This window comes from Thamnophis elegans, chromosome 5 (genome assembly GCF_009769535.1).
Source record: "Thamnophis elegans isolate rThaEle1 chromosome 5, rThaEle1.pri, whole genome shotgun sequence".
Taxonomy (NCBI): Eukaryota; Metazoa; Chordata; class Lepidosauria; order Squamata; family Colubridae; genus Thamnophis; species Thamnophis elegans.
The window spans coordinates 47,670,259-47,742,347 of NC_045545.1; the positions used below are offsets into that span (position 1 = coordinate 47,670,259).

A 72,089-nucleotide genomic window follows, 5' to 3' on the forward strand; every position below is an offset into this window, starting at 1 on the left:
ACTCACAAGACTTGGTCGTAAAGAAGATGATCCTGACCATTAGGGCAATGCACATTATGCCAGCTTAAGGCACATTATGCCTGTTCAAAGACTAGAAAAATGCACATTATTATGGCTGTATGGTCTGAATTGTTCAGCCATCTAGTGCAATATCTCAACTTTGTTCTGTTTATGGGGTCCATAATGGGTTGCACCAGGAAAACATGGCCTAATGATCCCTAGAAGTCCCCAATTTTGTTTGTGTATATAAAAAGAAAAGCTTTCTACAAAGCTAAACATCTCAGTTGTTACTGAGGGTGAGGCCCAGATTTTGGTTGCTGCTGTCAAATGCCAGGTTGATCAATAATAAAGCTCCTCTTATTTGAGATCTTATTAGTGATGAGTAGGCTGACTTGGCATATATTACCAAGATCTGGCTGGGCTCCAAAGTAGGAAGCATGCCTATCACTAGCCAATAATCCAGAGGAGAGGGAATAGCAGTTGTTCTCCAGGAGTCTCTGTTGGCCTTCAAGCATGCTGCTCCACAGGTTGCCAACGGTGAGACTCTGTTTTTGAAGATATTATTGGAAGTATTGATACTGTACCAGCCTCTGCTACATACGTAGCAAACTCCTTGCCTGAGTTCTTGGGCGCTGTTTCAGGGTAGGCTGTGGAATTTGCCAGGCTTATGGTCTTGGAGAACTCCAATTTGTCCCTGGGGCCAGCCTTGGAAATGGATTGGGAATTCATTGCCACCATCATTACTATGGGCATATCTCAGGTCATCCATGATCCAAAGTGGCCACACATCAGACATGGTTTTCTCACCATTCCTCGCAAGAAGTGGAGGAGGAGCCCTTCCTCCAGTAGCTATGTAGTTGGTATGGACTACTGCAATGTGCTGCACATAGGACTACCCTTGAAAAGTACCCAGAAGCTGCATCTGGGATAGAATACAGCAGTTTGGACAGTTGTGGGTGCCCCTGGGGTTGCCTATGTAACACCTCTGTTGTGTGAGCTGCATTGGGTGCCGGTTTGTTTCTGGGTTCAATTCAAGATATTTAAACTTTAAAATCCTTCCTGGCATGAGCCCAGATTATGTGCTTTGTTTTTTTACCAGAGTCACTTAGAAAGTGAGATGGACAGTGTATAAATCAGATTAATAAATAGATAATGCTCTTCTTTCCCCTTAAGCATGCCAAGAATGGTATAAACTTCAATTTTTAAAATATGGATTAAGGAATTGCAATAATCTTTCTTTGGTCTGCAACAGTGATTGTTCTCTGAATTATTATGCTGAAAGGAAACGTTTTCACTAATCTGGAGCATTATCTAGCCCAAGTTTGCCCCATATACTGAAGGTACTGAAAGAAGTAACACAGTGCCACCACTTGGTCTGAAGACAGAGATAGGTGACAAGACAAATCAATAAATATACTCTAAAAACAGATCAAATTATATTTGTAAATAATGCATGACAGGTACTCCTTAGTTTATGACCACAATTGGGATTGAAGCATCTATCGCTAGGTAATGCATTTGTTAAGTGAATCATGTCCAATTTTGCATCCATTTTTTACTATGGGTTTTAAATAAATCACCTGGGATTGGCCAACCATTTGTCTGAAATGGTATAGAGTGTCCTATCTGAGCAGGGAGATGGACTAGAAGACAACCAAGGTCCCTTCCAACCCTGTTATTTGGTTATTCTGTTTAAGCAAATTTTGTTTCTCCCATTGACTTTGCTTGTTAGGATACTGCAGTGATCATAAGTCATAAGTCACTTTTTCAGTCCATAATTTCAAATGGTTGTGGAATTAATAATAATAATACAAGGAGTTCCTGTAAAAAAGGATACAAATAGGGCATCCAGATAAGACATAGGTACATGATCCAAAAAACATCAAAGATAATTTTAAAATACCTATGACATTTTCAGATTTCGACTGATCTAAGTGGGTGCATATTCTTTCAAATTGAACTTTGAATGAATGAATTAACCCACAGAATATTTCTGGGATATGTAGGAGAATTCCCAGATATTAATAGCATTTCCACAATCATTTGAAGGGTTAATTCAACCCATGCAAGTTTTCTGCATTTGCGGACAGAACAGAATCAAATGAGAAATTGATTTCTTACTCTATTTTTGACGTATGTTTTACTCTGGTTTATGTGGATATGGTAAGTTTTTGCTTTTTATATAGCAAACTAAATTAGGCTCAGGTTGAATAGTTTATGAACTAACTTGTTGAGGAAACCAGTTATTATCTTAGATGTAACTATCAGATCATTATATTAAGCCATAATAACTTGTATTTCTTTAGTACAGAATGCTCTGTCAATGCATTTTATTATGCGGATATTGTTTTTTCTGCCACTTTCTACTTCTGATCATGATAGATAGGTGTGTAGATTAAATGGCAAACGCTCTTAAACTAGTGTAGGAGTCAGTTCCATGTGCTTTGGGACAGACTGACCAAGCATTAGCCTGACGTGGAAAAGAAAGATCAAGATCATATGCTTGTAAAAACAACACAGCAGATATACTTACCCACCCTGGATTTATGAATGGGTAGGCAGATGCCACTTCCCCATTGTGACTCTTTCTCACAGTGTATATTTGGGTCAATTTACAAGAAAAGGGTAGCAAACAGGAAGACAACAGGAAGGAGGGAAATTCCACTAAATAGCCTATGGCCCTTCTCCATTTTTAAGAATGGGAAGTCACTGAACTTCTTATTGGGGATTTCAGTTTCTGCTTCATGAGGAAAAAGATCCTTTTGTCTAACCTTTGTTTAATGTTGCAGTAACGGACAAACACAACTTGTTCCTGTTTTGTGCTACTCTTTGTATCAGAGACATGCATTTTTGTACACTTCCTGGCAAGAAGTAAGGAATTTGGAATAAGACATTAATTTAAGAAACTACCATTGATCTGGACTTGGAAGATAAAAAAGCCTTGGTCACCGGTGTTGTTCCTCAGGAGGAACTCTTTCTCCAGCTCATACTATACTTCATCAGTATGCTTTGTTGACATTCGAGAGTTCATATGAAGTTAGCTAAGCCTCACAATTATAGCTCAGCCTTCAGTTGCTATTTGAAAAAGGCCTGAGGGGAGTTTACAACTCCCATCTTATCATGGCCGGTTGCCAAGTCTACTGTTAGTCTCCATCTGTGATGGAGAAGATTTTTGGACTTTGGAGTTCAGTCAGCGATCAGAATGACTCAAGCCTTGCAATGGATGCATCATACATTCCTGCCCTTTCACCTACTGTTCACATTTGCTCGGTTCTAACACTCACATGAATCATCATGCCTAAGAATTGTTTTCCCATAACCTCCAAGTATATTTTTAAATAATAGATATAATCTAACTGTGAATTTGTTCTGCACTCTAACTGTACCTTCAAACGGAGGCTTGTTCCTGTGGAGTTGATAGGAATCTAAGCTCTAGAGCCTTTTCTGTTGTTTTTATTCTTTGCAGTCAAACATTTCTTTTCTGCAGACCAGTGCAGATATCTTTTCTATGAAGCTAACAAATGAGGGATTATTTTGGCAATAGCAGCTAAACACTAAATAGACAAATAAACAATTACTGCACACCTTTAGGGGCATCTACTTGCTAAGGGCTCATATCATACTAAAAAAAAGCAATATCCTCATGAAATATTAAATGAACATTTAAAGGCATGTTTTCCTTAAGCAAGGCAAGAGAAAAACAAGCTACTAGACTCAGCAAAGCTTTTTAAAGGGCAATATTTATTCAGCTTTCATCTGGATTCAGAGCCCATTTCTTTGAATCTCTTCCCTGTCCAGTGCTATAACTCAGGGCAATTTCAATAACAGATCTCACAGTGCTCTAAATAATCTTATAAAGTGGGCCTAAGATTAGTTTTAAGCTTTATTTTGGCACATCATCAGTCTATTGCTAACCTTTTCCTAATCACTTTTCAGACAAGAAGACTTCTGTGTAAGTCAGCATGTGACAAGAATCAAACTCTAATGTAAAGACCCAGAATGGCAATAAAAATAGAGACATGATGACCTTTGGCTAGGAAGCAATTTCTCAAGTTTATTAGCCTGATGAAAGCAGGAAGTCTATTACAAGGATGAGAAAGCCTTTGGTAACTGGACTAATGACAGCACGACCATGTGGCCTTGTTTTGTCCTGTTTTGTAACAAATTGCAGATGCATCAGAGAAACGTTCTGTTCCAACATACCCAACCTGGTGCCCTCTACAGGGGCTTTCATGTTTGCTAAAAAGCATAACCAGGACTGTTGCTCTGGGATTGTAAAAGTTGCAGTCTAACTCATCTGGAAAACATCAAGTTGGGGGAATCTATTCTTTTTGATCTGTGAGGCATGTTTCCCTAAGACTTCTCTAGCTTTTAAAGATGTTAAGCTAACATATATTTGACTAATTTTGTAGGATAAACCTGGATCATTGGGGAAGAAAAGTCAAATGGGTTTGAGAAAAGCAGATAATAGTATGGATCAGAAAGAAAGAAGATGGAGTTACCATGTGACTTTAGAGTCATTACTACTCTTACTGGGCATTGGAGTGTGGAAGGTATTAATCAGTTCTTGTCTTTCTTCTTTATTGCAACAGGTGAAACCTTTTGTGTACCATTAAACAAAGTGTATCCTTTTGAACAAAGTGTATCCTTTGGTTTCCAGTTAATTTTTTGGATGAATCACAAATGAGTTTCTGTATCGTAAAGTAAAAAGGTAAAGGAATCCCTGTGGATTTTATTCCGCTAGTCATTGCTGATTATAGGGGTGGTGCTCATCTCTGTTTCAAGGCCATTGAGCCATCGCTGCCCAAAGACATTTCCACAGTCATGTGGCCACCATGACTTCACAGAGTTCTGTTTCCTTCCCATCAAAGTGGTACCCATTTATCTACTTGGATTTGCATTTGCTTTCAAACTGCTAGGTTAGCAGGAACTGGGGCAAGGACAGGTGGTCTTGAACCTGGGCTGTTGGATTTCCAGTCGACAAGACCAGCATCTTAACTATTGAGCGTTGTCCCTTCCATATGGTATAAGTTGAATATTTATGTTAACAACCAAAGATCTAACATTCAGAAATCTAGATGAGCAAGAAAATGATTGAAATGATGTAGACTTCTGTTTTCATTGTACCCTGTACTGATGACAGCAAAGAAAATGCTGGCCAATTCATTTAGCAACTTTCCCTAAACTGGCATGCTCCATGTTAGGGTTCCCATCTTCCAGCCAAGGTGATCAGATTGAAAGTGTGTGTGTGTGTGTGTGTGTGTGTGTGTGTGTGTGTGTAGGTAGGGAGAGAGACAGAGACAGAGAGAGAGAGAGAGAGAGAGAGAGAGAGAGAGAGAGAGAGAGAGAGATACAGATAGATAGACAGACAGACAGACAGACATAATAATTTTTAATGTCCTGCATTTCAGCCAGCTTCTTCTGCCACTAATCTTCATGAAGTTTGGACAAACATTAAATCCCCCTGTGACATTATAATGTAAAACCACCTATCCACAAATATCCTACCACATATTTTTCTCTGGGACTTCAAATTTGTCTTTCCCAAGTTGACTAGATTTGCTACTTTCAGCCAAAAAAACCCAAAAACCCGACACTTGCTTCTTCTGCCTGTTCTGAATTTTATAACTGAGAGCGCACCCTGGTGTACAAAATCTAGATTGTACAAAACAAATATACTGGTATTCATATTTCTGGTGCCGCTGAGGACCCCGGGTTTTTTTCACAATTGTACAAGTGTCCCTCTAAAGCAAAGAGTCTGTTTAAAATAAGTGAACACAACTTTTTTTTGCAAGGCATAGTAATAAATTCATTTTATTTTGTTTAAATTCTTCTTGGTTCTGAAAGTCATATTTTTGCAACTATAAATAAAGAATCACAGATTGTGCATTAAAATTGGATGCAAATGCTTTTTAGGGGGGTGTAAAATGACTTATATTGTCAAAGGGAGCATGAAGGTCTATTGCATTATTAAGGTCAGAAAGTCACAAAACAGAGTGTATGCAAATTATAAAAGCATGCTCATTTAATACATATTCACACATAGGGCACACAGCTAGCATACACATCAGTTTTCCTTCCCAGAAGCTTAAAAATTTAGGTGATTTGGTGATCATTTTTAGCAAAGAAATGTGATTTGTAAAATGTGCAGTAATGGTCACTCGTATTTTTCTTCTTTTATATTGAGCCTGGCCTCGCTGGGGTCAGACTATGGTGACACCACTATTGTTAAAAACACCAAAATCTTCCAAATAGGCAGCATCAGGTCCTGTCCTTCTCCTTTAAGCCAGGAACGCTCTTCAGTTTAAGTAAATACAGAGTTTCCTTTAATTCATAATTGATTCCAGCAATTTTAACAGATGAGTCCAGACCATTTTCTTGATTGTAGCAGTCTGCCATTATCTTCTTCCATTATGTTTTTTAAATTAATTATTTCTTAGTCTAGCTAGCAGTTCCGGAGTCCTCTATCCAAGCAGTAATGAAGTTCACTGCTATTTAGCTTACAAACCCAGAGGTCATCCAGATGCTACCCATCATCTTTCATGTAGTGTAATTCTATTTTTTTTGTGGGGGAGACCTTCAAATAGAAAACCAATTAAAGTACGGCAGAGACATAAAATGATGTTAATTTAAAAAGCAACAGTTGAGATTTGGAAAATGGATGACTTCTCATGCCAAAGCCACGTCTCCTGGAAAAAAGTAATGTTACAAGACACCGGTGAAGTTTTGCAAGAGTTCCATTTGTTTCAAAAAGTCAGATTTATTTATTCATTTATTGATAGCATTGAGAGACAAAAAAAATCACTTCAGAGCATTTATATGATAGCAACATCCTTTTCTATTTAAAGTACTTCTGGAAAAAGGCAGGTAGCCCTATATGATACCCGACATACAGCCTGCATGATATGATGTGGACCATTATTCTAAAAGTTCATAAAGGAATTTCAGCATTTATTATTAAATTATTTGGACATGCATAGTATCCATTTTGCAGGGTTTACTCTTGTTTATGCTGTAACATTTTACGGAAAGTGTTGGAATACCCATCCCAGAATTCCCAATCACTATGTCTTACCTTGGAATTTTAAGAGTAGTGTTCCAAACCTATCTGATGGAGATGGTAAAAATTTTGGAATTCTGAAAACACCTCATGCATAGATAAGGGAAAGTAAAAAGATACAAACCCTGTCAGAACAGAACGTTCCCTTCTATTTCCTTTAACTTCTTCCAGGTTGCTCCCTGCCAGTGCCAACTATCTTATCTTTTTCTCTGGATAATAAATAAAGCATGGAGCAACACCTTGCCATCCTGTTATCTTCTGAAAAAGCTTATAGGTCACAAAATAACTCTTGTATTTTTTTTAAAAAAATGTTGGAAGTTTGTGCTTTCATTTGGAGTTTCCAGTATTCCTTTTCTTTTTTAAAAAAAATCAAGATTTTCTAAAAACACAACCGCTTTTTGGAAAGGGGAAAGGAAGACATCCTCAAGTAGCCATGGACACCATTTTAGAATGTGAAAAGGAGAAGTGAATCGAAGGGATCAGGAAATAGCATTTGGGCAAAGAGCTAACCTCTGGGGAATGGTGGAAGGTAGATGGAATTAGCAAAGGGAAACAGTTTCAACAATTGTTACTTTTATCTGTATTTATCTCTAAAATTCAGCTTGCGGTAATTTAATACCGTGTTCCCCAAAAATAAGGGTCTTATTTTCTTTTTACCCCCCAAATAAGCACTTGGCCTTATTTTCGGGGGGGTGTCTTATTATTTTTAAGGGGCAGGACAGTGATGGGTTCCAGATCCCGTCACAACTGGTACGCTGCGATGGGCCGGACGTCCACCACGTGCACGCGCACTGCGAGTGCTTGTGTACCCCACTGCCCACAACGCTCCAGCTGCTTGGTGGAGTGTCGCCCAGGGGCCGTATGCTCCGTGCGCGTGCACAAATGGCCCAGTTGGGTCAAATACAGGTAAGGAGGAAGGGCAGGAGGGAGGGCAGATGGGTGGGCCCTCTGGAGCACCGTACCTGTATTTGACCTTCCACCTTTCCCCAGGGGTCAGCTCTTTGCCCAAATGCTATTTCCTGATCCCTTCAGGAAATTCAGATACTTACTCCAATCTTATTTCTGGTTTGAAACATTCAACATGTTCAGTTTCACCAACATAACCTCCTAAAATATCTTTGGGTCATTTCCTGGCATACATGGCCAATCTGAACGCATTCAGAGGTTGAGCCTGTCATAAGTTATATTTTATAGTTTGAATAGGAATAAAAATTCCATTCACCTTTTTTTTAATAGATGGAAGGAAGCACTTTTGGATTCTTCAGTGTCAGAATCTCTGATCAGAAAATAATTTCCCTGACATAGTTGTAGATCAAAAAAGGTCTATGCACAAACAGGAAGCATTATTTGTACCAACACATAATATGTATATGAACCAGACAGCCTATCAATAAAAAGTTTGCAAATTTAAATGACAAATCAACCATTTATTAGGACTTGAACAGTTTGCTAGATATACAGTAGCTTCACTGGCAGGCTCACCAGTAAACCAAGGAAAACTCTACTACAATAGAATAGAATTTGGCCAAGTGTGATTGGACTCACAAGGAATTTGTCTTGTATATGCTCTTAGTGTACATAAGGAGAATAAAATACATTCATCAATAATAAAAAGATGCAACACTTAGTGACAGTCAAGGTTACTAATAAGCTATCAAATAGTATTAGGAAACAAATAAAAACAATATACCATAAAGATATAAGCAACATGGTTATAGTCATAAGTGGGAAGAGACAGGTTCTAGGAAGGACGAGAAGAATAATAGAAATTCAGTCTTAGTAGGTAATATGACGGTGTTGTTTAGCAGAGTGATGGCATTCAGGGGAAAAACTCTCCTTGTGTCATGTTGTTCTGGTGTGCAGAGCCCTATAGTGTCATTTTGAGGGTAGAAGTTGAAACAATATATGTCCAGGATGCGAGGGGTCTGTAGATATTTTCACAGCCCTCTTTTTAAAAGACTCGTGCAGTATACAGGTCCTCAATGGAAGGAGGTTGGCAGCAATTGTTTTTTCTGCAGTTTAATTATCCTTTGAAATCTATGTTTGTCTTTTTTGGTTGCAGAGCCAAACCAGACAGCTATGGAAGTGCAGATGATAGACTCAATAATTCCTCTGTGGAACTAGACAAAAATGCTATGATTTGAAACCAGTGAAAAGTTATAACTGAAAGATATGATTGAATGTATAACACAGATTCGGTGCTTATTACACTGGCAATTCAGAGTATGAAACAGCCTCAGAAGGAGCTTGGATTATTCCAGATCATCACATGAATCTTCTTCTTCTTCTCCTCCCCTGGCAGACTGTTCAATGGCTTTCATCCAGCGCTGCTTCAGTTCTTCAGTTTCAGCCATCAGGGTATGGGTCTGTTTGGACTGTACCAACTGGAAGATGTGGCGGGGATTATTCTGATATGGCTCCTTGATATGGTAACCCAACAGAGGGATAGAGGCACAGGCCTTGACATCCTGGGTCAGGTGAAAGAAAGGATCCAAACACAGTTATTCTCAAATGTCCCATAGCTAATTTCATATCTCTGTTGAGATATGACCACTTTGTTATCATCACACTGACATGATTCTGTACTACTGAAAGCCCAAACTAGTTTTGTCCATAGTTGTCTGGGACGTTTGCCCCCCCCCCCAGCCTTTTTTTTTCCAATTTGGTTTATTTTGTTTTACCCAAAACAGCCTCAAGAGGCTGCTATTGCTTAACTACAGAAAAGTTAAACAATATTATTGCATACAGTCTAGCTGGGCAGCCATATAAATGTAATAAATAAAATAATTGCTTACTTCATTCCTCTCTATTCAATATTTTTATTCATGATCAGGAACTCCCAAAGCTAGAACTTGAAATTTTCAGATTACTCTGAAGTATGTTTGACTTAGCAGAATGATATATTAAATTCCTTGGCAGAGTGGAATTATAGAAAGTTGTCGTTTGTGCTGGGAGTTGTGCATCCTGCCTCTCATATATTATAATTTCTACCTTGGTTTCTCATCAATTACTTCTGGTCTCATATCAAACGGCAGCACATGGCTTGGCTTGGACTCTCTACTTCTTACTGATTTTCTCCTCAGTGGAATACATTCAACCTTCCCTGCCCTGGTGACTCCCAAACATGTAAAAGTATCAGATTAGGGTGGGATAATTTCCCTCCAGAAGTGGAAAATCACTGGGAATGATGAAGTTGGGACAAAAATGCTTCTGTAATTAAATAATATTCAAGATTGTGGAGACCTAAGCGCAAGTCTACCATTAGCCATTGAAGCCCATAGAATGCTTTTAAACCAGTCACCATCTTTCAGTTTCAACCTACTCCACGGGATTCCTGTTATAAGGAAAACAGTGAAATAAATGCATCACCCTGAGCTTATTAGTCCATCTAATATATTTTCTGAGATGATGCCAATGGGAAATGGTGGGAGAAGGGAGAAGCTGAAAAATATTCACAACTACATCTTGCAGCTAGTTTGGAATGGAGAACTTTTCATGTCACTAATTTCTATGTTCAGGGATGCGGTGGCTCAGTTGTTAAGACACTGAGCTTGTCAATCAGAAAGGTCGGCAGTTTGGCAGTTTGAATCCCTAACGCCATGTAACAGAGTGAGTTCCCGTTACTTGTCCCAGCTTCTGCCAACCTAGCAGTTCGAAAGTACGTAAAAAAATGCAAGTAGAAAAATAGGGATCACCTTTGGTGGGAAGGTAACAGCGTTCCGTGCTCCTTTGGCAGTCATATGACCATGGAGACATCTTCGGATAGCGCTGGCTTTTTGGCTTTGAAATGGAGATGAGCATCACTCCCTAGAGTCAGGAACAACTAGCAAATATGTGCGAGGGGAACTTTACCTTTACCTTAATTTCTATGTTCTTATATACCCAATCTTGATGTTATGAAAGGCGGTTATCAAAGGGCAGGGTTCTAGAAGCAACTCATTTGTAAGCCTTATTAATTTCCATCATAATAAACTCTACACAAAAACATACCTGAGGTGCAGCATAAATATACAACACCAGTGGATCATCTCGTGGGATCACAAACCAGCCACGCATGCTCCCCTTTCCATTCTTATCCATAAGCTGCAGAAAACTGCACATTAGGCTCTGCCCTGATATTTCTGCAGATTCTTTCTGCCAATGAAACAAATGGTTCACAGCATTATTAATAAACTCTTCTCCAAAAGAAAACATGGAGATTTCATTCAGCTGCCATAGCTAAAATCCTCTGTGGAGGATGAATGTATCAGAAATACTTTATAAAGCATCAACACTGATAACTACGGTAAGTATCTTTCCTTAGTAAGTAGCTTGATAATATCCTGAAAACAATTTCTACAGACAAAATTGCTCCTCAAAATCTAATCACATGATGTAGGCAAAAGTTTGCTGTTAAACGTCTTCTACCTGCTATTTCTTTGCCAGGATTCATAAAATTATGACATTAGATTAGAAGGAATCTCATAGACTTTCTAGAAATGAAGTATATTTGGCAGATCTGACTAAGGAACATAACAAATTCAAAACAGGTAATGTCATGCATCCCAAATTTCTACTTCAACCAAGCTTTCCATGCATTGATAATGAAACTTCATAATGGTTTTGCAATCCAGAATTCAACTGGCTAAATGGAGCCAGCAGATCCTTACATTTCTTAATCCTGATCTAAATAAAATTAAACAGATGTGTTTTTCAGTGAGTTGTCTTTCTACAAGGTTCTCTTTTTTAAAAGGTTCCAATTGATTTCTAGAACAGTTCAAAGGCAAACTAACCTAAGAGTAGAGTCAGTGTTTGTCTAAAATCAATCAAGGAGTCTATCTTGGAAGGGAGGACCTAAGCTAGGCTTCCCATGCCCAAATTAGGGACATTAACCAGAAGGTCTTAATATGTATGCTAATTAATCCCTTATGCACTGCATTTAGAAACAGTTGTTTAGTTCTTGAACCACACTGGATTTCAAATTAGTCTCTAGATTAGAGATTCTAGTCTTCATAGAATAGTTTGAGCATACTCAGAATAAAACTAGGTTTGAGCTGCACTTGTAGCATATTTGCCAAAATGTGCCAAAACTAAATTCTTTTTTAATTCAGAAAAACGGTGCACATGGTTATAACTAAGGCTAGTAATTTAGCTGACATATTTTCTATATTGCACAACATTTCAATCCATGATCAAAGTCATAATGGGCAACAGAGATCACATTGTCACAATTTATAGTGATCCATATATGCCACATAAAAGATTGAGATGACTTAGAATGTAAGATGACTAAATGACAAAGAACATGAATTAATGAATGAAATCCAAGAAAATATATATTACAGGTGGCCTGCATTTAATGAACACTTGTTTGGTAACCATTCAAACTTTTAATGGTGCTGAATGAGTGGTACTTGGAACTGGTCCTTGAAGTTCTGGCCATCATAGATTCCTCACGAACACATGATTATAATCTGGGCACTTAACACCTGCCTTGCAATTGCAGTGTCCCTTAGTCATGTAATCATCAATTGCAACCTTCATTGCTGGCTTTGGACAAGCAAAGCCAATGGAGAAGGCAGCAAGTCTCAATGGCAACTTCAGAGTCATAGGATGCTGCAACATTGTAATTGAAAGCAGGTGCAAGCGGGATTCAGGCAAGCATGAATCATACTCATGTGACTAGAGGGACACTCAACAGCAAGAACATCAAAGTGTGTGATTCACTTAATAACAACAACCAGGAGTGCTGGAACTAGTATGATCATATGACGTCATGCTTTATGACTGTGTCACTAAGCAACAGAAATTGTGGTCCCAATTCCTATTGTTAACTGAGGACTACTTGTACATGAAAGAGCTAAAACGTATGTCAAGACAGTATGAATTGATGTTTAGGTGGTCGTGGGTACATAAGGAAATTTGAATTTATAGAATGGCAATAGCTGCATATTATGCTCTAGTGATAATGGGAGAGATGAATCTGCTAAAAACCTATTCAAGAATAGATTAATCTTTCAATAGAAATAATGGAAAGTGGGTGTGAAAAAGAGGATATTGAAACTACTTGGTACAGAATAAAAAGAAATATGTTACTGAGTCCCAAGGAAATCTCTAGAATATGGTAATGAAAATTATTAAAAAGGATGCTTGATGGCAGTGGAAAGTGAAAAAGGCCATGAATGAAAAAAATGCATATAATAGAATTGGTGCTGCAAGAAATGAAAATAAAAGGGATTTGAATAATGTACATGTAGAGAAACAATAGTTGCAAAGAATATAATTATAAAGCACACAACAATAGTAGCAAAGAATATAGCTATAGAACATACAACCATTAAAAGAGGCAAAGAAAATGCAGAGCAATTTTTGATGGAAATTAAAAAAATGTTCTGAAAATGATAAAAAGAGCTAAACAAGAAGTTGGGAGCAATTAACAACGATGAAAGTGTAATAAGACAGGGCTGAAAATAGTATTTTAAACATGTATATGGGATTAATAAGAGGTATGTTGAAGAGTGAAATTGAAAAGAATCTTATAAATGTTACTGTCCAAGAAAATAACTGGTGAAAAAGTTATAAATGCTGCAATCACATTGAAAAATTGTAAGGCTGTAGATAAAGATGGTGCAAATAGAAAATATTATTTAAAATATAAAAATACCGAGAGGGTTTTTTTATGGCATGGCAGTTTAACTTGTTTAACATTTGCATCTATTTTTGATCATGGCCCATATAATGGAAGAATGCTATTATTGTTCCCATATAAAAAGGGGAGAGTAGCAAGTACAGTGAACAATATTTGGAAACGAGTGGGCTTTATAGTATATCTGACAAGAAATGCACTGAATATAGTATTACTCTTCAGCAGGTCTTTCGAGAAATTTATGAATGTGAGAAACAACGTTTATTCTATATTTGTAAATGTAAAGAGAACATATGACAAAGTGAATATGCTTCAATGTTTTGTGCAAATATCAAGTTGAAGTTTGGTTGACTGTAATTACAGTGGCATATAATAGAAATGAAGAATGAGAATAAATGGAATGCCTAAAAATGTTCAACATTGAACAGAGGCGAATGGAAGAATATGTGTTGTTTCTTTATTTTGCTTAATGTATTCATAGATCAACACACGATGAATTAGAGGTGTTTTGGTGAAGACATGTTGTATATGCCAACCTTCAGATTTTTGTAAGCACACAATACCATAATTGTTGGCTGAGGACTCAAATATTTGTAGTACATATTAGAAAAATGAATGATACAACAAGGAGTATGGATTTGAAAAGCAATCTATTGAAATCTAAAGTGATTGAGTTATGCCAAGGAAAATGGAGTGAACAATTGCAATTGATCTGTAACTTGTGAAAAATAGAGCAATATATTTTTCTACCTTGGAAGGATGTTCACTGCAATGAAGAAATCTGAAGACATGCAAATGTTGATAAAAAGGTGATAGGAGTAAGAATAGGAGTAGGAGTAGAAATGATAGGTTGAATACAGCAATGAGTGAGTATGACAAAAGCATGAAAAAACACCATATGTACTCATAGATAAGTCATGAATTTTAGGTTCCAAAATGTAGGCCAAAATTGAGTTTAGTTTATCTACAGATGAGCTCATCTGCAAATACACATAGCAATGTTTTTTTTTAATATACATACATACTCACAAATAAACCCAACTACAAATAAATCTGACTCTCATTATTTTTCACCAAAGTACATGAAAAATGTACTACCTAGAGATAAGGCAGTTTTGAAAATTTAAAATGGATCTCTTCTGGAAACAAAAACATGTATTGATACAAATATAAAAACAAAGAAGCCTTTCAGAATACATTGGAAAAAGAAGACAAAAAAACCCTGAAAGTTGGCTTGATCTTATCTGCAAATATATACAGTATATTGAGGTGGCTTGGCCATAAAAAAAGAAAGAATAATGAAACAACCCTGTGAAAGAAGAGTGAAGGGCTCAAGAAAAGATGAGAGTCTGAGAAAGTCATAGTTGGCTCTGATGACAAAGAAATGAGATGTTAGTAGCTTTAGCAATGTTTCATTTCTTTTTTTCCCCCTTGTATTTTGCTTTTAATTCCCTTGGATCTTCTACATTATTCTCCTTTCTATGCTGCATAATGTTGCTTGCCGGAAAGAAAAGAACATTGTTAGGAATATAATCTAACGGTTGGCTTGGCAATATATAAATCATACCTGTTTCTTTAAATCGTACTGTAAAATGTGATTGGTTGCTGTTTTCCTCAATCAGCCATTAGAGGGAGCCAGAATAACTGTTAGCTCTCTGTTAGATGCTGGGCTGATCTGATCTGAGTGGTTTTTTTGGAAGCTGGCTGTTAGAAAGTGCTGTGAGCTATTGTAAGTTTTGCAACTGCTAGCAAACTTTTGAATACTGAACTGATTATATGATACTGGACTGTTATTTGGATTATCCCTTAAATGAAAGACATTGATGACTGACTGTCTTATCTGTGTATGACTTGGACTGTTTGATAGTCTCTGATACTTCTATTTCCACAAAAGTAAAAGCCTATTTAAACTGCAGTTTCTCTGTATGCTGGTTTGTGTGTTCTCCAACACCACTCTCACACCGCTTCTCTGTATGCACTCGCTCTCCCAATGTGGAGCTTACCTAACAAACATGATGGCTATGTGTGCATGCTTCTGTATAGGTTAATATATATGTATGTATGTATGTATGTATGTATGTATGTATGTATGTATGTATGTATGTGTTGTGACTCAGCAGCAATCTTCTGTGAGTCTTTTCGGGATGCAAGATTAATTATGCAGCTGGGGCTCGTTAGGGACATATTCTGGGGATAAAAGGATGGATGGTGCCACGCCCTAGTTGCAGGAGTCAACGTTCCTTGGTTTGTTCATCATGGTTTGATCATCGGTCATGGTTTATGTAAGATACACTTGGATAAGTGCTTTGTTTTTCTGTAACCCTGATTCGTAGAGACTTTGGAAGAAGTGCTTTGCTTTCGTTTTGTTCAACTTGTGTTGCCGTAAGAAAGATTTGTTTTTCATTCCGTTATCTTCAGGCAGAGACTGTAATTATGTTATTTTTGGGCTCGCAGCCAGTTTGAGCCGAGAACTGATAAAGAGAGTTCCTTTTAAGTTGTTTGCCTGTCGTCTGTTTAACGAGCGGAGAAGGGGGGACAGAACAGTATGTATGTATTTATCAATGATGGGTTGCAGGCGGTACGCCCTGGTACAGACGTACTGGAGCCTGCCCGTAGCACTCGGTACTGTTCCGGTACGGTGCTCCAGGGGCTCATCCACCCACCCGAGCTCCTTACCTGTCTTTTAAGCCTTTGGAACTTCCATGAATGTGCATGGTGCATACAGCGCCTGCATGACACGCCGCTGAGCAGCTGGAGCGTTGCAGAGGCTTGCAGAAGCATTGCAGGCAAGTACAACACATGCACGCACCGCATGCGTCCATGTGGGTGATGCCATGGCTGTTCCAACCATACCAGTTGGAATGAAATCTGGAACCCACCACTGGCATGCATGCACCGTGTTTCCCCCAAAATAAGACAGAGTCTTATTTTCTTTTGACCCCCAAAATAAGCGCTTAGCCTTATTTTCAGGGAGGTCTTATTATTTTTGAGGTGCAGGAGGCAGCGAGCATGGTCACCTCATGACTGCTGCTCTGTTGCAATATTTTCGGGGAGGTCTTATTTTCAGGGAAACAGGGTATGTGCAATGTTGATGGGGAAGTGTTTGCTAGATAAGTACTTTCAAAATCACAAAAGTGAAACTGCTGCAATAAAAAAATTCCTACCCAGAACATCAAGTTATCAACAGACCAAGGAACAAGCCTGAAAAAAGAGAAGAAGCAAACCTTCCAACTCACCTCCAGAATGCCTTTGTGCTTCCCATGCTGCTCGACAGGCAGCAAATTCCCTGTTAGGAAACCATAGCATTCCGCACAGACACGTTTGAGTCCATTCTTGTCATATTGCAATTCAACCTTGTATTCAGAACACCGGGCACACACCACCTGCCTCCAGAAGAAAAACCACAGGTTTGGAGAAGGTTAAATGTGGTGAGGTGGTTTTTTTTTTTTTAATGTTCATTGTATCCAGTTCTTGGAGACTGCTTGGACAAGTCCCTGCAGTTTTCTTGGCAAGGTTTTTCAAGTCTGCAATTGCACTAGCCATAAGCACTCTTGTTCTCAGTAGTAGCCCTTCAGATCGGCAAAACCTGTCAATTACCTTGAGGTCAATTGGGGGAGGGGGTAGAGAAAAAATAAGCTCACTCACATAGCCACAAGCTCGGCAGTGATGCCTTCTTCGTGTGATAGCATTGAATGGCTCTCTGCAGCGCATGCACATGGTGACTAGCTTGTCTCTTATCCACTGGGGAGCCCACTTGCCCAGCTCCTGTGACTCGCCCTGCTGCAAGAAAAGAGACTCTGAAATCAAGCAACCCTTTCAGTCAGTCTTTGGACACACAGGAGGGTGTGACAGCCTCAATTTAAATGTACCACAACTAGAGTCAATGGGACATAAGGACAAAACTTTGCTAGATGTGTTTTCTGTACATCTCCCCTTCCCCTTTGTTTATCAGAGACTTGTCAGGTCTTTGTAAATGTACACAGTTACAATCTTTGGAAAATGAGCTCATGGTTTTAAAAGAGGAAATGAATATGGGTAGCTCTAAAGTGTAAATGGGATAGAGTCACAATAGGTGTGTGTAACTGGAGATTTTACACTGGAGTCTTGTGTCTCTGCTTCTTGCCCTTGGCTTGCAGCCTTGAAGGTTTCACTCCTCTTTTCTTTCTTGTCGATGGCAGACTGGAAGGTCTGGGAGGGAGGAAGAAAACATTTCGAATAGAAGGATTTCTGAAAAGAAGCTTAGTTACAATTTACAGGTTTAAATAGCAGCTCCTATGTGTTTAATCTAAGACTGACCTAATCAAAGATGAAGAATGGATGGATTTATGAATGGTTGGGGATTTTAAGAATGAAGAGAGGAGTTCTAAAACCTTCCCCAGCCTTGGCTTAAATTCCTTATAGAGCTTTCTGCTCTCACCTCTATTACCCATTGTATTTGTGAATGAAATTGACTTCCCTTTAAATGCATGGGGCTGCCCTATCATATAATGTGTTTGAGCCACTAAAGATCTCCATGTGGATTCCCAAATGTCTTAATCTAGCTGCCAAAATTAGAAATTTCCAGCACCAGTACCATCTATATTGAAGGATACTGCATTAATTGTGGGTCATTTCTTAAGGTATAGCTATGTGGTAGCATCCAACTGACCTTATCTGATCTTGAAAAGCTAAATAGGGAAGGAAACAGTTAGGACTTGGATGAGAGAACACTTAGGAAATACCAAAGTTGGGAAATTTAAAAGGGAAGAATGGCAATAAGAAGTCCCTTCTACATTGCTGCTAAGAAAACTACAATGATATGTCTATGAAGTCTGACTTCATAGGGAGGAAACATTCTGAGAAACTTTCTCCATCCCATTGATGCTTTGGATTCAGATTTCTCTTATGAGACTATTGATTAGGCTGTAGCTTTTCTTCCTGTCTCTCAAGGTTATTCCATAACCTATTATATTTATTGAGAGTATTTTGGTTTCCTCATTGGCCAGGATGCTTCTTAAGCTTAAAAAAAAAATTGCAGCAATGGCTACCTTAAGCCAGGCATCCATCTCCTCCTGGGACCTACAGAGAAAGAGATGTCATTTATTGGAGAGGCAGAGTTCACTTTCTTTTGCTAGAACGAAAAAAAGGATACATTTCTTGCTGAATTACCTAGCTTGCAGTTCTAGAGTTCGCTGCTTCCCTGACACAAGGAAAGCATGAGGAAACTGTACATCATTTAGTTCTCGAACCTAAAAGAAAAAAATTAGAGCACTGAAATGAGAGTAAATACGAATTTACTTCATACTTCATTCAGTTGTATACCATTTAAACTACAAAAGTATGCTTACTTCAGACAGATATATAATTTCCCTTGGGTATTTTTTTCCGTTTGGAAAATTATTATTTTCTGGTGTGAAGTTAATTGGAATGGGCACAGAATTGTCTCAACTTTCAGATAATCCAAACGTTTTTAATCTATTTCCTTGACTTCTCCTTTGAAGCATGTTCAAGGTTTTTTTAATAAAGTTTTTTATTTTTTCATTTTTATAACAAATAATCACATGTATACATAACCAACATTATATTATTGTTAAATGTTTACATCAATTTGTCTTACCATCAACCCCAAAAATGATTATTGGCTCTTCTGCTCTCCATACACCATATTTATACCCTATCCATCTCTTTCTTCTCCCTCTCTCCTCCTCCTCCCTATCTCCTTTCTTCCCTCTGTCGTCCTTCTCTTCTTCACTTCCCCTTTCTCTCTCCTTCTTCTCTCTCCCCTTTCCACTCCTTCTTTCTCTTCTTCTCTTCCCTCCCCCCCACCCTCTCGCCTATCTCCCTCTTCTTCCCTTACCTCTCTCCTTTACTTCGCACCCTTCATCTCATTTACTTGGTATATTTCAGACTCTGAGCGAATTCAATTTTATGTTGATCTTATTTATAATTCCATTTCAATATACATATTTAATTTTAACATATATCTTCCTTCTTCTTTTTTTAAAGAAAAAAAGTATACATATATAGTAATTATATTTTTAAAAACTGACCCCCAGCCTATTTTTGGCCGAGATGTAGACCTGATTACGATTCCCAGCTATTCTTATCATTATATTTATATAGTTATGCATCCTTACACACCCCAAATTTGTAATTCTGTCTTTATAATCTCAATAATTTTCCATTATAAGTATATTTCATGTTCCCCCTCCATTTTTCCACATCTTGGCTTAGCATATCCTTAATTGTCTTTAAATAACAGTCCTTACTGTTCAATGTTCATTACAATTCCATTAATCTACCATGTAGAATAACAAGCAGTACACACCTCACTTTGTTCATCATCTTAAGAGTTCTATATGTGTCCATATTTCATATATTTTAACCTATACTTAACTGTCCTTCCATTGTCATATTCAATCAATTAGCAACTCAGTTTAATTATCATGTATAAAAGTGAATCACATACCTCTACTTTGCATTATCCACATAACAGTTTCATATTTGTCCATATTCCATACATTTTAACCTTTATTTAATTATCTTTCCATTATCATATTCAATCAGTTAGCAACTCAGTTTAATTATCATATATAGGAGTAAACCACATATCTCAACTTTAGATTTCCCATATAACAATTTCTAATTGTCTGATTTTTTTTCCTAGTAAGTCTTTTGTCCCACTTCTCTATTCCTGTCTTCTCCCTTTACTTTGTTTTGACATGTCCACCCTCTTCAATTTTCCCCAAGCCACTGTCAACCCAATGAAATCTTTTTATTTCCTTTTGTTGGGACACATCCCCCCTTTTCAATTTTCCCTATACCGCTGTCAAACCCAATGAAGTTTTTTTCTGTTCAAGTTTTTGTAATTCTCTATTACTGATATTATATGTTGTGTTTTTAACATTAATGTTTGGAACTAATGGAATAAGAAAGAAATACTTTTCTTACTTCACTTTTCCCCTTGCTAGAGCAAACCTATTAAGAGTATGTGATTCAGCAAATTTAATGGCATGTGGGTATGAACTTAGAAGGCAGAAGATCCAAAAAGACAACAGTCAAATAAGAGGCAGCTGAATCTGCATAAGAAATGGCAAACATCCCAGAAGTGGTTGTCCCTGGTTTCTTGGACTGTAAAGGCAAGGGGGAATGGATGTAATTTGAGACTTGCAAGATTAGTATCAGCCTTGCAAGGTAGTCCAGACAAGGAGGACACCCAGAAGTACTAGCTTTAGCTTTATTGTAAGGTTACAGTTGTAAGTCTGAAAGTACATCTCTATTCCCTTCTTTACAGTCCAAGAAACCATGGATGGTCCCTTCTGAGACATTTGCCATAGCTTCTGCAGATTGAGCTGCCTCTTATCTGACCATTGTCTAGCCTATGACTCTTCCGCCTGTCTCTCAAGGTCATTCTCACATACCATTACAGCAGAAGAGCATCTTTTCTAGGAAGCACACTGCAAGAAATGTATAGAAAAGCTGAGTGATCCTAATGAAAAGACTCCATTGCTTTAAGGAGTTGCAGAGAGGTATTGACTAGCAATCTCTGCATTTTTTTAAAGTAAGACTTTTCAAACTACTGTATGTTCTCCATGACAACTTGATGAAATTCCATGAGAAACTAAGTTCACTCAAACACAACCACTAGTTTTTTCCTCTTGATCAGGAGTTCTGGGAAATACTTTTGAACTAACAGATTCTGTAGTATAAAAACTTTGAAAACCCCTGCTCTAAAGCAGATTTATCTTCAAAAATCTGCAAGGCCTTACCTAGCATTTCACTTGTTTTGGCTTCTCTCCCTCTCTCTTCCTCCTTTGAGTTCTTAAATTCTCTGCCCTAGTTGCAACTCTATCCAATCTTACTCAAAGGAACTTCCATAAAAGTCATCACAGATGTTTTTCAAATTGACTTGAATAAATAAATGAATAGGCAATAAAATATTCTGACCTTCATGTCATTGACATCAATCCGGTGGCGCACTTGAAATTCAGCACCCACTTGAATGACTTTTGGTACACAGTACAACAGCAGGTTATTAAACTAAAAGTTGTAAAAACAAAACAAACTCACAAATATACACTGTGTTGGAAGAAAGTTGGACAAAACCGAAAGAAATTGCTATTAATTTAAAAAAGGCCAAATAAAAACATAATCCCTTGTTCTCTATAGACCTTGTGTCATCACTTCAATGTAAGAGAGGTCAGGAAACAGATGTCACAAGGACTATAGAAACTTTATTGTTTGCAAGGTATAATAGCAGCAACTTGAAAGCTTGATAGATTTTCTTTCTGAACCCTCTTATAAATAAGAAAATCAAAGGGAGACAATCTTAAATTTCTTTCTTATCCTTTCCAGTAAATTAAGCTAAGCTGATATTTATATAACAATCGCAACAATAATCATCACAATATTTGCAATCGCTTTTCAGACTATATCTGCAAACCTCAATAAAATATTTTATCACCAATGATCCTCACTAGTGCATTCCTTTAGAGGTAGTCCTTGACTTAGGACGACAAGTGAGCCCAGAATTATTATTGTAAATCATTGCAGTCATTAAGCAAGACACCCTGAGCTCACCACATTCAGTCTCCCCCTACTGTTAAGTACCATGTGTGTTGTTAAGTGGAACCCAGAATGTCTAAGGAGAACCGAGGTGGCGTAGTGGTTAGAGTGCAGTACTGCAGGCCACTTCAGCTGACTGTTAACTGCAGTTTGGCAGTTCAAATCTCACCGGCTCAAAGGTTGACTCAGCCTTCCATCCTTCCGAGGTGGGTAAAATGAGGACCCAGACTGTGGGGGCAATATGCTGACTCTGTAAACCGCTTAGATAGGGCTGAAAGCCCTATGAAGCAGTATATAAGTCAAACTGCTATTGCTATTATTGCTATTGCTATGTGAAAGGATTCCAGAAGTCCAGTGCAGACTTACATCTCACACTCTATTTCACGCCCAGGCACACACTGCAGCAGCTCCCCAGCTTACATGTGACCTGAGCCAGGTCTCCCAGGGTCTCAAACCCCAACTCACCCAGGCATACCTTCCCTTTTTGCTGAGTCCCACAGCCTTGTGCCTCTTTCCTGACTCAACGAGTCCCATTGATTTGGCTCTCCTCCCTGCTCCAATTATTTCTATCGAAGAGCATCTTTCCAAAATTCCTCCCAATCGATATGATTCATGGTTTTCCTACAGAGGCCACCTTGTGCCATTCTGGAAGTGGGCGCCAATTTTGTGATCTCTCAGAAGGGCATGATTTGGAAAATTACACCTTTTGGAGATACAATGAAAATGATGTGGGGGATCCTCTGTAGGAAGGCCACGCATCACATCATCCAAATGCTCTTCTGGAAAGGCAATCTTTGGAAGATATAAGTGAAGCAAGGTATGATAGGGCAGGGAGGAGGTCCAGAGGAGGGAAAGATAGTCAGGTTGTGGGCAGCCACTTGTAAGCACCCAAATTTTCATCAGGGAGACTGAAGGGATGCTGCAACAGCCATAACGTTGAATATAGGTCATATGTCCATTCATTCAGCACCATCATAATTTTGAAGTTGCTGAACGAAAGTTTATAAGTCTAGGGAAACCTGTATACCTTCACTTTTTCCATATTATTTTTTTAATACTGCCCCATTCCAAATAATTTGGGAGTCAGAGAGAGGTCCCCATAAGAAACTTGATACAATCTTCCTGCTCCATCACTTTACAACTAATAAACTAGCTGCCTAGAGCAGCCCTATGGTAAGATAGGTGGCAAATAAATTTAAGAAATAAATTAACAAAATAAAAATATCTCACCAGGAACAGATATCTCTCTGAGGTATTGTTGTGCCGGAAAGAGATTTTCTGAATGGGTCCTTCTTTAATAAATTCATTAGAAGGATCAACAATGTCATCATCACAGCCTAGCCTGTGATATACGTCCCATAGGTTCTGGAGTCGTTCCTGCAGAAACAATGGAATCAAGATTCACAAAATGGAAAACAGTAACTCGGCTATTGAGATACCTGCCTATAGTGAAGGAGAATGAGATGACTAATCAGCCGCACCATGGATGTCAAACTCACTGTGTCACATTGTTGTCATGTGATGATTTTCCCCTTCGTGAAGCTGGGGTGAGCGTGGCCTACAGATGACACATCTGGCCCGCAGGCCGCCAGTCTGATACCCCTGATCTGGATACTCACCATTTCAGCGATGGCAGCATTAGAATGCTTAGCTGCTGTGAAAATCATCTCCAAAGCTTCTGCAAGAAATAATAGTATTCTTACAATTATTTTATACAATTACTTCATGCCCAATACTATACTAGCAATTGTGACCTTGAGCAACAAAGGAATAGTTTGGAGAAACTATGGCACATTAGAAAGAGAACCAGCACCATGAACATCTAAAATCATTCAGTAAGGAGACCAAAAGGCATCATTTCAAAGGCAAGATTGATCACTTTTCTCACTTTTTTTGTTGTTGCCCCCATTCTAAAAGAAGGGATCAAAGCAAAACTCTTACTCTGCGCATCTTCCTTGTCTGGTGATTCCAAAGGTAGTTTTTGAATATAATCCTTCAGGAGGAGTTCATATCTGGGAATTCTCTGTATTGGTTCCAACATGTGATGCTGCAAGGTTAAATTAGCAGACACTTCCTGTTTCTGTGCAGGACAATAACAATTAGAGGAAAAGAAAGTAAAACCAGGAGACTGAAGGATTCATTAGTATCTATACATAAAATACATATACATACACATACAAAATCTCCCTGTCTTGACTTCAGATTTCTGTTATGGCTCAGTTTCCACCCTAAAGCCTTGCTTCCTTTGATGAATGGGAAAATAGCTCCTGAAATAAACTTCACTTCATCCTCAAATTTCCCAATCAGAAAATCAACAGCCAAACAGTACCAATTTAGGTGGATACCACCACCTCAAGGTACTCTTCATGCCTATGAAGTGGCTTATTCTCAAAGCTGATCCTATATACAGTTCCTATAGCCCATCTATTTTCAAAGAGGATTGTAGTTAGGAAAGAAAAATTAACATCTCTTCTTCTAGATCAATACAAATAAGGCTCATTTTCAGCCAGGAGGGAAACGTGCCTTATTGGGTTTTTTTTTTAAAGAACACAACCAAAAAGGGAAGACACACAATTGTGGAAGGAAGGCTTAGTCATTCCTCCCTGCAAACAATAATTCTCACATATGCAAATATTAGAAGGTGTTTTTTTTAAAAGCAATGAATTGGTACCAACAAAAAATATTTTGAATTATTGTAAACTGTTTTGAAATTGAATTGATAGAAAGGGACTTTCTGGGAGAATCCTATTGAGTAGAAAAGGATTAATACTTTCTATACACCATGACCCTGTACATCATACATGCACAAAGAGAATAAATTTAGAAAACTACTCTTAATGCTAACCAAAGTTCCCTTCCTAAGCCTAATTCAATGGAGAAAAAAAAGAAGAGAAATTTAATATTTCAGAAAGATAATAAATAGAGAGGAGACTCCTTTCCAATTATCTTAGTAGATATTGGACATGTAATTTTTTTTTTTAAAAAAAGATTTTTCTTCATTTTTGTACTTTTTTAATGTATTCCTATCCTGCATTGGAGAGAATTGGCAGAGACTATATGGGATTCTAAACCTATCTATTTTTAGCCTTCTACTATGTAATGGTTGAGAACAATCATAAGTTTTTAATATTCAAAGCAGTAAATCCAGAAATTTCAGATAAGATACTGTATATGCACAATAGATTATACATCTATATAGCTAATCAAATTACAACCAATATGAATTTTTAAAAAATGAATTGTATTATGAGCTCTGAAACCATTTCACCTGAATGTTTGAGATGAGTTCTTGGAATGGCAAGGCTTTTTCCGACCATACAGTGATCAGATGCATCGCCTTGTCGAAGTTCTTCACATATTCACTATACATCTTCAGGAAAGGAGCCACTTTCTGGATGATATCACCAATTCTGGGATTGGAATCCCTGTAGCAAGAATTGTAAGAGAACATTGTTGGTATCGCACAAAAAAAAAAAAAAGGCTAAAATAGACTAGGAATCCTGGAGAAATATCCAGCTGCAACTATAACTGGTCTTTTGACACATAGCTGGACATAACTTATTTTTAATAAGCAATTGTTTGATTCTGAAAAATACATTCCAGCAAAGTAGTACTAATTTTCTTTTAACGTCTTTGCAAAAATGATTACAATCGATTACAAAAACGTATTCAGATGGCGAATGTGTTTGAAATATAGTCCAAATAGGTCAATAGGCAATAAATGATTTGTGTTGGCTTTTCTCTTTTGTTGAAACCTTTTATATTACCCATTATGCTATTTCACTTTTCAGAGCTTGTAACAAGTGTTGAAGATAGCAGGTACTTCTGTAAAAACAGAGATAAGTGTCTTCAGTTAAGAACAGAAGCTTACAGAGACATATGCCTTAAAGGCTATTAAGGGGAGAGCCGCATCAAAATAAATAGGGATGGATAGGAATATAACGTAAATCAATTTAAATCTACAAAGTGTCAGGGTAAATACTAAAAATACTTCTATCCTAGAGAAAATCTGAATGGTCACGATGGATTAATTCCAGGTTGATAGCACATAATCAATCAATGAATTGCATTACTTATAGGAGTGTTCATAAGAAATGAATTATTGCTATGGATGTTATTTTTATAGAATTTAAGAATACAAACTGATGGATTAAATCATTAAATAAATAGAAATAGTATCACTAATATAGCAACGTTAGTATCAATGTTCTAAAAATGCTGATTGTAAAAATATCCTTTTCTCTGCCTATTGTGAAAACAACACAAAGTCAGCTAATCAGCCATTCAGGGAGGTATGGTGTACTGAATATTGTTCTATTAAAGTGAAGCTGATGATCATAGCAAAGATCCGAGAACCAGTAAGTAGACTGGTTCCTTGGAACCTCTCCAGGACAGGAGATGACCCACATGTGCTCCAGATGACTGCTCCTTGTGAAGAGAATACAGAACAGTGATTTTCTGTGGGCATCAACAAGGGTATCCAGCCAGTAAATGCTCAGCTCCATCCAATTGCCCCAACTCAACCTCAAATTAAGAGATTACAGGGTCGTAAAAAAGGGAGAGTGATGATGGTTGGAAGCCATTTTTTATATATTGGTCTTCTCTTTATTATATTCTTTTCTGGGTTGACTCAGTCTTCCATCCTTCCAAGGTGCGTAAATGAAGACCCATATTGTTGGGGGCAACATGCTGACTCTATAAACCGCTTAAAGCACTCTGAAGCAGTATATAAGTCTAAGTGTTATTGCAATTGCTATTTCTTTTCTTTCTTTTTTCTTGGACTTCTTACTCCTCCTTCCTGTTATCTTTTCTTTAAGTTTAGTTTGTATTTGGTTCTACTATTATAACTGAAATTCTTTATAAAATTATATATACATATAAAAATAAACTCAGAACGTTGCATTATGGGAAGGAGGAGCTGACGTCGCAACGACACGACGTGCAATCTTGGAGATCCAAGATTGCAGTCGATACTTTTGCTGCTGGATGGTCCTTTTGAAGCTGCTGAAGTTGGGACAGCTCCGGAACAGGAGGAAAACAGAAAGAGAAAGTGTGTCCATCTGGTGAGGAAATCTTATTATTATAAAAGGGACTACCCCCAAAAAATTAAAGCTAAATTAAATTTGAAAACAGAAGAGAACAAGCAGTGAAATTAAGCTACATTAGACAGTGTGTTATCCTTTTTTAAAAAAAATTTTTACGGGTGGAACTTTTGCAAATGTTTCCTATTCTTTTAAATTGAATGGATTAGTTTTTCTTTTCTACATTTTATATTCTTTTTTTTTTATACCTATGGATTAAAATCTTTTTCCTTATTTTTATAATGCTGGATTGGATGGTTTTTTTTTGCTCCATTTAAGAATTTTGTTTTCTTTAAGCTTGGAATATAAAGAAGATATAAAAGGAATACAAAGAGGGCTGTAGTAATAGCGGGAAAGGAAGTAACACTGCCACTTGGAGGCTGAAGGCTTGGAAGGCTTGGAAATATTGTCTTTTCTTTTTTCTCTTTGATCATTTGACTTTGCATTTCAGGTGCTCTTCGGGAGCTTTATAGGCAGCTGGAGTGGAGTGAAAACAAAACCTTGTCTTGAAAGATTATAAATGAACTTGCTTCAAATTTAATAAAAAGTTCTGAATGCCAGAGTGGCAGTGTTTACAAGTGGCACAACATGAAAAAGAAACTTTAACATTGCAAAAGATTATGTTTTAAATTCAAACATTATTAGAAGTGACAGAGAAAACTGAGAAGATATTGGAGAACATAGATCGTAGAACAGCAAAATTTGATGGAAAAATTGAGGATGTTCATCAAATGAAGAAAGTGGAGGTCAGAGTTTTAAAAACTGAAGTTTTAAAAACTGAAGGAAAAAATAAACAAAGAGACATGAGAAAATTGTTGATACTGACAGTGAATTGAGCATAGTTGGAAATGGAAAGAGTGGAATATGAAAAGGGGAGATGGACTGGAGCGCTACCCCAGATTTCAAGGTATAGAAGAAGAAAAGAGGGAAGAATTGATGGAACTAAGGAGAGCAATTTTGTCAGAAGCACTAGTGATAACCAAAGATAAGCTGATCGAAGAAGCAGATGGAGGGTTTCGGGCTTATTCAAGATATGCAATAAGCAATAAGTTGCGAAGAGAAGTCCATACAAAACTTTCTAAGGAAATAACCAGAATACTAATGCCACAAATGGCAAGAGACATAAGACTGCACTATTACTGGAAAGACACATGTTGATGTAATGAAAGCTTATAATAAAAAATTAAGTCAAATTTAGTTAAATTTAGAGCATTATGTATAAAATTAAGTGATAAAGGATACAGTTAAATAATTGATTGATAATGATAATAATGCATATATATGTATTGGTTTGATAAGAGGAAATTTGATATAAATTGCAAATGGTGACTACGAAAGGAGGTTTAGAAACTCTGTTATTAAATATAACCAGTTTTTATTTAGAACATGTTATAAAGATGTAATGTTACTGGATAATATTGGGAAGAGCTAATGGAATGCCCTTATGTGGTTTTGCTTTAAATCTGGAATATTTTATATAAAAGGACGCAAAAATAATTATAGTCAAATGAAGGTTGAGGTATGATGATAGTAATATATATAAATATATTTGATTTAAAATATATGATTTGATATGAATTGTAGGTGATGACTGTGGAAGGGATGCACGGAAGTTTTTTTAACCAATCGACACACTTTCTATAATTTGTAATGGAAGATGGTTTTGTGGTTTTTTTGTGTGTGTTTTGTCTGTTTATGTTTATTCAAAAATTAAAAAAAATTCTTACAAAAAAAAAGAAGGTTGCATTATGCACCATGTACCATAATACAACCTTCTCCATATATAAGATGTTTTCCAAGATTGGACAAAGTGTTCAGATAAAATTTGTGACTCAAGCTTAAACGACTTGAATCTTTTTCACATCTAGCTTTCAACAAGCTATTAAATTTGTTATATTTTTCCAGGAAAATAGTGGTCAAAAAAAGACAAGCAGGCTGATTTCATAACTTACCAGTCCTCCATACGTTTTTTCAGCTCTGGCAAAAAAAACTGGGAATGGAACTGGTAAATGGAGGAGATATTAGAGAAGATCATTTTTACTACATCTTCCGGAAATGCCTTTGTAGTTCTGGCTTCTTTCATTAGCTCAGAGAAAAACACCTGTAAAGAACATTCTCAGTCAATGAAGAAACACAGTTTTAATTACAATGCTTCACCCTACTTTTCAACTCAAAAGTCTCTTGCAGAAACTTCTGTAAGATCAATAACATCTGCCTGCAAACCTGGCTGTTAATAGCACAACATAAAGGGGGGGGGCGGGGGAAGAGATAACCTGGGAGGAGAAAATTCAGGAAATTTGGCTTAGCGTTTTCTAAAACTATGGCAATTAAAGTACTAATTGTTATAATATAGAATTATAGTGGTTATAATTACTATAATAGTAATTAAAGGTCATCTGGAATAGAAACAAAATAAAAGATATCATATAAATAAAAATCCTTAGCAGAGCAGAAGAAATTACCCTGTTTCCATTCCTCATTCAGCTACAATGAGATAAGTATTATAAGATACAGGGACAGAGTTGACTAAGGGACAGATGCAGCAGTGGGATTCTACCAGTTCAGCCCGGTTTGGGCGAACTGGTAGCTCCAAAGATCAGCTGAGAGCGAACCAGTTCACTCCAACCTTCAGGTGGGCCCGCCTGCCCCTGGGCTATACTCACCTATGTTTCTTTGTTTTTTAGCCCAGCTGATAGTCTGTTGCTGAAGTTCTTCAGAATTGGGATTCCATAGTACGATGCCAGAATCGTGACCCGTCAAAAGCGCGGAGGACAAAATCGCGCTCGACGAAAGCGCGCATGTGACGTCATCACAGCGCGATGAAAAAAATTAAAAATTGAAATAAAATTAAAATTAAAGCAAGCCGATTCACATAAAGGTAAGGGTTAGGTTAAGGGTTAGGGTTAGGGTTAGGTTAAGGGTTAGGGTCAGGTTTAGAGCGTTAGCGTTAGGTTTAGCGTTAGGTTAAGGGTTAGCGTTAGGTTTTTCGTTACGTTAACGGTTAGGTTTAGGGTTAGATTTAGGGTTAGGTTAAGGGTTAGGTTTAGGGTTAGGTTTAGGGTTAGGTTTGGGGGGGTTAGGGGAAGGTTTTAGCTTTATTTTTACATTTTTCGATCACAGCGCGATGTTTTCGTCGCGCTGTGATGACGTCAAATGCGCGCTTTCGTCGAGCGCGATTTTGTCCTCCGCGATTTTGTGGTGGAACCGCCAGAATGACTGTTTTATTAAATTGGAACTTTAAGGATAGCTCTGCCTTGGACTCTGATTTAATTCTGCATGATATTTGGAACACTGACACGAAGAGTGTGTGCGCAAAGCATGCGCTCAGCAAACAGGTTGTTAGACCGGTTGAATCACACCATTGGACAGATAGGATTTTTATTTTTCATATAATTTTCCAAATCAATGTAGTCCCATTAGGAGAATAGTTAGGAGTTACTTTTGACAGTGGAATATCAGAAAGGGCTCTGTTTTTACTATGTGGACATTTTGGAATTTTCAAAGTATTAATAATTGCTTGCTTGCTACAGAAATCCAAGATTTACTGAATTTTTAAAAATCAGTTGTTCACGATGAAAATATCCAGAAGGCAATTTTTATGATATCTTCATGTATTGTTATTAAATAAAATAATAATCATGGAAGTAGTTTATTTTCAGCTTTTTTTCATCAGAAAGCTGAAATGCAGCTGCCAACCAACCTGGTCTAGAAGATGCAGGCGAACCACATAGGCCTGTTCTGTTTCCAGCAGCTCCAAAGCTATTTTTTTCTCCTCTGGTTCCTGTGAATTAGAGGAAGGAGAAATAGGTTTGGAAATCTATGATTCATAAATATTTGGATAAAGTGAGATATCATTAGCGATGGTATGCAGCTTTTGCAGCTTTTGAGACTGTATCACCAACGTAGTAATTCAGCAGTAATCATAATTGTTTTCTTTCATGAAATATCTGAAAATTTTGATGAATTTCAATGAGCCTTTTATAAATGGTTGTAAAATCAGGTCACCTACAAAATTTATAGTGGGATATCATTTTCTCTTAATTCTTTTTTACCAGTACAAATATGAAACAGCTCAATGATTTTGGTAAAAACTATCAAAGTGTCTAATGTCAAAATATTCTTGATTGTCCCACAGCCTCTCTACACACCATCCAAAGAATATTTATGGATTATCCCTGGTTTGCAAATCACAATAGGAGAATCCATACACAATATCAATAGTGCCTTGGTATAGCCTATTACCTGATTCTTGCTGCTTCCAGATTGCATGATGAAGTATGGCTGAGAATCTGAGGCTTGTTTTGCCCTCCAGTCGCTGACAGTGATCTTGCCTCTAAAAGAGCTGAGACATTTGACAGGGAGCATTTTAGGAGCTTGCCCTTGCTGCTCTAGAGACTCTGCACTGCAGTGCACCTGGCCAGGCTGTATAACTGCAGCTTTCTTAATGTCTCCCATGGCTTTTTCACATTTCACAGGTGGCAGCATGGAAGGTGCCATAGGCCTTGGAGTTGTTAGCTGAAACCTCAACTGGGGAAGGATCTGCTCTTTCTCAGGACTGCAGCAGGTCCTGTCCACAGAAAAACAAAGGTTTTAAACATTTCTGTTCCATTTACTTCTTCACAATAAAAGGGAGGCTCAAACCAAAAACAAAACATGTAGGCCTTTATATAAGTCAATACACATATTCAATGTAATAGTACTCATTTAAAGGCAGAATTAACTAGTTCGAATTTAAATTTCATCATTGAAAACAAACAAGGAAATGTTATAGAGGCCAACAGCATAGATAGGATTACTAATTTTGAACATGCACTAAACTAAAGCAATGGTGGGGTTCAAAATTCTTTACTACCAGTTCTGGGTAGGTTACTCCAAAGTCCCCATTTCCTCCCAATCAGCTGGGACTTGGGAGACAGAGAATTGGTGAGGACGGGGCCAGTCAGAGGTGGTATTTACTGGTTCTTCGAACTAATGAAAAATTCTGCTACCAGTTCTCCAGAACTGGTCAGAACCTGCTAAATACCACCTCTGAACTAGAGTTATGATTTGTCAAAAGCATGATATGCAGGAATGAGATCATGCTGTTTTGAAGACAGGAAAATTTCACCCACTGACTATTGGATATCAAAAGAGAACAAAGCAGAGAAAGCGATTGTTTCTTCCTTGTTGATAATCCTTGATAATGCAACTTTGCAAAGAGTTTCTGTTCTATTTGTGGATTAGATCTTTGGCTGTAGAAGTAATCCAATCCTTTTCACAGTGATCCAAGGAGTAACTCAATCCAGCTTGTTTTTGGTTCTAGAATTCAGAAAAACAACTCCAATCTCCAATTGGCACAGAAAAACCATAAATGCCTGTCGTTTCTTTAATCATATAAAATGAAGTTTGGAGAAACTGTAGAACAGGGGTGTCAAACTCAAGGTGCACAGGCCGGATCTGGCCCCTGGGGTGCTTAGATCTGGTCTGTGAGACCACCCTGGGAACAGTGAAGGACTGGCTTGCGGTGCCTCTGCCAGTGAAAATGGAGCTTAGGAGCTCCGTTTTCAACTGCGATGGTCTCCTGCAACCCTCTGCCAGTGAAAACAGCTCAGGAGGGCTGCTCCTTTTCACTGGTAGATGGCTCAGATCACCACAGGTGCCCTGACATGAGTGACATCAAGCTGGCCACATCCACCCTGGCCACGCCCACCCTGCCCCCCTGAGGTCAAACACAACCCTTATGCAGCCCTCAATGAAATCGAGTTTGGCACCCCCACTGTAGAACATTATAAGTAAATTGATCTTTCTGGATCTCTTCAATAATCTTGCCTAACACATTATAACATGGGAGAGAAAATATGTAAACATGTCTTGCCTAACACATTATAACATGGGAGAGAAAATATGTAAACATGTTTACAGTAAATCTGGTTATCTCTAGATTTTTGTTCAGGAATTCAATATTTAATATATAGCACCATTTCTCCCCACCCCCACCCCCTGCCCCCCAGTTTTGTGAAGGATGGGCTGGGAGAGGTGACTAACCCAAAATCACCCAGCAAACATCCATTAATTAATTAGTTGCTTGTATTTTGCCCAGCCCACTCAGATCATACAGTAATACCCAACACCTGAAAAAAATTGCAGAGCCCTAGACTACAGATGAATGCAGGGCATAATACGGAAATTTGTCATTATCACAGATACGCTCCGATAGGATTCCTATGCTGAAAAGTAAAATATAAACACTTGTAATACTGTCCACATGCATTGTAGCAGGTATCATTTAAATGTAGATAACATGTAGAACACCATTATCACTTTTTCTATTTGTAATTTCATAAATATCTGTATTTGAAATTGTGTCATTTTTGCAGTTAATAATATTGATTTTTAATTCCAAAAATGTTTACCTTAGTATAAAGTACTATACTCTCTACACAAAACTAAGGCTCATCAAGTTTAGTGAGGTATTATCCAGTTTAGAACTAAGTTCTTTATAGTAAAATCTTTATTACGGTCAAAGACCAGCAATACCCATTAGTTTTTACACTATATTAAAAAATACTAACATTAAGATATAATTAAAAAGTATTGACATTAAAAGTGGATAATAACACAATGGTCCAGAGATTATTAGAGGGATGTCCAGATAATTGGTACAAGATGATGCTATACTTCTGTAGCCAATTTTTTTCTTATGGACATTGCAGGAGCACAGAACTTTGCCACTGCATACTTGGTAACCGGGTTAGTATCCTGGAGGAGAAAGCCTAGATAAAAATGGTCTGCCCTCCCTGGCAATGTCTCTAATAAGGGAGAATATGTGCAGATTACAAGCTCTGTATAGCTCGCAGTGTAACAGAACATGTGCATTATCTTCCACTTCTCCTTTACCACATATACAGACCCGTTCTGCTATAGGTGTTCTCTTATACCTGCCCTGGAGGACTGCTGAAGGAAGAATGTTAAATCTGGCTCTGAAGAAAGCTATTCTTTGTTTTGGGGAGTTCAGGTCATTTAGATATCTTGCCGTTATCTACTTGATAGTTCTACTTGATGCCATTGCCATGTACTGTGACTTCTGAATAAATGAAGTAATGTACCATAGCTAAATATCATAAAAATGAATCTAACCAATTCCCAATGCTACCTTACAATATGAAAGAATTCCCAATGCTGCCTTACAATATGAAATAGATATAGAATGGAGAATCCTCAGAAATGCACTCTGCTCTCTTTTTTCCTTTCTATGTAGTCATCAGATTTTCTGTTTATGTCTCTTATGGATAAGATCAGCCTATGCAAAAATAAAGCTGCATTTCTTTTTCCAAACTGAGTGTTACTCCCAAAGACTACATCCTCTTTTCTGTTTCACAATCTTTATAACATACTTAAGCTTCCTTAACTTCTCCCGAAGTCAGTAATTATTTCCTTTTACCAAAGTTTCACTTTAAAGAGCAAACCACAGTTCACAATCCACAAGAGAACTGTACTCAGAGGGTTCCAGATCAGCCAAACCAGATACGTAAAAATGTATAATATAATAAAATATTATATATATATATATATATATATATATATATATATATATATATATATATATATATATATATATATATAATAAAATTTCAAAAATCTATTTGACCTGGATACCAGTTTAGTCTACAAAACTCCAGGCAACCAGGTAGCAAAGGAATTAAGTTTGCTATCCCATTCTTCCTGCACAGCATTACAGTTGTTGTTTCTGAGCCTCTTTTTTCTCTCTCTTTCTTCTGAGTATTCTACACTTGATCTTAGCCAAAAGGCCGAGAAGCGAGTATTCAAAAAATCTGGGCAAAGTATCTGAATAAAAAGACTAATTCCAGCTAATTCCACAGCAAATTCTAGTTAGTTGAGAAATAAAAGTATCTCAGAGTTTCCAAATATCATGTTCTATTATAAGGCAGCAGAAAATTTAGGACAGATTTGGAAACCACACCAAAAAAATAAACCACATCAAAAAAATAGAAATACATTGAATATAACATTTCATAGCAGAGAAGCAAACTTCTTGATTCTAACCTAATTTAAACAACATTCACATCAAACGTTTATTATAGTCAAATACCCAAGTTATTAAATAATGTCTATGCAGGTCTACACTCCATGATTTAACGCACCAAGGAAAAAAATAGTCCTTATCACTTTTCCAAAGAGGAAAGCTACCTTTGTGTAGCCACAATTCACTAACTTCAAAGCGGTAATATAAGAAATCCTGTATTTCAATCTTCCACTACTTGAGCTCTTGTTCATCTGGCCTTCAACCATGACATTACAACAGCTCCCCAAATCCCTTGTACCTGAAGTTCTCAAATATATTCACCAGGTTGACCACTGAGGTTTCTGGAAGCTTCTGTTTCTCCTCCATCATCTTTATTCTTCTTTATGGTCTCTTACTTGGAACTTTTCTGAGAAATAGCTGCATAAAAAAAAAAAAACCTGATAGGACTATATAACCAAGTGAACAATCTACAGATTGTCTCTTTCTCTAGAAGACAAGAAAAGCTTCTTGTAAATTACATCCTATAAACAGGAAGCCTTTGAGGAAGTACAGGGAGCAAAACTGTAAGTGAAAGGATCAAAATGCAAACCTTCACAAAATATATTTTGTATTAATTATAATGCATTTAAGTTTTCTGTTTGTTTACCATTGGCTCTATCTTGATTCATGGATATGGTTCTGTTATATTATTAAGTTTTAATTTATTTATTTATCAACATTATATAAAATCCAGTGTCACAAGAGAGACAAGAAAAAAGAGCTTGCCTGGGGCAAACCATGTTATAGCATTAATTATACATGCCTGCATATTAAATACAATTTTACAATTTGTAGTTTATCTTTTAAATCCAGACATTTATTTGATACATGAAAATTTAAATCTTTCAAACACAGGGGTGCACCATATGACTACTTCAGGGTATATACTTTGTTTGCATGACAACCTGAATACACAAACAATTCACAAACTATTTAATTGTCTGTTAACAAAACTGTGTAAGTACTTTTGACACAACAGATTTTCTTTTTGAGCCAAGGTGGCGCAGTGGTTAAATGCAGCACTGCAGGCTACTGCTAGATCAGCAGGTCAGCGGTTCAAATCTCACCGGCTCAGGGTTGACTCAGCCTTCCATCCTTCCGAGGTGGGTAAAATGAGGACCCAGATTGTTGGGGGCAATATGCTGACTCTCTGTAAACCGCTTAGAGAGGCCTGAAAGGCCTATGAAGCGGTATATGTCTACTGCTATTGCTGCTATTGCTATTTTTAAAATGAAGCTGCTCATAAGGAACACTAAAAAAACTGGAATTAAAATTAGTGGTATGTCATAGGAATATAGTACAAGGCAGGGACGTGCAGTCACTAGAGGCAGGGGAGGCGGGGCCTCACCAGTCTCCTAAGGGAAAAGAAAGAATTTTAAATAATTTTTTTTAAATAATTAAAGCCAGGGCAGTTGCTACCAGATTCAAAGTCACAGTGGCTTGGTGTCTGCTCTCAGTGTTAACTATGGGAGGAGGCCAGAGAACTCGGGGCCTCTTTTGCCTAAGGAATTGTTCGCCTTTTAAAAGTTAAGGAGGAGTTAACAAGCGAAAACTTTCATATGCAAAAGAGGCACTGATTCTCCCGCCTCCTGATCGGGGAGCAGCGAATCATACCTTATGAGCAGGCTTACGTTGAGCACGCTTACGTTGGGCGGACAAGAGGAGAGTTGAGAGAGTTTCCACAGCTGGAAAAGGTGGATCGGATGGAGGGAGGGGGGGATTCAAATTTATTGTAATTTAATTTGTAATTTTTTTATTGTGAGGTTTGTGTGTGTGTGTGTGTGTGTTTTCTTTCTTCACAGCGGTGGGGTCGGAGGAGGCGGGGGGCGAGGCAGCGGAGCGCGGAGGTGGCAGGGACGTTCTCGCCGCTGTGTCCCAACAGGCCAGGTGTCTCGCATTTATGTCCGCCATAAACGTGAGATGCCTGGCCTGTTGGACACAGTGGTGGCGGGGGAGGAATGGGCTGGGTGGGCTGGCTGGCTGGGGAGGGGGGAGCCCTTTAAAGCCCTGCTGCCACGCCTTCCCAGCAAGACTTCCTTTCGGCTCGCGGTTTCCCTTGCCTGCCTTAACCAAAGCTTGGCGCCCTGCCTCTGCTTTCGTGCTCTCCCTCTCTCAGCTGTGCAGCAGCTTCGGCGGCAGCTCTCGGCCTACGGCAGCAGCTTCAGCAGCAGCTCTCGGCCTACAGCAGCAACATTGCGCAGGCTGTGGAAGGAGAAGGAGGAGGAGGGGGAACCAACAGAGGCGTTTAACGGGCGTGCGCCCCACAGCCAGGACTGTCATTGCGCCTCAAGCCACGTTTCTTCCTGCAAAGCCCTTCGGGCATCAGGCGGAGCTCTTGGGTTGCCCAAAGGGCTTTGCAGGAAGAAACGCGGCTTGAGGCGCAATGACAGTCCTGGCTGTGGGGCGCCCGCCCGTTAAACGCCTCTCTTGGTTCCCCCCTCCTCCTCCTCCTCCTTCTCCTTCCACAGCCTGCGCGATGTTGCTGCCGTAGGCCGAGAGCTGCCGCCGAAGCTGCTGCACAGCTGAGAGAGGGAGAGCACGAAAGCAGAGGCAGGGCGCCAAGCTTTGGTTAAGGCAGGCAAGGGAAACCGCGAGCCGAAAGGAAGTCTTGCTGGGAAGGCACGGCAGCAGGGCTTTAAAGGGCTCCCCCCTCCCCAGCCAGCCAGCCCACCCAGCCCATTCCTCCCCCGCCACCACTGTGTCCAACAGGCCAAGTTGCTGGGAGGAGAAAGTTTGGGCTGCAGAGCAGAGTTTGAACTGCCGAGTCACGTGCGGTGAGCTTCATGGCCGGTGAGGGTCCCGCTCTATGGCGGACGCGGCGCCGGGGCTTCGGTGGGGCTTTCACGCTTGCCTCACTGGCCATGAAGCTCACCGCACGTCACTGGTACAAGGTATACTCTAATGGAACTGCATCTATATGGAGGGAAGTATGCAGTGGAGTAGCCCAAGGCTCTGTTTTAGGCCCAGTACTCTTCAACATTTCATTTCATTTCATTTATTAAATTTCTATGCCACCCAATCCCGAGGGACTCCGGGCGGCTTACAGAAATGAAGAAATTAAAAAGAATTTTGAAAAACAATGGGACACAACAAAGTTTTAAAAAAGGAACACAACAAACACCCAATCGAAAGGGGGCTGGACCTCAATCAAGGGGTCAACAGCCCCAGGCCTGCCGGAAAAGCCAAGTTTTAATGGCTTTGTGAAAGGCCATGAGAGTGGGTAGGGTCCGGATCTCTGGGGGCAGCTCATTCCATAGGGCCAGAGCGGCAACAGAGAAGGCCCTACTCCCAGGCGTCGCCAGCTGGCATTGTCCCGCTGAAGGCACCCGGAGAAAGTCCATCCTGTGCGATCTTATTGGTCTAAGGGAGGTATGTGGCAGAAGACGGTCTTGCAGGTATCCGGGTCCTAGGCCATGTAGGGCTTTAAAGGTGATAACAAGCACCTTGAATCGTGCTCGGAGACCAATGGGCAGCCAGTGCAGCTCGTGGAGGATAGGTGTGATATGGGTGTACCTTGGCACACCCAGTATCGCTCACGCGGCTGCATTCTGGACTAGTTGCAGTCTCCGAACACTTTTCAGGGGCAGCCCCAAGTAGAGCGCATTACAGTAATCCAGTCTTGAGATGACGAGGGCATGAGTGACTGTCTGAAGTGCCTCCCGGTCCAAATAGGGCCGCAACTGGTGCACCAGGCGAACCTGGGCAAAGGCCCCCCTGGTCACAGCCGACAGGTGATGTTCCAAAGTCAGCTGTGGGTCAGGAGGACCCCCAAGTTGCAAACTCTCTCTGAGGGGGCAATTTTTCTCCCCCCAGGGTTAAGGACGGACTGGATGGACTGTCCTTAGGGGGCAACATCCACAGCAATTCGTTCTTGTCAGGATTGAGTGCGAGTTTGTTCACCCCCATCCAGACCCTAACAGCTTCCAGGCACTGGCACATCACTTCCACTGCTTCACTGAGTTGGCACGGGGCGGACAGATACAACTGAGTATCGTCCGCATACTGTATTTAATCCCGTGCCGGTGGATGATCTCGCCCAGTGGCTTCATGTAGATGTTAAATAGGAGGGGGGACAGGACCGACCCCTGCGGCACCCCATAATTGAGGGTCCTAGGAGTCGACCTCTGTCCTCCGACCAACACCGACTGCGACCTGTCGGAGAGGTAATAGCAATAGCAATAGCAATAGCAGTTAGACTTATATACCGCTTCATAGGGCTTTCAGCCCTCTCTAAGCGGTTTACAGAGTCAGCATATTGCCCCCAACAACAATCCGGGTCCTCATTTTACCTACCTCGGAAGGATGGAAGGCTGAGTCAACCCTGAGCCAGTGAGACTTGAACAGCTGAACTGCAGATCTGCAGTCAGCTGAAGTAGCCTGCAGTGCTGCATTTAACCACTGCGCCACCTCGGCTCTTAAGAGGAGAACCACCGTAAAATGGTGCCTCCCACTCCCACCTCTTCCAGCCGTTGCAGAAGGATACCATGGTCAATGGTATCGAAGGCTGCTGAGAGATCAAGGAGTACAAGGATAGAGGAATGCCCTCTGTCCCTGGCCTGCCAGAGATCATCGGTCAGTGCGACCAAAGCGGTTTTGGTGCTGTACCCAGGCCTGAAACCAGACTGAAAAGGGTCTAGATAATCTGCTTCATCCAAGGTCCGTCGGAGTTGGAGGGCCACCACCTTCTCAACAACCTTCCCTAAGAAAGGGAGGTTGGAGACTGGACGATAGTTTTTAAAAATAGCTGGGTCCAGAGAAGGCTTCTTGAGGAGGGGTCTCACCACCGCCTCCTTAAGAGGCCGTGGAAAGGATCCCTCCAACAAGGAGGCGTTCGTGATTCTCTGGAGCCAGCCTCGTGTTACCTCCCTGCTGGTCGAAACCAGCCAGGAGGGGCACGGATCCAGTAAACAGGTGGAGGCACTCATCATTCCCATGGCCTTGTCCACTTCATCAGGGGTGACAAGCTGGAACTCATTCCAGAAAGTCTGAGCAAGACCCTCCCTCGGCATCTCTGCTGGTTCTGTCCAAATGGAGTCCAGGTCTGTCCGAATCTGAGTGATTTTGTCCGACAGAAACTGAGCAAACTCCTCAGCTCGACCCTGCAAGGCATCCCCCGTTTCCCCCCCATTCAGGAGGGAACGGGTTATCCTAAACAGGGCGGCTGGGTGAGATTCTGTGGATGCAATGTGAGCGGAAAAATGTGCACATTTTGCCGCCCGTATCGCCACTAGATAAGTCCTAATAAAGGCTCTTAGCAGTGTTCGGTCGAATTCGGAGTTACTAGCCCTCCAGCATCGCTCTAGGCATCTGTTTTGGCTCTTCATCTCCTGGAGTTTCTCAGTAAACCAAGGAGCCCTCCTGGATCCACTGCTGCAGAGAGGCCGCAAAGGCGCAATCCGATCCAGGGCCCCAGTCGCCGCTGTATTCCAAGCGGCGACTAGGGACTCTGCCGGATTGTGGGCAAGAGAGTCAGGTATCTTCCCAAGCTCCTTCTGAAAGCCCAATGGGTCCATCAGGTGTCTGGGGAGGAACCACTTAATCTGTTCCACCTCCCTGCGGTGGGGGAGTAGCTTCCAAAAATCAAGCCTCAACAGGAAGTGATCCGACCATGACAAGGGTGAGATGTCTATTTCCCTTAACTCGAGATCACGTCTCCACTGCCCCGAGAGAAACACTAGGTCGAGCGTGTGTCCCGCTCTATGAGTCGGACCCTGAATTACTTGGGTCAAGTCCATGGCTGTCATGGAAGCCATGAACTCCTGGGTCCCATCAGAGTGTTCCCCTAAGGACGGCAGATTAAAGTCCCCCAGTACTAACAGTCTGGGGAACTCAATCGCCAACCCGGCTACTGACTCCAGGAGCGCAGGCAGGGCTGTTGTGACGCAGCTAGGAGGTAGGTACACCAACAACAAGCCCACTTGAACCCCTAGGTCCAACTTCAAAAGAAGGGACTCACACCCAACAATCTCCAAAGGAGGTCTCCTGCGAGGCGCTAAAGATTCCCGGATAATAATCGCCACTACCCCACCCCTTTCCTGGTGTCGTGGTTGATGGAGCACCTGAAATCCTTCTGGGCACATTTCGGAGAGGGGGACTCCTCCCTCATGGCCCAGCCAGGTTTCAGTAATACATGCCAGGTCTGCCCCCTCATCAAGTATTAAGTCCCGGATGAGGGGAGCTTTCTGGATCACAGACCTGGCATTTAGCAACAGCAACCTGAGACCAGGGCCCTGGCTTCTCCTGCCACCTGGTCCTTGAGTTGAGCTTACAGGGCCGGAACGAGGGATCGCTGTGATGTAGTGAGCCCTCCTTCCCCGGTAATGGCTAGCCCTGTAGCCCCCATCGTACCTGCCCCTCCCCAACATGACCGGAATGCTCCGGCCCACCCCCATACCAGAAGGCCCTCCCCCCCTCCCACGGCCCACGCGCCGCCCGGCAGGACATATCTATCACACATTCTAGGATGAGGGGTAGGCCTGAGCCCCCCTACCACTTCTGCTTGAGCACTCAGTGAGGGAGGCACCAGGCCGCGCCCTCAATCCTCTTAGATGCACTCTCAATCACTCTCTCATACATACCCCACTAAAATCCATTAAAACATATAAAAATACAATAGTATAATAAAAATAGTTAAAATTAGGTGGGTTCATGCATCCAGCAATCACCCCATACACTCTCCATGCACAAAAAAGTACCACTCAAGTGGGATAGTGCAGAGATCGCGGTCGGAAACCAATGATAATAAAAAGGAGGGAGAGTTCCACAGTCCTTCTCCCTCTTGTAGGTCCGGAGATGCAAGGAAGGGGGGGCAAGTTGCTGGAGTGGTTGTAGGGGGGATAGACACCCGTTGAAATCGATGATAAGTTCGCAGTCTCGTCCCCCCCCCACCTCACGATGATGACCCAGCCGACCCGGCCCGGGATGCGGTCGCAAAAGATCTTCTTGAGGAGCAGCAGATTCTTGAGGAGCAGCAGATGGCGGATAGTAAATAAAAAGAGGGGGAGAGGCCTAGAAGGGCTGTTGCAACAGCAAAAGCCAGCCGCCTAGTCCTGGCAAACATGGTTAGTCCACTCACCGCTCCTCCTCGGGGCGCCACTCCAGAACACCAGATACAAAGGTCTAACAATCTGAGTCTGGAGGTCCAATAGGCCCAGATCAATAAGCTCACTTCCTTCTGACCACGCCGCTCAAGGGCTGTCGCCATTGCCGCCACCACTCGCAAAATGCCACCGTCCGGGAGCTGCCCAAGTGCGTCACTTTCCAGCAAGCCAGCACACCTGGAAGGTCTAGGAAGCCCAGCGCAAATGGAGGCTTCAATCCCACACTCAGTGGCCAGCGCAAATAAAGGCTTCAATCTAGCACTTACTCCGGCATTCCCTCCAACAACACGGTCGGGAGCCACTCACTGTCCCAGCGCCGTCGCCGCTGCCACCGCCATTCTCAAAACGCCGCCGCCATTGTCGCAAGCTAGCATGGGATGAAGAAAATTACAGGAGCGTTCAAAACGCCGTCCAGGGGCCGCGAAAGGGACCCCCTCCTGCCAAACGCTCCCCCGGCCTGCCCGATCGATAGCCTCTCACGGGGGACTCCTCCCTACCAAAGCCTGGGAGCTCCGGCCCTCGAAATTTCCGTTTTCACTCTTCGCAAGAGCCCAAGCGTTTAGCTCGAGCAGCCATCTTCCGTTCCTGCACATGCAGGCATACCTACATCTTGATGTGGTTTTCTCAGAGTTTCCATCTTCATCAATGATTTGGATGAGGGAATAAATGGGGAACTTATCAAATTTGCAGATGACACCAAGCTGGCAGGAATAGACAACACTCCAGAAGACAGGCTTAAGATACAGAAGGATCTTGACAAACTTAAACATTGGGCACTATCTAATAAAATGAAATTCAATGGTGAAAAGAATAAGGTTCTACATTTGGGCAAGGAAAACAAAATGCACAGGTACAGTATAGGTGGTACCTTGCTCAATAGTAGTAATTGTGAGAGGGATCTTGGAGTCCAAGTGGACAACCATTTAAATATGAGCCAGCAGTGTGCAGCAGCTGCCAAAAAAGCCAACACAGTTCTAGGCTACATAAACAGAGGGATAGAATCAAGATCATGTTAATACCACTTTATAATGCCTTGGTAAGGCCACACTTGGAATACTGCATTCAGTTCTGGTTTCCACAATGTAGAAAAGATGTGGGGACTCTAGAAAGAGTGCAGAGAAGAGCAACAAAGATGATTAGGGGACTGGAGACTAAAACGTATGAAGAACGTTTGCAGGAACTGGGTATGTCTAGTTTAATGAAAAGAAGGACTAGGGGAGACATGACAGCAGTGTTCCAATATCTCAGGGATTGCCACAAAGAAGAGGGAGTCAAACTATTCTCCAAGGCACCTGAGGGTAGAACAAGAAGCAATGGCTAGAAACTAATCAAGGAGAGAAGCAACTTAGAACTGAGGAGAAATTTCCTGACAGTTAGAACAATTAATCAGTGGAACAGCCTGCCTCCAGAAGTTGTGAATGCCCCGACACTGGAAGTCTTTAAGAAGGTGTTGGATAGCCATTTGTCTGAAATGGTATAGGGTTTCCTGCCTAGGCAGGGGGTTGGACTAGAAGACCTCCAAGGTCCCTTCCAACTCTGCTATTGTATTATTGTATTATTGAAGTTGTGTTGCAAAATGAAAATATGGGGAAAGAATGAAATCTTAATCTAAAGTAAAACTGTAACCATTTTCCTATAGGAAGCTGAGAACTGTTTACAATAAATAAAGAAATATAGGCTTATTTCCATTTTGCAGATTGGAATGAGGACAGTAGCAGTGGGATTCACTTACCTTCCCTACTGGTTCATAAATATGAGTACCCGTGCTACATCTGCATATGTGCATCGTCTTCTGCACATGCGCTGCGCTCATGCATTACATCAGAGTAGGTGGGTGAAGCCTCCCACAGCCGCCACTACTGGTTCATCCAAATCAGAGAGAACCGGCTGAATACCCCCTGTGGAGGACAGGCTGACTGATACAGAACTATCATGGGACAACAATAGTCTATAATGTAAGCCAAAACTGAAATAAGATGAGGAAATATGGTTTGGAAGACTAATGGTTTCTATTACCACTATATATTGTTATTCATCAAATTTGTATAACTACTCACCTCACTGACATCATTCATGGCAGTGTAAAATTAAAAAAAAATAATTAAAACAAATCTTAAGTAATCATTAAAAATAATTAATAACATATTAAAAAATCACAGGAGATTGCCCCAAAAGGCAGTCACATACAATACAACCATCTTATAGGATCCCCATTACAGTAGAATACCAAGCCAATTGGAAGGGGGGGGGAACTTGATTTAAGAGATTTCTGGAAGGACAAAAGGGTTGGAGCTGATCTCATTTCAGGGGGAATGATGTTTCAAAGGCCAGGTACCACAGCCGAAAAGACTTGTCTCCTGATCCCATCAGATGGGACCTGTAACATCCCAGTCTGCCAGACCTAATGGGAAAGATAGATGTAACCAGGGAGAGGTGGTACCTCAAACAACCCAGTCTCGTATCATGGGGTCTTAAATTCAAAAGCAGCACTTTTAATTGAACACACACAGACACATATATATATATACACACTGGAAACCAATGTAGCTTTAAAAGCATTACTTAGCTCAATGGGTGTGCAAATTTATGATTATTGACTGCATACCGATGACCTCACCCCATGGTGGTGGATGATCTCACCCAACAGCTTCATGTCCATAGATGTTAAACTGAAGAGAGTATCAAACCCTATGGATCCCACAAAGGAGGGACTGAGGGTGGGATTGCTCACTTCCAATCAACACTAGTACCAACCCCATAGAAAAGAAGAGGATCAATACAGTACAGGGCCTTCACTCTTCAGACTCAACACAGCCAATCCAGATGGATACTATTATATTGTTGATGGTATCCAAAATTTGCAAAGAGGTCAAGAAGAACCAGCATGGACACATTACCCCCACTATGCTTCTACCAGAGATCATTCAAAAGCATGTCCAATACAATTTCGGTCCCATGCCCGGGCCTGAATTCTGACTAAGAGAATCATATGATCTGCTTCCTCCAGGGTCCACTGAAGCCACCTCACGACCACCTTCTTCACAACCTTCTCTAAAAAAGAAGAATGGATAATGGATGAAAATTGTCCACTATGGTGTGATCTACCAAATGCTTCTTGAGGAGGGAGCAAACCAATGTTGTTACTTATTATTATGGGAGATGTTATTACTACATTGTTACTACACTGCTAACCACAGCCTTTTCATGATTTCAGCACACAGATGATGAATAACTCTCCTACAAACAGTTATGTTGCCATCTTGCCAGTTTGTGGTGAAATGCAACATTTCTTCTATAATATACCTGGTGTCATTAGTCTCTCTTGAAAGCATTTCATTAACAACTCACAGCTTACATCGAGGTTCTCAAACTTGGCAACTTTAAGAGTCGTGGACTTCAACTCCCAGAATTCTCCAGCCAGCATAGCTGGAGTTATAGTCCACAAGTCTTAAAGTTGCCAAGTTTGGGGATCCCTGGCTTACACAGTAACAATGTATCCCTGTCCTAACAATATTTAAAACAAGAATATTAAATTGGGAAGCAATGAGAAGATGTCAAAAAACATCACGGTTTCTATATTGTTAAGCATAATCACTTTTCACAGATGTCCTTTTAGGGATCAGTCTGAAGTGTCTAGATCAAAATATCACATTTTGACAAACTGTCTTAATACTTTAAAACATTAATTCTTACATTTGTTTTGCCCTCCAGACCCCTTCCCACTTTTAAAAATTACGGAAGATCCTAAAAGAGCTTTTTTGTCTGTACATTAAAAATTTTATTAAAAAGTAAAACTGATGCATTCCTAGAATATTTGTTGAATTGTGTAAAACCCACTAAACTGTTTATAGCTGAGGGTTGAAATGAGGGGTCCTTGGTAGGCTCTCTGAGCTTGCTTCCTAGCACTAGATGGGGAATCTAGTTAGAGTAATGAAGTAATGGTTATCGGTTAATTAAAGTTTTGCAAGAAAACAAGCAAACTCAGAGGACACCATGGACCGCTCAGCAAAACGTAGAGAAAGAGCGGGCTCAAATTTAGCTGAATTAGTCGAAAGACCACCAGGCGGCTAAAGTTTCAGAGGTTTTTCAGGCGGCGCAACAGGAGCTCTCCCCAGCCTCGCAGCGAAGAACTTCAGCGCCAATGAACACAGCAAGGCAAAACGCTTTCAAACGCCCAGCTGATCGCTTCGAACCATTATCCAGGCAAGAAATTGTTTTCCCGCCCTTTCGGCTTCTTCTTTATAACGGATAAGTGTATTTTACTTCACTTCCACTCCAATGGAAGCGGGACGAGCTCAAGTCGCGAGACTGGATTTTGTCACAACCGAAGAGGAAAGTCTATGGAGATCCTCAGTGATCCAGGTCATGGTTGTCCCAAAGGTGCTTTTTTTCAGGAGGCGACTGGACTTTCTTGGGATTTTTTTCCCCTTTCTTTGAAGTCGTTTCGCTTCTCACCCTAGAAGTGACCTCAGCGACCCTCTTCAAAAGGATGCAAATAACCAGCTGCCTGCAAGGGATATCAATCCTTCCTTTTTCCGCCGTCCAGGCAGAGCTGAGAAAGCTTCTTGGATGAGAAGCGAAACGTCTTCAAAGAAAAAAGTCCAGTCCCCACCCCCCCAGAAGAAAAGCACCTTTGGGACAACCGAAGGGGAATAATTTAACACGGGGGGAGGAGGGGAGTCTGGGGCGCCACGCCAATCATTCGACGTTGCTAGTATGTGGCTTCGGTCTTCAAAGGAGGGCATAAAAAACCACTTTCATGCAAAAAATATATAAATGCTCGCCGAAGCAAACACAAGTCAAATACATAAGAAGATATGAATTCCTTTCTTTAATGCTGCCCTCTGAGGACAGACGCGCGAAAATGCAGATGCTGCAGGGATTCCACCCCTCCCTCTTTTATTTTATTTATTTATTTATTTTTGCTATGGAGAGTTCTGTCTGTGGGGAAGGATAAGAAGAGGACGAGATTACTTTTCCTTTTCAATTGAACGAATAGAGCAGAAAGATCCCGTAGTCGGCCTCGCTGCTGCGAGATCAGAACCACAATCTTTCTCTTCTCCCTGCAATAGGAGGGAAAACGCGATAGTTGCACCCTCGTTTCGTGTTCCGCCTTGGCATTCGCCTTTCTACACGTTTTTTGTCTCTACATTGGAGGCTGGCCAAGCCAGCTGCGCCTTGCGATACGGCCTTTCCTTCGAGGGATGCGGATGACGCCAAGGCGTCTGGTCATGTGACTGAGGGAGAGCGCTTCCTGGTTGGGTAAGGGTGAGTGGAATGGCTGACATCCCTGTGAGTCCTGGGGTTACTCCCGCCGGACCGAGAATGGGACCCGGTCCTGCAGAAGGCGCCGACACACTTTTCGTGGCCCTGAGTGCTGGTTTCACGGTCCTCAGCCACCCGCTGCTCTACGTGAAGCTTCTGGTGCAGGTGCGGCTTGGGGACCGAACCTCCAATGCAGGCTCCGGAGGGAAGGAGATGTCTTGTTAGGGGTGGCGGGACCTGTGGACTAGCAGCCTTAATAGAGGAGACGAAGGCAGTTCTCGACAGGGGCTTAGCTCTTTGCTCCTAGGGTCTGCGGATGATTCCTTAGGAAGGGCTGGCTTCGCCAAAGAGGTGCCGATTGCCCTACAAGCTCCGCTTTGGTGCTTGCACAGATATCCATTTAACTGACATTGAGTCTTTATTGATTAGCCTTGGGCCATATGAAAGTGCAAAGTTCCAGAAACAAATTATTACTCAAATTTGATAAAAGCAATTTAAAATGGAATTGGAATAAAATACAGTCTAAAATGAAATTGGAGTAGAATACAATAATTTAAGATATAGATTAAATATGATAAAATTATATTTCAGTGTCACCCCTGCAATCTACCCCAATCAGTCCCGCATATCAACCAAACCATTTTGTTTAAGTACTGTGCTGTATTAAATGTTATTTTCCAGTTCTGGCTGCACATAAGGCAAGTTGTTTTGATATGGGTTGCACAGATATCATAAAGGAATTTGGCTCCTTAGACTAGTTGCTTCCAAAAAATCTTTTAAAAAAAAACTTGGCAGCTTTAAGATGGATGGTCTTCTGGAGAAGGATTAATAGATTCTAACGGATCTGTTAACTGTAATTTGTTGTGGGTGGGTTAATGATGTGAAGTGGTTTGCCATGGCTTTCTTATGACGTTTTATGGCCCCTTTAACCTCTAGAGCCCTAAGATTTACTGCTGGCTTTCCTTCCAAGCAGTAGTGTGATCCTTTTGCTTTTGATTAAGTGCTTCAAATAACAATGAGATAATAGCAATGGGCATACCTGCCTTTGGAACGGTAGAGAAGATTCTTTTCTACCAGTGAGTCTTCTCAAGCATAATTAGTAATGTGTTTTGGTTCAGAAAAATTTAATTCAATGCAAAGGAGAGAACTAGAATGTGAGAGCAACAAGAAGTGGCCCTTATCTAAGCTATAAAGTATGGACAAAGTTCACTGGGGTGGACATATTTATAAGAAACTGGTGTTACTTTTTCCTTTTTTTTTATAGGTTGGGCATGAGCCTCTACCTCCAACTATTGGGAGAAATTTACTGGGGAGGAAAGTTTTTTACCTTCCTGGATTTTTTACGTATGGTGAGCATGTCCTGCTTATATTTACCTATAGGTCTAATGAGAATAAGTAACCAACTCAAACAATGAAATATTAATACATTGCTAACTCAGATGTTTTCCTTTTAACATGATTGCTGAGTATACTTTTCTGTAGTTCTACATATCCACTGAATGAAATTGAACTTGCTGCTAAGTAGGAATCAGATTTTGTTATTATTATTTAAAATGATGTATAACAGGGAAATGTTTTGTTTATAATACTAAGATTTATTTGACATGCAAAAGGAATATAATATAAAACATTTGATTCTTCTTGATTTAGAAGACTTTGTGCTTAGAGCAAAACTCACAATTTGATCCTTAATGTGTAAAAAAAATATAGTGATGAATAAGCCATTAAAAACTTTATATTTCTATTTAACTTTTTTTCTTTTTGAGTAGGCAAACAAATTTAAATATATGGGCATCTTTTGATCATAAAAGATAAAGAATCCCCTTCATTAAAAATCCTTTTCTATAAAAATATTTTGTTTCAATAATAATTACAGCAATTGAGGTTTTGGCTAACTTCCTTTTATCATATTAACTTATCTAGGAGAAAAGTTCTTAGCGTTTACTAATTGATATTGATTAGCAATTTATTTTGGAAGAGATGGGATCTCAGTTAAAAATGGAGGGACACATTTATGACAAGTACAATAACATTTGCATTTGCATTTATTAGTATTTGCTGTTAATATACAGTATAAAACTTTATCCAGTTATGAAGCTCATAATTAGGATTCTTGGATTCTTGCCTACTGACTACATGATTGAATTCTTAATACTATTTTATAATCATTTTGTAGACTTGTTTTAATGAAACAGTTTCTCCTATAAGCATAAAAGGCATATTTAGGGAACAAAATTTACTTTCAAGTTAGCTAAATTTAGATTCAGTTTTGCAAGCATAGTAGTAAGCAATTGCAGTATTATAACATATTACGGCATTTTTCTTTTCTCTCCAACTATCTGAAGTTTATAATACCTTAAACTCTATAAAATTCATTTCAAAAATTTTGTAGATAATAATCTAAAGCCTTTTGGGTAGAAGGAGGCAACATAGCTAAGCACGAGTTAAAGGAATCTTCATACTCTGCCTTAATACTATAAAATCCAATGTAATTCTTAAGATCACAGTTGAAAAAATAGTTGAAAATGCAAGGTTTCCTCACAGTTTTTACCATCTTAGTGTCAGTGGATAGTTTAAACCCTAACGTGCATTATTGTATATAGATATCCAGTCATCTGAATGTTAGCGATTTTGCAGAATCATGACGATGTAACTTCAGTGTAATTTATTTCTAGCCAGGCACATTGTGGAAGTAGATGGGAAAATGGGTCTTTTCCGTGGTCTTTCTCCTCGTATCATCTCTAGCGTTTTATCTACGATAAACCGCGAACAAGTGAAGAAGGTACAGTATGTCACATATTTGTTCTCTAATCTCTTTGTACTGAAAAGGCTACTTGTGAGGCCAAATTGTGTAATAAATGTCCAGGCCAACACTTTCTCACAGCTGAAGTCTCAGTTTCTGCATTTTCCTAGTTGGACTTTGGAAGGGATTCAAATTCAAAAACAGCAGCATGCGATGGCAACAATATCAACAACCCTTCTTGTTATACAATAAAGTTATTTCTTCTAGCCAGTAATAGTGAAATATTGTTTAGACCTGAGGTGTTGAACTTGAAAAGCAATGGCAGTAACTGACCTCATAGAGGAAGCCCTCAAAACATATTATTGGATTTTTTTTAATGGTGTGAACTATTTCCTGAGTTGTACAGAATTTTATACCACAGTTGCATAGTAATATCCTTCCTGGACCATATTTCTTATTAAGGCATCATCAAGTTGCTTTAGGACTATCTGAAAGTCTTTAACCTTGCAAGAATAATAAAGTGCTCATCCTTTCTTTTATTTCCTGTGAAGGCCTGTTAGTTTGTATATCCTTGGCCTGTCTTTGACAGTGGGATTGCTAATTTCACTTTCCTAATGTTTAATGACACATCCTCATTAAGAATGGGAGATGGGTTGGTCTGCCTCTTGCCAAGACAAGTTGGCCACCAGCCACGCTTGCTCGCAAAGCTCCAAAACCTCAGCACTGTCTCATTCAACTATGCAGATTATCATTTCCCTCCATTGTTCTCATTGCTTGGAAAAGAATTTCTTTCATCTTTCTTCAACCAAAGTGTAGGCTTGCCCATGCTATGGTTCATGAACAAGAGGCACCAGCAGGCTTTAGAGCTGAACATTTTCAGAACAGGCAGAAATCTGTTTCCATTACTATGTTAATGCAGCAGTGCTATGACTCAAAAGAAGGAAAGCTTGAACCCTGAGGATTCTCCTTTGGCAGGCCACTCTTTCAGTCTGTCTGCTTAACAACCAGTGTGGTTGCTTAACAAACATCTGGGAGAGCCCAGATTGTGATCATTGAACAAAGTGATCATATAGGCACCTTGCTTAATAACTGCCTCACTCGATTCCAGTCCCAATTGAGGTCATAAGTCGAGGATTTTGTGAATATTGTATTATCGCATTAGTCCAGGTACTGATACAACAAAATACAATGAAGGTATAGTAAAATAATCATCCCATGCACGCTCCAATTCCTTGGAGGACAAGTAAAGTACAGACGTGATAACCTCTCCTCTATTCAAATCTTGGGAGTATCTCTGTTAGAAAAATCTCATATGTCAAATATATATATATATATATTTGTTTATCATAATCAGGTCTCTTGAGTTTACTTTCTCTCTTATACCCCAGGCCTTCCCGTTAGAAGATATGGAACATGTTTCCAATAAGGATGATATGAAGACATCTCTCAGGAAAGTGACAAAAGAGGTGGAATTTTAAAGCAAATTTTCTTTGCTTCAATATTTTGTATTTGGAAAGATTATATATTTCAAAGAATAATTAAGATCGATATGAATGTTGAATCCCCAAATCTTCTCTTTTCCAGTGTGATTAAGCCCAATTTGAAAAAAATGCCTCAGAGCCTTGTGAGGTGGGAAAGACTACATAAATAGTGAAAACTTAAGGATGCTAAGATTTCTCCTACTAATCTATTCTAATACTAAACACTAAAAATGTTAACATGTTTTCCTCTAATTATTTTTAATAGATACAATCTTGAGACTATTAAAAGTGAAGCCAATCTTTTAGCATTCAAGGAAGTTTAAAAATGAACTAACACTTTTAAAAATTCCTGTAATACACAAAGTAAAACTGAAATATTTCTCAAAGTTGCATAGCTTGATTTCTTTTTTTCTCTTTCAACTTAACCCATACTGTGCTTGCTGCATGGGTACTTTGGGGCTCTCTTTGTCATCTTTTCAGCCTCTTTTTACAGGTAGTCCTGAAGTTATGATCATTTATTTAATGACCATTCAAAATTATAGCGCTGAATAAATAGTACTTATATTCAGGCCCCAAGGTTACCACCCTTGCAATGCTACTCTTAGCGTGTGATCAAAATTCAGGCACTTGGCAGCACATTCGCACTTACCACTACAGGGATGCTACCATTCCCCGCACCCACTTGTTGTCCCCCCCCCCCATGTGTGCCCTTTTGGCTCCTAGATTCAGCAGCCCCAGCCATCCTGTGCTCCACTGCCCAGCTGATCTCTGCCTTGCTACTCCTGCTGTAACCCAAGCATTCCCAGCCTGGTCCTTTGCAAGGCAGTTTCTGGCTGCATAAGGATTTCTTCCCAAATTCATGTGCAGCTGTTTCCTTGTATGAAACCTGGAGAAGAAGGACTCACATGGCCATTACCTGCCTCACAAAGAGCCATGCCAGGCAATGGCAGACACCTGGTGGGGGAATCTCAAGCAGCAGAGTGCAGGAAGTCAAGGCCAGCTGGGACTGGGCTGGGATTTTTTGGCACCGCTGGGGCTGAGTATTGCACTGCTGAGCTAGGCTGGGGCTTCTTGGATAGCTATAGCTTTGCACTATGTTGTTGGTCCAAGCTGGGGCAGCTGCAGCTTTGCACTGCATTGCAGTTCAGAGGCTTCTTGCAGCTCTAGAGCCACGGTGTGCCAAGAAGCTCCTGAGCTGTGCAGTTCTGGGACTATTTGCCATCCTACGAGATGGTGCAGTGTAGCTAAAGGGGCATAATGGACCATTGAAGGGAGTTGAAAGATATGCAGTCCCTTATCGTGGAAGAACAGAGGCTCAGGGCTGGGAGGGACCAAGCCAGGAATGGCTTGGATTGGGATGGGTCCTCCACTAAGAATTGGTGGAATTTGGTTAATGATAGCAAAAGGGAGTGCTGGGATTGCCATTACAAAGCAGTGTCGCTAAGCCTCACGTGACATCAAGCTTTATGACCATATTGCTTAGCAATGTAAATTCTGGTCCTGGTTACTTTCGTAACTCAAGGACTACCTGTATCTGAATAATATACAATATATGACAGTCCTTTAGAGCAATAGAGAATGACTTAGAGTACAGTAGCATAGAAACTGTATTGCTATATTCCGTGTAATCCAGCAAATATGTTTTTTCAAATAAGGAAACTAAGATACTTAAAACAAGAAGTTTCTCATTATGGTGTACTTTTTGTGACATGATTTGCTTAAAATTTTTTTAAAAAGTGTTCTATTTTGATATTTTATCAGACTTGCCATGAGATGACGATGCAATGTGTATCCCGAATTATTTCTCATCCACTTCATGGTGAGTTATGGATCTGCTCTTGTCAAGTCCCATCTCCACTTAAACATTCATTTTGTGGTATTTTTCCCTATAAAATTATAAAACATATAATTCAAATTTATTTTATTTACATACATCTTTGCACATTAGCTCACTTTACTATGACCAGTTTTCAGTTGATTCTGAGGTAGAATCTTTGGTCATCTGTCATGGATAGTGTTTTGCAAAATGTTTCAACATGAAACTTTGTATTCAACTTCCGCATACAGTAAATGATTTGGACATGACATGGATTTTGCCTAGCTCTACTTTGATCTATGATCTATTTTGAGGTGGGATCACTTCTGATGAAGTCAAAGTCTGATGAAGTTGAGGTGTTTCAGAAGCAGAATCTTTTGCTCTGAGAAGTTTTTACACATCTTTGGTTATGTTGTCCATATATTACCATATTTACCTAATAAGACACCCACCCCACCACATTAAGCAACTGCAACTGAGTAGAACTGATGTTCTACTGAAAGCAAAGGAATTGGCAGGACATACAAATAACTAGATGTTTCTTTTGAAAAGTGTATATGCCTTGAAAATTAGTCTGAAGATTAGTCTGAGCTTGCAAAAAGATCTTTTTTGCCTGACCTATTTGTTTTTAAAACTTTGCCTTCTCTTCTTCCCTTCTCTGTCCACTTAACTTCAACTTTCCTGGTTCTATTCCCCTTCTCTTCTTCTTCATTTCCTTCCTGTTTTGCTGTTTTTACTGGAAGTAAGGAGGTGTGTGAGTTTGTAAGTGTGTGTTTATGAAAGGAGTTTGAGTGTTTAATAGTTTTATATGCAGGTGGAAAACTTGTTGATTTTATAATTTAGTGTCATGCTTTACAGACAATACTATAATAACTTATTAAAAATTTGTTACTTGGGTCCTGGCCTATATTGGGGTGTAGTTCCTATCAGGCCTACTATATACAAGTATACAAGTATATGTGCACAAAAATCTTTATTGGCACAGATTTACTGAGGAGGGATTTTCAGACTGGCTTCAGCTGGAATTGACAATTCTAGATTGGCGAAATGAAAAAGTTAGGCATATCAAAGATTTTTGCCTGTTGGTATATATTTTGTTCCTATCTACTTTTCCTGTGTTGAAATGTTCTTAAATTCAGAGTTATCTTCATATCTATAAGCATTTTAATATCAAAACAAGTAAGGTTCTGGTCAATTCCAGGTCACTGGGAATACAAGCCATTGTTATTACTTTTGCAGATAAATCTTTTAGGTTTCCAATAGTCATCTGAGAGATTACTATGGGAAGAGAATTCTGAATTCCAGAGGCCTGTAGAATATTTCAGTTGAAACTCCTTTTGCTATTATGAAAATGTTGAGATATTTTTTCAGTATAAAAATATGTAAATGAAATACTTCTATATTCATATCTCTTGTTTTTTCTTCTGAAGTAATATCTATGCGCTGTATGGTCCAGTTCGTAGGACGAGAAGTTAAGTACAGGTGAGATGATCTTAACATTCTATAGCTCAATCTGAGAATAATAGCAAGGGATTTTATAGTACTGCACTATACAGAAGTAATAAAAAATATTTGATCAATATCAATAATTATTTCTAAGAAATATAGGTGTTTCTTTTCGTGTTGTTGAAGAATATTGGCAGCAATACGGTAATTTACTTTAGGATAAAGAGGTGTGAGAGAGCACTTCCACCCAGATCTAATCGTTTTCCTTTGTCAACAGCCATATATTTAGTTCAGTCAAGACAATTTGGAAAGAAGAAGGACTCTTGGGATTCTTTGTGTAAGTAAGTCTATTCCAATTGCCACCAAATTTAATTAAGCCTGAACTTGCTGTGTTGTTATGTTGAGGATCAATTATCACACCACTGAGAAGAATTGGCTCTTGTTCAGTACAATCAGCTTTCCTTAAGTGTTATAATTCAATTCAAAGTTCAGAATTGTTTATTAAAAGTTTATTACATGTGCTAATGCCTTCTGGCATTATATAAAAGAGAGAAAGAGATAATACTTGACAATTCATTGTCTCCCATGGTCAGTCACAATTCATGTTCCACATAAAAATAACAATCTCTCATAAAATAATTGGACTTGGAACTTTTCTCTTCATAAAGTTCCTTGATATATTTTTGAAGAATTGCAAGACCTGTTAAAGCACAGTGAATTATTAGGACTGATTCAAACTAGGAAATTCTTAATCTGTTTCAGGACCTGCATTTTAATCAGTGCTAAATTTAACTTAATGATATGTAGAATAAATCAATAAAGATTTTTTGCATTAGAAAATAGACATGACTGTATTAAATTAGGAATACAATCAACCTATACATTTCCTGGTCACTGGTTAAGATCTGCATCTCATATGATTGGCTTTTCCTAAGATTCTAAAAAAAATATCTTAAAAGAGTTTCTACTTTAACTTTTCTGAATGGTCCAAATCCTCTCTAACAGCAAAAAAAAAATGTTAAAATATTGTATGAGTACTTTATAAAATGAAATGAGAAATCCAGGTTGTTGCTTACAACACAGGCTAGAATCCAGGAGACCACAAGTTCTGGTCCTGCCTTAGGCACAAACCCATTTGGGTGGCCTTGGGCTAAACAAGCTCTCTCTCAGTTCTTGGAAGAAAGCAATGCAAATCACTTCCGAAATCTTGCAAACAGAAATGAGCAACTTAGTTTGGACTGAGAGACTTTTAAATGGCACACCGGTAGCCTTCCTCCAAAACTCAAATGAAACCAGAGCAAAACAGTATATAGAACCAAGACAAATATTAGATATTTAATTTATAAGGAATTACAATGTTGAAAGATGGCATTGCTATTGCTCACTTACTTAATTCCCCTTCTAGTCATTTCCTGTCACATTATCACTTTTGGAAAGTCTTTTGAGAGGTTGTAAGCACTCAGGAATATGGCAGTTTTAACCTGTGAATAGTTTGCATGCCTGAAAGCAAACCTCTGGGAATTTCTTTCCAGGAAAGGCATAAAGAAGATCATATTCTGACTCATGGCTAGTGAGTTTTTACATTGACAGAATGCAACATGGAAAAAGGGTCTTTTCACTCACTGTATCCTTCCTGGCACAGAGTAGCAAACAAAGGGGTAACATCTAATGACATATATGTACTAGTACTAGTATTACAGGTAATTAGAAAATAGGATAGGCTGTAGCAAGAATATGGCTTCCAATCAGTATGGACTCTTGGATGGTTGAGTTAATAACATGTTTCTGTTGCAGTTAAACATAGGCACATGCATAATTAATGACTGTATTATCCTATATACACAGATATGATACTAAATGGCCCTTACTCATCCTTCTTGCTTTCTGCATGCTCAAAGTTATTTACTATTGCTGAATTAATTAATACATTCATATTTATGATTAGTTTTCCAAGGCATGTTGCTGTGTATCAGATTTCTTTGTTCTGTGTGCATACATTTGGCCTGGGGTTCATTCTTCCTTTTCTTTCCTCAATGTGCATTAGAGCAGTGTTTTTCAACCTTTTTTGTGCAAAGGCACAGTTTTTTCATGAAAAAAATCACGAGGCACACCACCATTAGAAAATGTTAAAAAAATTTAACTCTGTGCCTATATTGACTATATATAAGGTGTTTTTCCCATGGCACACCTTACACTATGTCACGGCACACTAGTGTGCCGCGGCACAGTGGTTGAAAAACACTGCATTAGAGCATAGATGAAGTTCTAAGATCTTGTATCTTTCATTTTCTTACTACATGCCTTAGAACTTGATTTAGTCTCTAAGCTCCAGTCTTTCTGGGTTTTTTTGCATTCGAAATACAAATTTCAATGTGTAATGTTTACAGATTTTATTATTATTATTCTTTGAACTGTATGAGGTTAATTTAAGAGTATTTTTATGTAATATTTTCCCTTATTCTTTTCTTTTCCCTCAGAGGTTTAGTTCCTCATGTCCTAGGAGATCTTATTTTTCTGTGGTGTTGCAACCTTCTGGCTCATTTTATCAACACTTACGCTGTGGATGACAACGTGAGTGATGACCTTCCTAATCTTATTGGACTCTAACATGTCTTCCCCAAAGATCCAGGGCGGTGTAGTGGGTAAGACCACAGGCTGTTCCCAGCTAAGGTGCACGTTCATACCTAAGCCATGAAAATTCATTTTGAACTAGTCGTACATCGTTAGTCCGGTGCACCTCATATGTGTGGTGGTTGGGAGGATAAATAGACATCCCAAGGTAGATTTCCAAACAAGCCTGGGAGAAAGGGATATAAATCTAACAAATAATTCATGGTCATGTCGAGCAAGAAAGTGGATTGAAATAAACCAGAATTTCACAAGCTTGAGTATTATTGTACAACAATTATTTCCTTCTGGCTGTTTGTTTGTTTTATGCTGGCAGTTTTCCCATATTCACTTACTGTCTTTTTTTTACAGAAAGTAAACTAAATCGGGGGGGGGGGACCTATTGAATATTGAAAGCTGTTTCCTAGCTAATAATAACATTTGGTATTTCTGGTTATTAATAAGATTCAAATATTACACTTGGTCTGCTGCGACTAAAGTTTATTATAGTCAAGTAGTCTTCTAATTAATCTCTTAACTTTTTTCCTAATAAAATTATAATTGCATTGTTATTTTTTTCTACCTCTTATGAGCCTAAAATGATGCCATTCCTGATCATTCCTGATCTTCACACATGCCCTAGCAAGAGTTGATTGTCAAATATTTTCCTGTATTTATTTAACACGTGTGTTGCCCTGGTCCCCAAGAAACTTTGGATTTGGATTATTATTATTTTTTTCCTTACAGTTCAACCAGGCTTCTGTCATTCGGAGCTACACTAAATTTATGATGGGGGTATGTAAGATTTGTGTCTTTTGAACTGTGTATAGCTGTATGTTCCTGATTCATTGCTTTTGTCGCTCCTCCCAGGCTTGATCTTTCCCTAATATCTTGGGAGTGCAGTTTCTGGCTAGCATGGCCAAAGGCAATTCCACTCCCCCACACAGCCATTTATATATATGTGTATATGTGTATATTCCATCGTAACTCTGGAATCTCTTCAGCAATTACAACCAAACTTGGTACATTGATGAGTTACTCTCTGGGAAAACATACTGTGGGGGTAAGACACCCCTAAGACCCCTTGGGGGGGGAGTGTTCTATTAAGATACAGCCTGTTGTGCCTTAAAATGGCTTCTACTGTATAGCACAGTGGAGTTGCTATGGTAATGGCTTCACAGTACTCCAAAAGGGGACTCCCTCTGGCAAGGGAAAAAATCCAACATTAGAAATTACATTTGGTCCAGACATTTTCCCCTATAAATAAATACCCAGGCAATGCCAGGTTATCCGCTAGTTGGGGAAAAATACAGAAGTCTTGGCAGCACTTTTTCAACTAACAGATTTTATTAAAAGATGTAAGCTTTTGGACTCTGTAATTCACTTCATCAGATGTTGATGACTTGATATACATACAATATAAAATGATATGTTGGGAAAGAGAGAAGAAAACAGGTTGATTACAGAGATGAAGGTTTAGATAGGAGACAATTACAAATACCTCATCAATTGAAAATTGTTAATATGTAAAAAAAAAAACTTTGTGTTGAGCTCTTTTGAGGTAGCTTGAAAACTTTTCGAAAACTTTTCTGTGTGAGTTCAGCAATATCAGAGAGTCTCATCAAACACAAATGGCTACAAGGACCAAGCCTTTCCCTCCCAGGACTCTAGTTGGATGGTTCAGTTCCATGTGATTGGAGATCTAACAGTGCAGAAATTGACCTGTTCCACTCCCCAGCTACCTTATTCAGCCCTGTTAGTCTTGCTATCGGGTGCGAGTACTGAGCAAGCAGATGGGGAGCAGCTCCATGTAACTGGAGTTCTGATAGAAAAAAAATCAGCTCCCCATGCATGCTTTTCTCCTTACCCTTGTAAGTCTTGACTGTCTGGAGATGGCAGATCACAGTCCTGTCTGCGTCATAAATCACATCATAAATGAGATATCAATCACAGGCTTTATTAAGAAAATGAAAAACACTACTATAACCCTGGAATAAGTAAAGGCAATATCAGTTTACATCTCAGTTGACTGGGAATAAGATAAAAGCAACATATAATGGTCTATCTTTTCAGAACAGTTAGTGAGAAATCTTTTGCTGCGATTAACAGGAACTGAAGATATATTCTGTTTTCCAGATGTACACATCAAGAAAAGTGTAGTGGCGATACTAAGTATTGATAACTCTTTTAAGTGCAGGCTTTTTTTTTCATTTCCAATTGTTTCTGTGGTCTGCTGAGTTGGTTATATGTATATTATTGTACTAATATGTAACCCAGTTCTGGTAAAAAAAAATAGTAAACTGGTCCTTTCCTATTTCTTTTGCACAAAGCCTTCTTTACCTACAGTATTTATTTTTTTATTTTGCTTAACTGTGAAGAATAGAAGGAATGCCTCAGATATTTCTTTGTTACAGATTGCTGTGAGCATGTTGACATACCCTTTTCTTCTTGTGGGTGATCTCATGGCAGTGAACAACTGTGGGTATGTGATATTAATCCCAACCCCCACTCCAGCAAATACAGCTTAATCTTTCCAGTGAAAATTTAGTGGGCTTCCTGTTTGGCAGAAATACTCAATAGTCTCAGTTTCCTAGATAAAAGACTTTAAGTCTTGTATACATAAAGAAAACCTACACTACTTTCCTGTCTTCTTTGTCAAGAAAGAAAAAAGAACGAGAGAGAGAGAGCGAGAGAGAATGAATAGACTTTATTTCATATGGATAGATTTGGAATCAATGAAGGAAGAAAATAACTGGGTTGGTTGTATATGTGTCTATTTGGGGCAAACATTATTTTTATTGACTCCATGCGTTTTTAGTTTAATAAACATTAAGCATATAGACTCTGCAAGTTTGTTTCAAGTTTATAAATATTGACAATTATCAAATGACAGAAAACCTGGTGATGAATTTCTTATCCTATAAATTTGTGCAATATCTAACTATAGAATGCACAAATATATATTTGCAGATGATTTATTTTCTTTTTTATTATTTATTTTAGAAGTGCAGTCAGAAAAAAAATAAGGAAAGAAGAAAAAGAAGAAAAGATAAAAAGAAAAACTTAATAGAAAGGGAATTTACAGGCTTTACAACACCAGCTGTAACATTTCAAAATTACATGATATACATCTTCCTGCTTCAGATCAATATAAAATACTTAGTATTTTAGGTCAGTCTTAAAATTAGTCAATATTATACTTTGGTCAGTATATAATAATTGGTAACCATATCCAGTGTCTATGGAAATTCTAAGTCATCCAGGTCATGGTTATCCCAAAGGGGCCCCACCATCCAATCAAAAGCTTCTTGGATGAAAAGCAAACGTCTTCAAAGAAAAACCAGAAAATCCAGCTGCCTCTTGAAAAAACGCCTTTGGGACAACCATATCCAGTATGAGTCAAATTATAAAGCACAACTAAGATTTTAAAAATTGAAATTTCTGCCTAATCCAGAAAATGGGCATATCCAGTATATCATAGAAACATTTATTATAATCTTACGTTAGGAAAAACACAAGCCAGTTACTTTCTAAGGGAAAGACATGCTTTTTTTCCCTTCCAGCAAACATACTTGTTGCCACATATACCTTGATTGTTACTTTCTCTGTCTTAGCATTTATTTTTTATATTTATTTATTGATTGATTTTATTTTGTCAAGTATGAATTAGATAACAGATATAAGTATAAACATCTTCTGTGACAGCTTTCTCTGCTATGTAGGTTACTTGCAGGGCTCCCTCCATATGCCCCTGTGTTTTCTTCTTGGATTCATTGTTGGAGACATCTTAGTTCTCAGGTGAGTATCATTCTTTCTCTGAAATGGATACTGGCCCATGTAAATAATCCCATCTGTTTTTTTTCTTTTTTACTATTTCTTATACCTTATTCTGAATTACAAGCACATAAAATCAAGCAGCAGATAAAATGGCCCTCTTGCTGACTATGAAAAAGATTGCCTTCCCTCACCTTTTATCTTTACATTTTCTTCCTTTAGTCTTTGAAAGCTCCTTCAGTCTTTTCCCATTGAAGGGAATTTGCAATACATGGGTTCTTTATATGTCTTATATTAAGTAGAGAGTTCCTAGACATGTATTACTAAAAGACACAACTAGAAATCTGGCAAGGAATGGTAGGGATTCAGTTTTAAATTTTGCTTTGTTTCTTATTAAAAACACAATTTTTAATGAAAATTAAGACACTTTTTTTTAAATTTAACACTGCATCAAAATATTTTTATAACTTTTTATATATTAATTAATATAAAATTCCTATTTTATTTCTCTCATTATATTTTTAACACTTGACATTGCTAGTTACATTTTTCTAATTGTATATATATCTTGCTTTATTTTAATCCAAATCATGACATCATTATTTGTCTTTATATCCATATGTTTTGTTTTCTATAATGTTAGTATTGTCTGTTCAGTGTGTTTTTCAGGTTATATTGAGATGTGCAAACAGGAACATTCTATGCCTTTTTAAGCTTCTTTTAAAAAAAATAGAATTACAACATCATCAGAACATATTATCAGATGACAACTTGATTCTTGCAGGCTTTGGATTCTTCTAATTCTCCCCTCTCCCAATCATTTGCTTACACATACCCTAATTATATATTGTGTCTAAATAGGGGCGTCAGTCTATTATTTTTCTATGTGTTGTGATCGTGTTCTCCATGCAACAACATCTCATTCTTCTTTCCTCTCAAAAGTTTATAAAAACTTCATTTGTAGAGGGGGGGGAAATAAAAATTTTAAGAATTAGGGTTGTTCATTGGAAGGAAGAGTGTTTCATTTTCATGTCTAGTAATCTTGGATAGATTTTTGCAAGTGAAAACAGATTTTGTATTGCCTACGATAGTTGCATAATAAAACCTATAGAACTATATCACATTATTGCTTAGTTTGTAACTAAGTTAATCATATCCATTTGTAACCATTTATTGATATGGTACATTTTTTTCAAAAAACAAAAAAAATGACACTTTTGAAATAAACTTTAACAATGTATCTCAATCAGTGTCCAAGGTTTTCTATTCATCAGACATAGCAAGAACTTGAAACTGATTTTACATTCAATATAAATCAAACCCACACACACACACCACACACACAAACACAAAAAGCACTGTGGTTCATTTGAGAAGTCTCATTCTCGTAGCTCTCTGGCTCTCATAACAAAGAACCTATATGTTTTTTTTGGGTTGAGTTTCTGTAAAACCTTTTAAATTCCATTGTTCAGAACCAAAGAGTTTTTGATTCCTTGTCACTGAACCTTGTTCGCTCAATGTCTTTCTGTCATGCTGCCTAAAAGGAAAATAAAAAAGTGTCTTAAAAGCTTCTAAATAGCTATTGTGGAGAATTATTTTGCCCTCATGAAGGCTTTGGGAAGCTTTCATTTGAAATCCTACTCAGAATAGAGAAGAAACAGATCAGACACTAAAATGGGGGTGGGGGGGTGGAACCAGTGGTTGCCAAAGGGGTGAAATCAACTTATCTTTGCTACTGGTTCGGTAGCAATGTGAACGTGCATACGCCACCTCCATGTATGTGCAGGACCTTCCACTCATGCGCAGAGCATCAAAAACAGGCAGGTGGTTGGAGCCTGCTACCGGGGGCGCCTGCAAAGGTAAGGGAACAGTGGGGGAAATCCGCTGTGCCACGCAATTTAGATTAGCTAGAAAGCAGGAAATCCTGTTTTCTAGCTAATATAAATTGTGCATCACAGCTGATCATCAGAAATACTGGTTCAGGCTAACCAGTCTGACCAATAGCATTTCGTCCCTGGGTTGCCACTGAAAATAAATTTGTGTTCCATGTGAATTGAGTCTCTAGTCATTTTCTTTTCTCTGGCTGACATCAGCCTGTAATAGCATTATATTTGCTTTTTTTCCAACAATATTCAAAAAGTAACCATTGTTGTCCAGCCCTCCACATTCTTTTTACACATATATATTCCCATGCTCGCTAAACCTGAAGTTTCACTGCCAGGTATGGTCCCTGTGATTATTGCAGTTCATGGTTGATCAGCAAGAAGTTGCGACAGATCTTAATAAACCATTTTCTATAACATGTTCTTATCTTTCTCCAGGGGCAGCTCTTCAGAGGTTCCAGCCTACTTTTTCGTAGAGCATCCATACCAGCACCTTTTTCCGTTGACTAATTTCATTTGGGAGGCAGAAGCAAACTTAGATTCTTGTAGAAGAGACTCTAAAACAGCTTGTTTTTACCATTCTTTTTCATTTGTAAAATGAAAGGCTTTCAGCAGTAAGAACAGCTCATTTCAGTAAGTTTGACAACCAAAAGGTCAGCTATTTCTGGCCAAATGTTGCTTGCCAGACAGTGCTGGTCAGGACTTGGATCAAAAGGGCAGCCTGAATAATAACTTTTCAGCTTTTCAGGCATAGTCATGGCTTTGCAGGATATAAGAAGCTGATTTACATTTTTCTCTAAATAAGATGTAAGATGGAATGCAGATTTCCCCCCTTTTGTACCATTAGAGAAAACAGCTTAACCTTTATCTCTTTATCAGTTTTGGTTTTTGCCATGTTATTAGTCTACATATTAAATCCAACTGATGTTGGAATACCTTTCATTCCGAACATTTAGCAAAACCACAAAAAATTTTAATACTGATTTTTTTTTTAATCATGACATGTATAAACCTGATGGTTTAGTTTTTATAATATCTCTAGGCATCTTATTTTGCATCAGCTATTTTTTAAGTTAAATATTTGACAAAGGCACTTCTTAAGTAGGACCTTAAACCCTAAGATAGAATGGATTATTTACATGGATCTAGACAGATTTTTTTTTTATTTAGTATTGATTACAAATTTAAGCTTGATGCAGGTAGTTATCGACTTATGGCCACAATTGAGACCAGAATTTCCATCGCTAAGCAAGGAAGTTATTAATTGAGTCGTGCTCATGATCTTTCTGCCATGGTTGTTAAGTGAATCGATGCAATTATTAAGTGAATCATGTAGTTGTTAAATAAATCCAGCTTTCCCCATTGACTTTTCTTGTTGGAAGCCAGCTGGGATGGTTGCACACAGCAATCATATGACACCAAAACTGGTTGCCAAGTCTCTGAATTTTGATCACCTGACCACGGGATGCTGTGACAGTTATAAATGTGAGGACCAGTCATAACTCACCTTTTTCAGTGCTGTTGTAACTTTGAACAGTCACTAAATGAATGTTTGTAAATCAAGGAATACTGTATGTTGTGATTTAGGAAGAAATTCTGTGATAATGAAAACTGAACTACAGAGCCCTTAGTATAGTGGTTCTCAACTTTCTAAATACCGCGACCCTTTAATACAGTTCCTCATGTTGTGGTGACCCCCAATCATAAAATTGGTGTCTCGGTTCCTAAGACCATCGAAAATATGTGTTTTCCGATGGTCTTAGGCGACTCCTTTGAAAGGGTCATTCAACCCACAAAGGGATCCCGACCCACAGGTTGAGAACCACTGCCTTAGTACAAGAAAATGTGTATGTATGATAGTTGAGTTGTGGTAGTTCTCATGTCATACAGAGACATTCCAAATGTCAGACAGGATTTTTTGATATTAAGATTCAATACAGATGCAAAGATAATACATGTAACAATAACAATTATGATACCTAAAAGTCAGGATTTGGGGGTGATTTCTGACCAAAGTAAAGTAGTAAGAGCCAAGAAAAGGACTTTGCTGAATACCATGAGCAGTATTTCTCCTGGTCAGTAATGTTATATAAATATGAAATAATGTTGCACTACATTACTGATTTTATTTTTTATAAAAGCTTGGCTGGGTAGGGATGTCTACTGCAGGTCACTTATTCCAGCTAAGCAACATTTATAATGTGAACACTTAACTCGTTAGCTCATAGTTAGCTTTTCTAGTATTTACTTCAGACTGTACTGTAAGTGTACTGATTCAAAATTCACTAAATTCAGTTGGAATGGCTTTTGGACAAACCGCTACAGGATTGCACTGTTAAGCTTTTCCTAACATTTAAACATTTAAATGTTTAACATTTAAACAACTTGGCCTTACTTAAAATTCCTACAATCAAATTACTCATTGTATTACTTTTCGCTACAAGCAGATCTGTCAATTAATGTGAGTCCCACTTTTAGCAGCTTTGCAAATAGCATAGTGAATTTATATTTCTGGTGAAGGAGTATCTTTTTTTAACCAATTAAATATTCTTGCCTGCTGACAAATTGTCATATTCAAATTACTTACTCATGTGAATAGTCTAAAATAGAGCCAAAGGAAGACTGAGTACTATAAATGAAAGTGAGACTTCGTGTGGCTTCAGTTCTAAATTTTATACAGTTAAATCATGCATATCACAAAGGTAAAAAAAAGCTATTTTCAAATTGCAATCATGCAGAAGATACCACAAAGGGAATATGGGAAATATGCTGCTTTGTCTTTTTGGTGCTACTATTAAAAACCTGAATTGATGTTGATCATCGGGAAGCTTGACTAAAGAATGAAAATGTAACATTGGGATTCTGAAGTACACTAATTCATTGTGCAATATTAATACTAAAAATGTTGCTTAGCAAGCTGTGTTCACACAGAAGAAAGTCTTGTTTCTATCTAGTGTTGCTGTAAATAGAGCCAGTGATTCCATCCCACTTAACTTTGGTGATAGGTTTTATGTTTTTTTCTGCATGTGTGTATGTATTACTCAGTAATTCCCAAATGGCTCTGAGCTGGCTTCAGGAAAAATGCTTTCTGGGTCAGGAGCCAAGTGCATTAATTTTGTAGCTTTCATACAGTGAAGTATGATATGTCCATTTTGTCATTGTTTTTCTTGGTATTTTCTTTTAACCCAGAAAGAAAAATGTTCACAATCTCTCTCTTCAGAAAACTTGTAGGAATTCCTTAAAGGGATGAAATTTGTCTTCTAAATGCAGTAGCCCAGAAATTTAATTTTATCATCATGGTGTTTTGAACCGATATATTTGTCCTGATGATTTGGCGATTACATCTGAAAAACATATTGTCTAAGCATTCAGCACAATTTATTGGGGAATGGTTTGTATGGAATCTAGAAACGCAGGTGCTTCCATAGCTTCAGATCTTTGCCAAAATTTTAAAGTTGTTTATGTCAAAATAAATGTACAGTTACAGCAAGTTAATTCAAAGCTTACTTGACATGTTTGAAAATAAAATATGAAAATGACCTAAACTGTGTTAATATTGCTTATTAATATAAATAAGTAAATTAATTCAAACCTTATTTGACATTTGAAAAATAAAATGAAAATGACCTCAGTTGTGCTAGTATTGCTTGTTAATCTAAGTAGGTTTGTAGTTTTTATCTATAAATACAGCTAGATATAGTCAAGGAAAAATTTGCACATTTGAATCTAGTTCCTTCTATCTCTGGTATCAAGTGGAGAATATACAATCCAGGTCTAAACAGATGAATTGTATTGACCAAAAGCAAGCAAAATGTTTTCCCCTCTATCCAATCCATCTTAAAATGGTTCTTGTCTCTTGTCCTGAATTAGATATCATATCTTGTCTCTTGTCCTGAATTGGTATTGTTTTAAGTTAAAGATAAGTAAATACAGAATACAAGTCAAGAAAGTTAAACCTTGAAGGCATTTTTTTTCTAAGTAATAGGGCGGCCTTTTTTTCTGAAATTCTTTAGCAAATAACTTCTAGAATGCAGATTATTTTAGAGAATGATTATATTTGGTATATTGATTCTGTTGCAATATTCTTTTAAAATAAGGGTTGAACTAGTAGGTCCTAGTTCTTATTTAATTCATTTATTCATTCTTATCCATGCTATTTTAGACAAAATTTTAAGTCAAGGTTATCCTTTTTATCTAATCTTAAAAATCTCTTCGTGTGCTTTTAGTTTTGTCAAAGTTGTTAATCCTAAAATGTACAAATTGAGCTCACCCACGATGCAAGTTATATTTATATGAGTCAAGGCATGACTACATGAACTACTTATCTTTTAAAGATACCAGTTTATGGCATACTTATATAGATTAAATGCTTTTATAATTAGGAACACTGTTCTATTTATATTTACTCTGGATTAAATTCTATTGACTACAATATGATTTGCTCCTATGAAAGCACATACTCTTATAAGCCAAGTATGAGCTGTTAAACCTCTAGTGAAGGTCATACCTGTGTCATGTAATGACTCATTAACATTAGACAAATTATTGTCTCTTAGCCTCAGTCAGTATTTACTTTTTCAGTCAAAAGTGACATACTTAATGAACAAGGTCACTGTAGGAATGATTAAATGGAGATTACTAATGCTTTATAGATGGGAAGCTTTGAATAATGCTATTCCATAAACAGTATTTTTTAAAATAAATCTGATGGTGGTATTACCCTTCTTTAACTGGAAGATGGTTATCTAAGCAATATCTATAAAAGCCATATTGATTTTTAAATTAGACTATACAGGTGGTATTTTTTCTTTCCTGTGCTGTTTGAGATTTCTTATCAGACTGCCAACTTCTGTCCTTAATTTACCTCTTTAATCTAAAGGCCAGTACTGAGTTTTGTTCAGTCATTGTCTTTTGAAAATATTACATGACACAGATACTCTCCATCTATTGAGATAATTTCAGACTCATGACAGACTATTATGACTAGATACAGGGCAGTTTCATATAGCTAGTCTGAATGTTCTCATAATTCTCCCAGTCTGTTCTCAGAAGCATTTGATATATTTTACAATCTGCTTCAGAGATGATGCATTTGTTTTGGTGTTTTTTTTTTTTTTTTTGCCAGATCCTATTCTTGTTTGGTTGAGAGAAAAGGGATATATCAATTTCTGCATTTTTGTGTTCAGTCAGCTGGCAAATTGCTGACTGATTTGGTTGTACAACTGAGTAGTGTATTAATAAAACAACAGAGAGCAGACGGTATTAATGTTTTTTGTTTTTTTTAGCAAAGGTATGGAGTTATTTACTCAAATTCAGAAAGCGATTTGACAGCAGAATGTTTTCAGATTCATTCATTCTAAATCCATCAAAAGCTTATACAGTATTGTTTATGAAGCAGAGTACAGGGTTTAAAATGTAATTTAAAATAATACAGAATATTGTAACAACTTACAAAAAATAGGCCATTTTAAACTGAGAATCAAGTTAAAAATACATGAATTATTTAATAAATAAATATGAATTATCCCTCTGGTTCTGAAAGGGATAAATATTGAATTTACCCAATTACCAAGCTACTGTAGTATGGGTTCATAGTATCAGGGTTACAAGTGACACCCCCTAGGATTGCATAATATGCTGAGGCAAAAACCAATCCCATCTTGCCTCAACATTATACGTGAATCCAACAAAGATGGCAACAAAAGAGCTGCTCTGGGAAGGTTATATCATAACTGGAATGCCACTGCTTATAGATTATTTTGGTATTTTTGTCATCCATCTCTCATTTGTTGAGGGTACTCTATGAAATGTTTCTAAATATCTCAAAACTGTGTGGCAAGAGGAAGCCCTTTGGGTAACTTAGATCTTAAAACTCCACTGCACTCCACCAAGAACTTGGCAAACAATTTGGATGGAGTGGTTCTTTCTTTAAAACCAGCTGTGCTTGTGGTAAGTCCAGCGTAGGCTTTGCTGGGTTGAGGAGGCACCAGAAGTAGAACGGTACCTCAGATCTACTGAGACAGGACACATGCAGCTGAGAGCTCACTTCCTTCTGATCATTTCCTATTTTTAGTATAATACAGCTGTTTTGAATTTTGAGAACTATTTTCTTGACACTAAGTACCTCCCGTTTTGTAATTCTTCAGCCTTTCTCAGTAACAAACTGGCAAGTGGTTCACTTATTTAATATTTGTGGTGTATAATTGTGTCTTTCTCTGTATCTTGCCTCTATCTTGAAGGAGAGCATATGCCTGTCTCCCTTTTTATTTGTTTCCTGTGTGTTTTATATCTAGTTCCATTTGGAGGTAATGGTATCATCTTGAACAGCACATGATTTTTCATTTCATCTCCCCCCCCCCCATTATGAAGAGACCTGCTGCTTTCCAAAAAATAGTAACTGAGAAGTGTTAATCGTTCAGTTTTTCAATATATGTTTTGATATTTTTTAAGCAGGGTTCTTAACAAAAAACAGAGTCCAAATAAAGTTTAAAGCAACCATGGCTTTAATTCTCAAAGATTAAGTTGGAAAATTATGTATGATGGAAGAAAAGAGCTTAGTTGCTCATCTCCCCCCCCCAAAAAAATTGACCAGCAGAATCATTAAATTATTCGAAACACTTGAGTATCTATGTCAGAGCAGACATAGAAAAGTTTACATTTTTGAAGCTTTATATTCAAGCAAAAGCTGAGATAAAAGTTTGAAATTTGCTCATATTGCAAGATTTCATTTCTAAGTTTTGAATCTGAGAATTTCAAAGTTAGGTTTTCAATGCAGGTCTTTTCATCTCAAAATTCAGTGGCTCCTGGCATACTTTCATTATATTGTGGCTTGTTTGTTTGTTATTTTTTAAAAATAAGATATTAATTCTAAAAGCTGTTTAGCTGCTACCTTTGCCCCTCATTGTTAGAAAAAGATACAAAGTTTTGTTGCAAACTAATGGAGTGCATTGCAGAAAGTATAACCCATGTCACAGACTTGCAAAATAAGCCCATCTTTACAGATTTGCAATTTAAAATCAACTCTGATTCTGTGAGTCAGGATTTGGTTATATTACTCACCTGTAAAATCGTGCTGAGTCCTTTAAGATTAAATCGCTCACAATTTTGAGTATTTGTCATGCCTTTGAAGCTTCAGCAGTTTAATGATATCCTGGATGTTTTTAAACTTTAGACTTTCATTATTATAAGGTTACTATACAAATGCACCATTCATACACATTCATACACACAGCTAATCTGTAGCAAAAAACAATTTCATAGAAGCCAGCTGGAGTCAGGGCAATTCAAAATATACATAACTTCAATAACAACAACCAATGCCACAAAAAGAACATACCACAGAAAAGGAAGGAAATTGGGCCAGTGAGTTTTGGAGTAAAGCTGAATGGTCACAGACCATTGACAATTGGAGCAGGAGCGGAGAAATTAAGAAACCTTGAAGGTGAAAAACAGAATGGGGCATCTGGGAAAGAGCACAATTGGTTGAACACCTAGAGAGAAACTTTAGTCCGGGCCCCACTTACTAAACACTAAATGTCAGTGGCGTGTCAATATCAAAATTGTGAAATCAGACATTGATACCGATCTGGGGTAGTTGGCAAGCATTTGAGTAATCACAATATTTGGCCCATGAGTTTAGGAGCAAATATGTTTTAAATCTATCTTGATTGTCTAAATTTTGTTCTAAGGGAGGTGACAATTTCCCAAGTATCAGACTCAGGTAGTTTCTCTGTACTGAGTTAGTGTAGCCTACTGTGTAGAGAAGGTGCTTTCCAGTCAGGACAAGAATGCGTAGGATATGACTGCAGATGATGCAGTGTTGCTAAACAGAGAGTCCATTATTGATGCTGTGGAGCACGCCCTTGGCCTAGAGTGATAGGAATGTTTGCTTTCCTCTGCTCCTGTTGTACAGAGCTAGAGCAGGCAGCACGTAGACAAGAAGACAACAGATCCCAACAGGAGGAGGAAAGGGGATTAAGCTTCCCACGAAGGGCATGACTGGATTTTACTATCCATTAATCCGTAGTCTCCTTTCTTGGTCTTTCATTTGGAGATGACATTAGGAAGCCCATAATCCAGATCAATCCTTGAATGCTGAATTCAGAGTTAAAGTGGCAGGCATTGAAATCACGTCTCAATCAGGAGCAGGATAAATTATGCTTGTCCTGCTCCTGACAGAGTGTTGCAGAGAGATTTTTTTTAAAACAAATTAAGATCTCATAAAAATTATAAAATAAGGATAAGACGCAAAACGGAATACTTCTGTACAAAACATATTTAGCTCAGGAATTCCATTTTTTTTCTATAATTAGCTGGTCCATTCTGGAATGGTTCATGCATTTCCAGACATATTATTCAAGACAGGAAAAAAGTTCATTGTAAAAATAATTGTTTCTTATTATGATAAGTGCACTTCTGGAAATATGTGAACCACATCCAGAATATGCCAGACATCCCATTCCAGAGGAAAAAATGGAGCCAACCATTCTATGTTGCACATTTTTTTAACGAAGCAAAACAAAAAGCTATCAATTAGAAATGACCTGGTTTAAATAAAATTGTAGTCATTAAAATGTTAGATAATCACTATAGAGATCCAAGT

The 72,089-nt window shown here is 38.6% G+C and overlaps 2 protein-coding genes across 7 annotated transcripts; one reads left to right on the top strand and one right to left on the bottom strand.

Moving 5' to 3' along the window:
- Window positions 1-9,008: 9,008 nt before the first annotated feature.
- Window positions 9,009-35,833, bottom strand: FGD2 (FYVE, RhoGEF and PH domain containing 2). Of its 4 annotated transcripts, none has more exons than XM_032219043.1 (16): window positions 35,655-35,833; window positions 31,553-31,877; window positions 31,011-31,091; window positions 29,263-29,411; window positions 25,498-25,654; window positions 24,171-24,309; window positions 23,849-23,907; window positions 23,460-23,606; window positions 21,612-21,704; window positions 18,834-18,913; window positions 18,713-18,743; window positions 17,781-17,873; window positions 17,331-17,465; window positions 16,922-17,068; window positions 11,051-11,194; window positions 9,009-9,528 (listed from the first exon to the last, which is right to left on the bottom strand). In XM_032219043.1, exons 2-16 carry the CDS (start codon window positions 31,805-31,807, stop codon window positions 9,313-9,315), a joined length of 1,926 nt encoding a protein of 641 aa, XP_032074934.1. In that variant the 5' UTR covers window positions 31,808-31,877; window positions 35,655-35,833; the 3' UTR covers window positions 9,009-9,312. The 4 variants fall into 4 exon arrangements, with proteins under 4 accessions (XP_032074934.1, XP_032074932.1, XP_032074931.1 ...); XM_032219041.1 differs by having other exon boundaries at window positions 17,331-17,462; window positions 35,632-35,833; XM_032219040.1 differs by having other exon boundaries at window positions 35,632-35,833.
- An 11,766-nt stretch (window positions 35,834-47,599) lies between these two features.
- On the top strand, window positions 47,600-65,219 carry MTCH1 (mitochondrial carrier 1). 3 transcript variants are annotated; one of them, XM_032217796.1, is made up of 12 exons: window positions 47,600-47,902; window positions 49,002-49,086; window positions 50,413-50,519; window positions 51,869-51,946; window positions 53,723-53,780; window positions 55,208-55,259; window positions 55,501-55,560; window positions 57,701-57,794; window positions 58,578-58,625; window positions 60,245-60,312; window positions 61,536-61,628; window positions 63,926-65,219. In XM_032217796.1, the coding sequence occupies exons 1-12, from the start codon at window positions 47,750-47,752 to the stop codon at window positions 64,086-64,088; spliced, it is 1,059 nt and encodes a 352-aa protein (XP_032073687.1). In that variant the 5' UTR covers window positions 47,600-47,749; the 3' UTR covers window positions 64,089-65,219. The 3 variants fall into 3 exon arrangements, with proteins under 3 accessions (XP_032073687.1, XP_032073689.1, XP_032073690.1); XM_032217798.1 differs by having other exon boundaries at window positions 47,603-47,902; window positions 61,553-61,628; window positions 63,926-64,087; XM_032217799.1 differs by lacking the exon at window positions 47,600-47,902 and having other exon boundaries at window positions 49,001-49,086; window positions 50,417-50,519.
- The last annotated feature ends 6,870 nt before the right edge of the window (window positions 65,220-72,089 follow it).

Bases quoted from the DNA above. Each gene is read 5' to 3' on its own strand.
- FGD2 (XM_032219040.1), bottom strand. From the start codon at position 35,702: ATGATGGAGGAGAAACAGAAGCTTCCAGAAACCTCAGTGGTCAACCTG. The intron at 29,412-31,010 runs GTTGGTTGGCAG...TGTTCTTTACAG, and splicing joins GCCTGCATCTTCTAGACCAG to GTGTTTTTCTCTGAGCTAAT. The intron at 18,914-21,611 runs GTCAGAATATTT...TTTTTCTTTTAG, and splicing joins TTGATGTCAATGACATGAAG to GTTCGAGAACTAAATGATGT.
- MTCH1 (XM_032217796.1), top strand. From the start codon at position 47,750: ATGGCTGACATCCCTGTGAGTCCTGGGGTTACTCCCGCCGGACCGAGA. The intron at 50,520-51,868 runs GTACAGTATGTC...CTTATACCCCAG, and splicing joins ACCGCGAACAAGTGAAGAAG to GCCTTCCCGTTAGAAGATAT. The intron at 51,947-53,722 runs GTGGAATTTTAA...ATATTTTATCAG, and splicing joins TCAGGAAAGTGACAAAAGAG to ACTTGCCATGAGATGACGAT.